Source organism: Coregonus clupeaformis, chromosome 30, assembly GCF_020615455.1.
Source record: "Coregonus clupeaformis isolate EN_2021a chromosome 30, ASM2061545v1, whole genome shotgun sequence".
NCBI lineage: Eukaryota > Metazoa > Chordata > Actinopteri > Salmoniformes > Salmonidae > Coregonus > Coregonus clupeaformis.
In genome coordinates this window covers 17,571,362-17,629,406 of record NC_059221.1, presented here as the reverse complement: position 1 = coordinate 17,629,406, position 58,045 = coordinate 17,571,362, and the positions used below count along the sequence as shown (strand labels likewise).

At 42.6% G+C, this 58,045-nt stretch overlaps 4 protein-coding genes and 1 pseudogene across 4 annotated transcripts; 2 read left to right on the top strand and 3 right to left on the bottom strand.

Moving 5' to 3' along the window:
* Positions 1–3,256: 3,256 nt before the first annotated feature.
* On the bottom strand, positions 3,257–8,045 carry LOC121546727 (caspase-9). The gene is made up of 11 exons (XM_041857964.2): positions 7,992–8,045; positions 6,350–6,515; positions 5,927–6,131; positions 5,682–5,822; positions 5,536–5,597; positions 5,090–5,266; positions 4,903–4,992; positions 4,653–4,800; positions 4,101–4,292; positions 3,848–3,957; positions 3,257–3,721 (listed from the first exon to the last, which is right to left on the bottom strand). The coding sequence occupies exons 2-11, from the start codon at positions 6,479–6,481 to the stop codon at positions 3,605–3,607; spliced, it is 1,374 nt and encodes a 457-aa protein (XP_041713898.2). The 5' UTR covers positions 6,482–6,515; positions 7,992–8,045; the 3' UTR covers positions 3,257–3,604.
* A 103-nt stretch (positions 8,046–8,148) lies between these two features.
* LOC121545750 (dnaJ homolog subfamily C member 16-like) lies at positions 8,149–16,186 on the top strand. Its single transcript, XM_041856547.2, has 15 exons — positions 8,149–8,307; positions 8,617–8,804; positions 8,935–9,001; positions 9,128–9,452; positions 9,674–9,858; positions 9,949–10,053; positions 10,208–10,366; positions 10,600–10,730; positions 10,855–11,044; positions 11,314–11,496; positions 11,719–11,795; positions 13,501–13,581; positions 13,678–13,767; positions 13,942–14,112; positions 14,319–16,186. The coding sequence occupies exons 2-15, from the start codon at positions 8,626–8,628 to the stop codon at positions 14,773–14,775; spliced, it is 2,400 nt and encodes a 799-aa protein (XP_041712481.2). The 5' UTR covers positions 8,149–8,307; positions 8,617–8,625; the 3' UTR covers positions 14,776–16,186.
* Positions 16,187–18,184: 1,998 nt separating this feature from the next.
* LOC121545752 lies at positions 18,185–25,560 on the bottom strand (annotated as a pseudogene).
* A 64-nt stretch (positions 25,561–25,624) lies between these two features.
* On the bottom strand, positions 25,625–34,256 carry LOC121545753 (cytidine deaminase). The gene is made up of 4 exons (XM_041856548.1): positions 33,892–34,256; positions 32,349–32,460; positions 31,991–32,048; positions 25,625–26,112 (listed from the first exon to the last, which is right to left on the bottom strand). Exons 1-4 carry the CDS (start codon positions 34,091–34,093, stop codon positions 25,972–25,974), a joined length of 513 nt encoding a protein of 170 aa, XP_041712482.1. The 5' UTR covers positions 34,094–34,256; the 3' UTR covers positions 25,625–25,971.
* A 12,324-nt stretch (positions 34,257–46,580) lies between these two features.
* On the top strand, positions 46,581–57,771 carry LOC121546487 (trypsin-like). Its single transcript, XM_041857753.1, has 5 exons — positions 46,581–46,782; positions 51,924–52,083; positions 56,205–56,346; positions 56,609–56,875; positions 57,138–57,771. The coding sequence occupies exons 1-5, from the start codon at positions 46,581–46,583 to the stop codon at positions 57,306–57,308; spliced, it is 942 nt and encodes a 313-aa protein (XP_041713687.1). The 3' UTR covers positions 57,309–57,771.
* Positions 57,772–58,045: the final 274 nt, after the last annotated feature.

The following is a 58,045-nucleotide window of genomic DNA, read 5'->3' as shown; positions in this document are numbered from 1 at the left end:
AAGGCGGCTGAAGAAATCTGGCATGCCACGCCAGGTCCTCTCCAAATACTGAACCATCAAGAGCGTCCTGACCGGTTGCATCACGGACTGGTATGGGAATTGCTCCGTCCACAACCACAAGGCTCTCCAGCGGGTGCTGAAGACGGCCCAGTACATCACTGTGACCGTGCTCCCACCCATCCAGGACATCTACTCGAAACATTGCCTGAGGAAGTCCTGCAGAGCATCATCAAGGACCCCACACACCCAAGCCCCGAGCTGTTCATTCCCTTACCGTCGGGCAGACGGTATCGGAGCATGAGGTCTGATACCAACAGACTCAGAGACAATTTCTATCTACTAGCCATCATACTTCTGAACACTTGAACTGGACTGACCACCTGCACTGACTCTCCGCACCTTAGCACACATGCACTCACTCACGCACACAAACATACACTCATACACACACACACACTTGCTGCTACCAGACTTGTATTTACTATTGCTAATACTGCACAATTTAAACACCCCAATCCCCCCTTCCCTAAAGCACATGTAAATATAAATTGTGCCTTCACGTATTATACTTATGCTAAAATGATTATTCTATTCTACTAAGCCATTTACTTTATGTTAGTGTTCTTATCTTTTATTTCTTATTGTTGTTGCATTGTCAAGAAGGAACCTGCAAGTATGCATTTAGTTGTGCAATGTATACCATGTGTATCCTGTACATACGACTAATACAACTTGAAGGGACTGTTCCCGGATACTACCAAGGTGTGGTGATCTTTTCTGGCGCTGTTACAGTCGCCGAAGCATCACCCAGGTGGGTGATACACTTTCGGGAGTTGACGATCCAGCCTACCTACAGAGATGAACTGAACATCGTAGATGTCAAAGTGCCTGATGAAGAGCTCCTGTGGTCTGACTGACATTTCTCCTGGCTGTAGGCCTACTATCTACAGTGCATTCGGAAAGTATTCAGACCCCTTGACTTTTTCCACATTTTGTTACTTTACAGCCTTATTCTAAAATGTATTAAATCGTTTTTTTCCCCTCATCAAACTACACACAATAACCCATAATGCCAAAGCAAAAACAGGTTTTTAGAAATGTTTGCAAATGTATAAAAAATTAAAAACGGAAATATCACATTTATATAAGTATTCAGACCCTTTACTCAGTACTTTGTTGAAGCACCTTTGGCACCGATTACGGCCTCGAGTCTTCTTGGGTATGACGCTACAAGCTTGGCACACCTGTATTTGGGGAGTTTCTCCCATTCTTCTCTGCAGATCCTCTCATGCTCTGTCAGGTTGGATGGGGAGCGTCGCTGCACAGCTATTTTCAGGTCTCTCCAGAGATGTTCAATCGGGTTCAAGTCCGGGCTCCGGCTGGGCCACTCAAGGACATTCAGAGACTTGTCCCAAAGCCACTCCTGCATTGTCTTGGCTGTGTGCTTAGGGTCATTGTCCTGTTGGAAGGTGAACCTTCGCCCCAGTCTGAGGTCCTGAGCACTCTGGAGCAGGTTTTCATCAAGGATCTCTCTGTACTTTGCTCCGTTCATCTTTCCCTCATCCTGATTAGTCTCCCAGTCCCTGCCGCTGAAAATCATCCCCACAGCATGATGCTGCCACCACCATGCTTCACCGTAGGGATGGTGCCAGGTTTCCTCCAGACGTGACACTTGACATTCAGGCCAAAGAGTTCAATCTTGGTTTCATCAGACCAGATAATCTTGTTTCTCATGGTCTGACAGTCCTTTAGGTGCCTTTTGGCAACCTCCAAGAGGGCTGTCATGTGCCTTTTGTGAGGAGTGGCTTCCGTCTGGCCGCTCTACCATAAAGGCCTGATTGGTGGTGTGCTGCAGAGATGGTTGTCCTTCAGGAAGGTTCTCCCATCTCCACAGAAGAACTCTGGAGCTCTGTCAGATTGACCATCGGGTTCTTGGTCACCTCCCTGACCAAGGCCCTTCTCCCCCGATTGCTCAGTTTGGCCGGGCGGTCAGCTCTTAGGAAGAGTCTTGGTGGTTCAAAACTTATTCTATTTAAGAATGATGGAGGCCACTGTGTTCTTAAAGACCTTCAATGCTGCAGACATTTTTTGGTACCTTTCCCCAGATCTGTGCCTCGACACAATCCTGTCTCGGAGCTCTACGGACAATTCCTTCAACCTCATGGCTTGGTTTTTGCTCTGACATGCACTGTCAACTGTGGGACCTTATATAGACAGGTGTGTGCCTTTCCAAATCATGTCCAATCAATTGAATTTACCACAGGTGGACTCCAATCAAGTTGTAGAAACATCTCAAGGATGATCAATGGAAACAGGATGCACCCGAGCTCATTTTCGAGTCTAATAGCAAAGGGTCTGAATACTTCTGAAAATAAGGTATTTCTGTTTGTTTTCTAAATACATTTATATGTATTGAAAAGCGCTATATAAAATAAATATATTATTATTATTCTCTTGGATTCAAGAAACACAAAGGATTATTTGTAAACACTGTTTGGCATCATAGATACTGTACACAGGCCAAATCCTCAATATTTGACTCACAGACTCCATCTATTGGACAATTACCATTATATTCTTCAACTTCTACTGTGTGAAGTATTCAAATGTAATAGACACATTAGCAGTACTATCTTTATTTCTAGATGCGAATTCTTCCCCAAGAAGCTCTCTCCACTAGTGCAGCCAAATATGCATGGCTTTCAGCCAAGATACTCCAATGATAGGTTCTAGCGTTTGCATCATTAGATTCGGGCAAAGGACAACTGAGGTAAAAATGGCAATTGACTATGGCTACAGATATTAGGGTACAGACATAGTGAGTCAGTCAACTCTACAGTATCTCATTCAATTGAGTGAATGCAACGGTAACCTTTAAATAAAAAAATTAAAACTGTGTAGAAATACGACCAGAACATAGCATTACACAATTACATTTGGACATCAGATCATTCATATACAGTACATTAATACCCATTCACCTAAAACTAATTCTCTCAAGATGAAAATAACATATTATAAACAATAGATTTTCTGGCTAAAAGTAAAGGTCGTCAAATCAGCAGAAAGTTCTTATACAGAAACCCAGCCTAAAACCCCAAACAGCAAGAAATGCAGATGTAGAAGCATGGTGGCTAGGAAAAACTACCTAGAAAGGCAGGAACCTAGGAAGAAACCTAGAGAGGAACCAGGCTCTGAGGTGTGGCCAGTCCTCTTCTGGCTGTGCCGGGTGGAGATTATAAGAGTACATGGCCATTAAGGCCAAATCGTTGTTCAAAGGTTCATAGATGACCAGCACAATCAAATAATAATCAGTGGTTATAGAGGGTGCAGTCCTGATTAATATTTTGCAGAGAGCTTCCTCAAGGCAAACCATTGGTTTTCACTGATTACAATGTTTTTGATTGTCACAAAGATTTTGCAATCTGGTAAGCGCAAACATTTTGAGTGTAAAAACAAGAAAAGAAAGAACATTTTAAAAGAACAAACAACATACAATTACAATCTTGGTCTTCCTGTTCGATATCCAAATAAACATTGATAGAGGAAAAAAATAAAATAAAAATGTATGGCACACGAAGAGACTGAGAGTGAAACTGTGCTGTCATGCCTGGATTGGTCTCTGGACTTGAAAGTAGAGAAGTTTGCGGAGAAAGTTAAAGGAACCAGGCATTTGTTTGTAGAGGCCTTTGGCTGAGTTCTGTGAAACGTCATGGTTTACCTGAACACACAAAAACACATTGATAGCTTCATAAGAGAAAATCCTTACTGCCGTTCAAAATAAATACATATATATTTTAAATATATTGTCAATTTTTTTACGATATTAAAACAACAACAAACTCACCATCATTAACATGGTGACCAGGTCATCAGTGGCAGCATTGTCTTCTAAGATGTTATCCAGTGTTTCTACATACCAGGAGCCAGCTTTTGTATCTCTCCAGGAGACGTAACCTGTCACACAGACAAACAGCTATCAGGGCGACAGACATGCTAATGACACTTTCTGGGATTGATCACCACAAAGAAGTATTGTATTTGAGAGCAACACACACACACACACGTGCACATACACACACTCCCTCCCCCACACACACCTGGGAAGGTGGAGTAGGACACCAGTATGTCGCTAGGTGTGGGCAGTGTGGCCCTAGCGTCTGGCTCATCAGACGGAGTGCTCAGAGAGTCACTGCTGGAGGATATGGGCATGGCATCCGTCTGGTCATCTGTTCCTCCAATACAAGGCCCATCCTCGTCAGGAGTCACCTCAAAGCCTGTGTCTCTCTCACCTGCCATACCACATCGCATAGAACATTATACAAGTTATATCAAATGTATTATATTTTTTGGAGATATAGATAATGAACATAATGGACATAGTTAATGGACATAGTAACATCCCATCTACATATTAGTATCCTAGCCTGGACTCCAGCCGTTCTAGGTTTCTCGAATGAGAATCCGGTGTGGTGACCGGCAGAGCGAGGAGCGAGACTGGTTTCCCCAAAATATTTCCTCCACTGTTGGCGATGTAACCCAGTGTACAGACTAGTATTACAACACATTCATAACCTTGTTGTTACAGTGCTGCATAAGCAGTACTAACTAATAACTAAGCATAAGCAACTCCTGCAGTTAAGTTGTCTTACCTCCACCACAGGCCTGGATGAAGAAGAGCTTGGGCTTGCCCTGTAGGGAAGGGCAGTTCTGACCATTGAGGTAGTTTGTGATGCGCTGAACTGGGACATTGGGCCCGTCCACTCCATGCACTGCACCAGGGAAGCGATTGTGACTTACCTGAAAATATGCAATGAAATGCAATAACATTATTCATCTCCTGAAAGACAAACCTTTCTACTCTTTCTATGCATTTGTAAAAGGATAGAAGGAGTCTCTTACCTCCGTCCCATGTGATAACATGATCACTACACAGCAGTCATATTGTGAATGATCCTTCTTGGACAAAGCTGATAGCTCCTGCCTTATTTGCTGAAATATAGTGATTAATGTAAGCATTAGATCATTTGGCCAGTATCTAAGTTAAACATGAATAGATATAAAAGAGAGTAGCTGAGGAAGTCCTCACCTTCTGTTTCAGGTTTGTCTTGACAAGGACAATAAAGTTGAGGGATTTAAATCTTCTCTCCAGTTTGTCGCAGTCTATGTTGGACCCTGTGCGGTTATTCAGCTCTGACTGAGGCTCAAAATCAACATTGTTTATGATCAGGCAGTGTCCACAGGGGCTGGCATCCATCTTATAACTCTGAGAGAGCATAAAAGCAAAGAATGCATTGATTCCACATTATATCCAAACTATAAAATTAGGGAACTGGTTAGACTCAAATCTGGACTTGTTGCAATCTTGACGAGGCAAGATACAGTATGTGGATTTATATAGCATAATTTGTGAAGTTAAATTCAACAGAACTGAGATACACCAACTCCTTTGGAGAGTACTGTCGATAACCACAATGGGGAACGGATGCTATATTTAGCCTATAGTATATAGAGCCAAAAGGCAAGATAACTTACCTGAATACTGTCACGTCTAACTCTTCCTGTTGCCCTGTGTTTTCCAAACTCCCTTTCAGGGGCTGTAATAAACATCACCACTTTTATACTTGAATATTCAGAGACATATGTCAAAGTACTTACAGAAAATTGTTGTATTCACTTACATGGACTGAGAGTGGTAGGCGTAGGCAAAGGTCTAACTGATTGACTTGGACAGACAGGGGTAATTGGCAAAACCCTAACTGATTGAGTTGGATAGACAGGGGTTACCACTTGTACAGGCTTGTCAGTGTCCATATGAGAGTCTGTCAAAATAGAGCAAAATCCAAAGCAAATATGAACATTTCAGTAGTATGGACCGACATTGCAATGAGTGATACATTATATTTAACCACATAGGCATACTTACAAACTGGCAAAGGCCTAACGACTGGCCGGACATGGACAGGCAGAGGTAGAGGCTGGCTCTGTGGTTCCCCCGCCAACAGGAGATCTGCCAAACTATGCAGCCCTTTCTCACGAAGGCACTCTATTAAAGCTGGGAACGCCTGACTCCCACGGGTCTCCAGGTCTCGAACCAACTGTCTGGCTTGGTCTCGTCTGGTTCCTGAGCTCTGAAATAGAGGAACAACGCATGGGCTTGTGAGAACTGAAAGTAGCATATGATGCATGCTTAGAATTCAGGTAGCCTGTTCATAGTCTCACACACCAGACTTTGCTGTGTGCAAAAGCATGGGAATGAGGATAGCCTAATCATGATGATGTCTATCATGAATCGGGATTCTTGCAAGACAGACAATAATAGTCAAAGCAGAATACCATCACACCCTACCTTTATCTCGTCGATCATGTCTTGAGTAAAGATTCCTTTTGACAGAAGTCCATCATACATTTCTGATGGGTCCAGGCCTCTCACGAGATTGACCCTATTGCGTTGGAGAATCCTTTTGTGTCTTTCCTCCATTCCGTAGGCTTATATGAAGCATGGAACACGAGCTCTGCAATGATTATGTGGCAGAGAAGAGAAATGACCAAATCAGTTCCACTTCCATAAGTGTTCCTAAAATGTATTTACATGGTTGTTACAAAGACAATCCCAGTACTACAAAATATCAACAAGCAATACAAACAGCAAACAGGCAGAGAAGACGAAAATCACTTTATTGTCCAATTGTACACAACGTTAAAAGGAAATTCGACTTCTGCGTTATCCCAACCCTTCCGAAAGACATACATACACAGGTTGGAGAGTTTAGAGCAGAGGGTAGCCACACTGTGGAGCCCATGGAGCAGTTGTGGGGGTTAGGTGCCTTGCTTAAGGGCACAACGGCAGGAGATGGGATCTAGGATTTCAATACGCGGGTGCAAACTCACTTCTCACCTATTTATTCTCCGGCAGACCCGGGATTCAAACTGGCTGGCACGCGAAAAACAGTGAAAATGTACCCGCCTAACACATTCATAGTCGCTAACTACCTTTAGCGCCTATTGACGATAGTATCTTCTAGCCGGGGTAGTTCTGTTAAGAGCCCCAACGCTCATTCTGAACGTTAAAACGCATCGCTTGCAGGATGGTTTTGGAAACATAAGGAATGCATCTTTCATATAAGCAAGAAATAATTTCCAAAAAATAAAAAGGTTAAATTACTACACACCTTTATAGGGTTAGTGTTCCCACATGGCCATATTTCCATGTTACAGCGCTTGTTTATGGAAAACAGACGGAAGACAGAGGCATACCTGTGCCAATAGCTATCTGAGTCTCCAAACACCTGTGTGTAAATGGAAGACAGACACCACTATGTTGTCACTGAAAAATACTGTCTGCTGCAGCTGTGTTAAAACCGGTTTAAACAGTGTGAGTGTACTAGTAAGTGTATATTTAGCATTTGTGAAATTATTTTGTATTGTGATGTGATATGAAAGTAGAGGGATTTATGTTTCTAGAACTGTAGCGCAATTGAGAATCGATTCAAGTTTAGATAGTAGTATCTGGCTGTTTTGGTTGTCAGAGCCAATTCGCCACTAAACTGAACAAGGTCCTTGGACTAGCGAATAACGTTAGGCTCCTTTAGTCCATTATTGGACTAGTACCTGCCTAGCCATAACCATCTAAATGTGGTATTATGGACATAGAAATACAATGAATTCTAATTATATGATTATGGACACATGAATGGGTCCAACACATACTTTGAGCAAATGTTTAGCAGTTATTTCTCAATGAAAAGTAAATTTAAACGTTCTGTACCATTTGCAAACAGGCTAGCTAGCTAACTACATCATGAAACGACATCGACCAGGGCTAAAGTAATGTTACACGGAAGTCCTGAGTTTCAAAATACAGCATATGTATACATATACTTATATTTATATATAATCTTAAACATTTAACTGTATACAGTTGTCGTAAGTGAGAATACAAATAATAGACAGAATATAATGACAAACAGTCGTGATAAATATATTTTTACCAGCTCCGTGTGATCTCCTCACAGACTTAATTCTCCCCTTCTATTTCACTGCCGACTTCCTTGTTTACATCACACATCTTCGTGATTGGTGAATTGTAATAAACTCCAACTCCCACAATGCTTTTCGGTGTATCAGGGTCCCTCCTTCACACTGGATGCAGTCCCAGCAGGTTCTCGTTTACGGAGGAGAGATAACGTTAGAGAGATGAAGCTTCAAATGACACCTTTACCATGCTTTTCTTTCGCCGATAAGCAGTGACAGAGACATTTTAGATAAATGTGACAGAAGAACAGTTGATCCAACCAGATTCTTGAGGTGCGTGCATGTTTTTCAACAAGCTAGCCTCTATTATAAATTGATTGCATAGCAAGGTGGTGAATTCAAGTTAATGGCAGTGTAAGGCATGTGTTCTGTTTTGCATCTTCACATGTGGCAATTATAATGCCATTGCCTGCTAAATGCTGTGTTTAGATGGTTAGTTGGGTCTGTGTATATTTCAAGGGTTGCCCTTTCTTTGGCATTCTAATCTTCCTTTTACCAATACAGATTCATTTACCTAACCTTTGCTACACATCCCATCAGGCATTTATGTTCACTCAGACTCTCTTTGTTGGTGCTTTCCAGACAGAAAACATGGCAAGAAGAACAAGGATGTTTATGACATTTCCTGGTATAGTGGTTGTCTGTCTGCTTCTTCTGGGTGGCTCAATGGAGACAGCCAATGAAGTAGACCCATACAAGATTCTTGGAGTGACCAAAAGTGCAAGTCAAGCTGAAATCAAGAAAGTGTACAAGCGCCTAGTTAGGGAATGGTAAGAACATCTTTAACTGACTCTTTCTCTTCTGGGTGTCAGGACTCAGTGGATATATTTAGCATTAAGACGATTGACTCTGTTTACAAAAATACATGGCCAGTGATGCATGGTCCTTTATTTCTGTAAGGCATCCTGATAAAAACAAAAATGAAGGCGCTGAAGATATGTTCATCAAGATTACAAAATCTTATGAGGTAAGAGAGTATCCAATATTTGCCAACATTAAAACCGCAGCAGTCTACTGTAATTGCATTATTCAGAAGGAAATGCTCCACCCTCTGGTAACCATATTCATCTGCTTTCTACCCAAACTCTTTAAGATATTATTCAACGAGGAGAAGAGAACCAACTATGACCGGTATGGCCAGACTGATGACACCCAGCCGTATGGTCATGGTCACTACGGTCACCGCCACGACCACTTCTACTTCGATGAGTCCTTCTTCCACTTCCCATTCAACAACAAGGGCAACCGGGAGTTTGCCGACAGCAAGTACGCTCTGCACTTCAACCAGTACGTGAATGACGTGGTGCCTGACAGCTATAAGAGACCGTACCTGATCAAGATCACTTCCGACTGGTGTTTCAGTTGTATCCACATTGAGCCGGTCTGGAAAGAGGTTGTGTTGGAGCTGGAAGCCTTGGGTAGGAAATTATGAAATGCATTACACAAATTAAAATGACTTAACGACTTCACCTTCCACATGACATGAAAGTGTATTACATTTACATTACATTCTAGTAATTTAGCAGACACTCTTATCCCGAGCGACATACAATCAGTGCATTCAACTAAAGTAGGTAAAATAACCATACTGAGTCTTGGTTTGGCTGATTATGTGTATAACTGGTGTGTTATGTCTTAGGTGTGGGGATTGGTGTGGTGGATGTTGGCTATGAGAGACGTCTGGCCAATCATCTCGGTGCTCACCGCACCCCGTCCATACTGGGGGTTATCAATGGGAAAGTGACCTTCTTCCACTACTCTGTGGTGAAGGAGCACCTGAGGCAGTTTGTGGAGGACCTGCTCCCTCAGAGACTGGTTGAGAAGGTAAAATAACATGTTTTGGCAGATTTGTTTTCTGACTCACCATTGTTGGCATCTCAGCAATTATGTTTACAAAAAAAAACGGTGTTTCAGGTTACAGACAGGAACGACCTTCAATTCCTGAACAGCTGGCATGAGCAGAACAAGCCGCACGTGCTTCTGTTTGACCAAGTGCCTGTAGTTCCACTCTTGTACAAGGTAAGCCATTGTCTAGATTAGTCAGTCTGGCGTCAGTTTTAACTACCACTGAAAGCGCTGGTCTTACTAACTATTATTTACTTCCTTCTGGAACATAGGCCATCGACAACAGTTTTCTAATACTTGGTTACTGTTTTTATAAAATCTTTCTTAGCTGACTGCTTTCGCCTATAAGGATTATGTTCAGTTTGGATATGTGGACCAGGGCCTGTCAGAGACTGCAAACCTACTGAAGCAGTTCAACATCAACACCTACGCCCCCACCATACTGGTCTTTAAGGAGAGTACAGACAAGCCTGCAGACATTATACAGGTAGGTACTAGACGGTTTACTAGACTTGACTACTGTGTATCCTCTTACATTTCCACCAGACAGTTTGATTGAATAATTAAATAGCATTTGAATACCTGAGTAGTATCTGAGGTATCTGAATTACTGACATATTATTGATTATATTTAGAGATGCTGTTTTTGTTGTTAATTAAGCTGATTAGATACATGGCATTTCATGTCATTGATACCTATGTGTCGTTGTTCTCCTCTAGGCTAAAGGGATGAAAAAACAAATAATTGATGAATTTATAACGAACAACAAGTTTCTCCTCGTCCCTCGACTGGTGAACCAGAAACTGTTTGATGAACTTTGTCCTGTGAAGCAGTTCCACCGACGCAGGAAGTAAGCTTATGCTTTTCATTTCCTTTTTGGCTCAAGTCTATGTCTATTTTTAAACATACCATTTATGAACAGCCAGTTTACGATTGCACTTTTGCATCATTGTTCCCAAACGTCTGTATTTTAGGTACTGTGTTCTATTGATCACTGGTGATGAGGAGTCCTATACCATAGGAAACCAGGCCTTTCTCTCATTTGCCTCCACCAACACTAAGGAGGTGGTGAGGTTTGCCTACGTCTACCAAAGACTGCAACAATCACTGTGTGATATTCTTCTGAAGACTAAGGACAGCACACCACCACCTCCACCACCACAGGTACATTTATGCTAATAGAGCTGTAGTGGAGACTGTAGAGTGCCATATTAAATATTAACTTTGTTAATGTGATCTCTTTGGATGCATCTTAAGAGCCATATGGACTGCAATTCAGTTTTAGAGTGCTTATGGTAGAAGTGTCTATATAATGAGCTACAGACACACATCCTCTCTCTCTATTATAATGTATCACAAGGTTAGAACACCTTTCCCCAACACTATAAGCTCATGTGAATGTGTGTGTCTGCATGCGTGTGCTTGCTCCGCAGGTGTTCATCTTGGAGCGTCGTAACGCAGCAGGGAAGGTCCTGTACATGGAGGTGGCGGGTGGTTGGAACGGTACTGATGAGGATAAACAACGTCTGTTGGATGAGCTGGAGAGGCTGCAGAAAGACCCATCCATCCTCAACTACGACGCCATGCTGCCGGAGCTCAACAACGAGTTTGCCTCTGTAAATTGAGTTCCACAGTATTATCCTCATTAGAAGGGCTGGCCTACTTAAGTCTCGGCAGAGCAAGGGTAATGATGTAGTAATTAGTACTGTGTCCAGAGATAAGGTATTTGTTCAAATGTTATTTTGTAGCATTCCAAATCTGCAAGGTTTTTCATTTCTATGGTGGATAATTCAGGATAATTATATGCAGTAAATGTATATATATTTTTTAAATTCCAGATGTTTCTTATTCGATGGATCTATACAGCTTATGATTACCTTTCTGAAATTCTTGATGATATTCTTCATAATAATTGGTAAGTTGTCTTTTATTCAAAATTGTAGGTACAGTGAGGGAAAAAAGTATTTGATCCCCTGCTGATTTTGTACGTTTGCCCACTGACAAAGAAACGATCAGTCTATAATTTTAATGGTAGGTTTATTTGAACAGTGAGAGACAGAATAACAACAAAAAAATCCAGAAAAACGCATGTCAAAAATGTAATAAATTGATTTGCATTTTAATGAGGGAAATAAGTATTTGACCCCCTCTCAATCAGAAAGATTTCTGGCTCCCAGGTGTCTTTTATGCAGGTAACGAGCTGAGATTAGGAGCACACTCTTAAAAGGAGTGCTCCTAATCTCAGTTTGTTACCTGTATAAAAGACACCTGTACACAGAAGCAATCAATCAATCAGATTCCAAACTCTCCACCATGGCCAAGACCAAAGAGCTCTCCAAGGATGTCAGGGACAAGATTGTAGACCTACACAGGGCTGGAATGAGCTACAAGACCATCGCCAAGCAGCTTGGTGAGAAGGTGACAACAGTTGGTGCGATTATTCGCAAATGGAAGAAACCCAAAATAACTATCAATCTCCCTCGGCCTGGGGCTCCATGCAAGATCTCACCTCATGGAGTTGCAATGATCATGAGAATGGTGAGGAATCAGCCCAGAACTACACGGGAGGATCTTGTCAATGATCTCAAGGCAGCTGGGACCATAGTCACCAAGAAAACAATTGGTAACACACTACGCCGTGAAGGACTGAAATCCTGCAGCGCCCGCAAGGTCCCCTTGCTCAAGAAAGCACATATACAGGCCCGTCTGAAGTTTGCCAATGAACATCTGAATGATTCAGAGGAGAACTGGGTGAAAGTGTTGTGGTCAGATGAGACCAAAATCGAGCTCTTTGGCATCAACTCAACTCGCCGTGTTTGGAGGAGGAGGAATGCTGCCTATGACCCCAAGAACACCATCCCCACCGTCAAACATGGAGGTGGAAACATTATGCTTTGGGGGTGTTTTTCTGCTAAGGGGACAGGACAACTTCAGCGCATCAAAGGGACGATGGACGGGGCCATGTACCGTCAAATCTTGGGTGAGAACCTCCTTCCCTTAGCCAGGGCATTGAAAATGGGTCGTGGATGGGTATTCCAGCATGACAATGATCCAAAACACACAGCCAAGGCAACAAAGGAGTGGCTCAAGAAGAAGCACATTAAGGTCCTGGAGTAGCCTAGCCAGTCTCCAGACCTTAATCCCATAGAAAATCTGTGGAGGGAGCTGAAGGTTCGAGTTGCCAAACGTCAGCCTCGAAACCTTAATGACTTGGAGAAGATCTGCAAAGAGGAGTGGGACAAAATCCCCCCTGAGATGTGTGCAAACCTGGTGGCCAACTACAAGTTTTGTCTGACCTCTGTGATTGCCAACAAGGGTTTTGCCACCAAGTACTAAGTCATGTTTTGCAGAGGGGTCAAATACTTATTTCCCTCATTAAAATGCAAATCAATTTATAACATTTTTGACATGCGTTTTTCTGGATATTTTTGTTGTTATTCTGTCTCTCACTGTTCAAATAAATCTACCATTAAAATTATAGACTGATCATGTCTTTGTCAGTGGGCAAACGTACAAAATCAGCAGGGGATCAAATACTTTTTTCCCTCACTGTATGTATTTGGGAGCGAACAACATAAGGAGAAAAGGACATAATCAATGTTTGAAATATGTTTCTGCAGGCGTGAGATGATGCCCCTTCTGTCGTTGATATTCTCTGCCTTATTCATCCTGTTTGGCACTGTGGTGGTTCAGGCCTTCAGGTAAGATGGAGGAACAGTGTGATTCTGCTACTCAAACACATTACCTTGAGGGAAACTGTTTGTTTAGGCTTACCGTTCTGCTTTGTGGGATTTCAGTGACTCTAGTGAAGATGGCAAATCCAAACCCAAGGCAAAAGAAGGAGCCAAGGCAGAAAATGGGTCACCGGGTAGCAGCAGCACCTCAAGGCAAGACAGCATTTTATATTTTAAGCTATATTGAAAATATTCAAGCTGTGACTAAAATGTTTTGTTTTAACTATCTGACATATTTTACAGATTACATTTTGCTTTTCAGTGATGTCAACGCAATAAATAAAAATGAGTGGTTCAGTGGTTCTACTTTTTATTTACATTTTATAGTCGCCCACCGAAGAAGAACTTTGTGGAGGTGACGGAGCTGACAGACATCACATACACCAGTAACCTGGTGAAGCTGAGGCCAGGCCATATGAACGTGGTACTGGTGCTCACTGACACCACCAAGAACGTCTTACTCAGCAAGTTCGCCAAAGAGGTCTACTCTTTCACCGGGTGAGGGCAGGATATGATCCCACATGGTCTGGTGCTTGAGGTGCAATACACATACATTAAATGATGTATGTTTTGTGCTTATAACATGAATATTTATATGTGGAATGGTGAACGCAACTGCCGTTTTATATTCACTTTCATTATAAATGCTTATACATGTTTAAAGTGTTACCAACATATCATGTCCTCTCCTCTTGTCACTACAGGAGCCTGGCTCTGCACTTTTCCTTCCTGAACGTGGACAAGCACAGTGCATGGATGGGAACACTGTTGGAGTTTGCCCAGGATGCCATACAGATAGACACCGAAGAGGATGACGGCGCCTGCCACAAAATAGACTACACAGGCTACGTGCTGGCACTCAATGGCCATAAGAAGTACCTCTGCCTCTTCAAGCCTGTCTACACCGGGGAGGAAGGCGGGTCCTCCGAGGAGGAAGGGCCTGGGGGCGCCACTGGGGGAGGGAAGAGGTCTAGGTCTAGGTCCAGGGATGACCACCCACCACGCAGGTCTACGCCCAGGTCCCGCTCCACCGCCACACTGCAGATCCACCACAAACTGGACCGCCTGGGGCTGTGGATGGAGAGGCTTATGGAGGGAACCCTGCCCCGGTACTACATCCCTGCCTGGCCTGGCCTGGACAAGATCACAGGCCCCAAATAGAAATCGTGTCAATTACCTATACTATACGTTGATGTGAAAAATATCAAAAAAAAGATATGCTTGGAAGTTTGAGAGGCATTGCATGCACACATCCCAAGTCAGGATACAGGCCTAAATGGACACGTACCAAAGACACGTACCAAAGCTATCTGTGTCTAAAAGCCAAGATGCCGAGGTATCCTTATGGCTGTGTTCAGGGGGAGGAGGCTACTGTATGTTTTGAGTGATTGCCCTGGGACATGGTTTAAAGAAATTACTTTCAATAGTGAGGTTGGCTTGGCTCATTGCGACAACTGGACTACATTTATCTGCCATCATGTTCTGCTGGAGTTAGAGCTGCCTTTTTTGCACTTGAAATATTTATTTGTTACGGAAGTACTTTAAAAGTAGGATCAGTAAAAGAGGGAGGGTAAAGACTATGGTGGATCTCAAAGCAACAACTGTTGAACAATTCCAAGATTGCTTTCCCTTTCGGATCCCTTCCTCTGCATGCTGTTATTAGTTAGCTACTTAGTTCTAATATCTGCTGCTGTTACAACGTCTAGATGAGCTAACTTTATCACTGTGGTCATAAGTAGAATCCTGCCTTTTTATAACCGTCATCCATCATTATTCAAATATCTAATCTATCAGATTGTGCTTTGATATTAGCTTCACTGTCCCAATGGTGATTGGTCAGTACTGTGAATAGAGATGCATGTCTCTACTAGATCTATTTTCTTCACCATTTTGACCTCACACAAAATAATATGTTTTATTCTTGTGCAATATATACTGTAACTACAATGCCTTCCATTTCTCCTTGGCTGCTAATATTTCATGTTCATTCTTATTCATGTAGAAATAGGCTATTTAATAACATCTATATAACGTTATACTTTAGCATTTTGTTACATGACCAAGCTTTTTGCATTAGTCTAGTTTACGTGAAAGAGAAACCCACACACTGCTCTTGCTAGTATCACTGTTCTTTATTAGGCTTTACGTATCATCCTCTTGGCCTTCCTCAGAGCTTTTTTTAGTTTTACAACAAAACTTGGCCAGTGGCTTCATTTAGCAATGATATAGTCTATGTTGGAGAATGGACAACATTTCATGCGACATTATCGGATTTATTTTGAAATAGATAAGGGCAGAGCGAATAGAAAGTAAAAAACTAAACTTAATTGTGCTTAACCCAAATTAATTTACAAACATTAAACTAATATTGTTGTCATGACAGTAATTTAGTTGGATTTGGAAATGCTGTACATTTTCTACCTTCTACCATGTCATCTGTACATATATTAACGTCATACTGTAATATATAAAATATTTGTTGTTTTTACATGGATTTATTATAATAATGTGGTCAAGTCATTCATCAATACTGTTTGTTCTGTTAGATTCTAAATAAACAGAGTAAAACTCATGGACGACTAGTAAAGCTCAAACCAAGTTGAAACACCCACTGGGTTACACAGCTGCATAAGACAAAGACATGTTTACAGAAGCACATACAGTGGGGAGAACAAGTATTTGATACACTGCCGATTTTGCAGGTTTTCCTACTTACAAAGCATGTAGAGGTCTGTAATTTTTATCATAGGTACACTTCAACTGTGAGAGACGGAATCTAAAACAAAAATCCAGAAAATCACATTGTTTGATTTTTAAGTAATTAATTTGCATTTTATTGCATGACATAAGTATTTGATACATCAGAAAAGCAGAACTTAATATTTGGTACAGAAACCTTTGTTTGCAATTACAGAGATCATACGTTTCCTGTAGGTCTTGACCAGGTTTGCACAAACTGCAGCAGGGATTTTGGCCCACTCCTCCATACAGACCTTCTCCAGATCCTTCAGGTTTCGGGGCTGTCGCTGGGCAATACAGACTTTCAGCTCCCTCCAAAGATTTTCTATTGGGTTCAGGTCTGGAGACTGGCTAGGCCACTCCAGGACCTTGAGATGCTTCTTACGGAGCCACTCCTTAGTTGCCCTGGCTGTGTGTTTTGGGTCGTTGTCATGCTGGAAGACCCAGCCACGACCCATCTTCAATGCTCTTACTGAGGGAAGGAGGTTGTTGGCCAAGATCTCGCGATACATGGCCCCATCCATCCCTCCCCTCAATACGGTGCAGTCGTCCTGTCCCCTTTGCAGAAAAGCATCCCCAAAGAATGATGTTTACACCTCCATGCTTCACGGTTGGGATGGTGTTCTTGGGGTTGTACTCATCCTTCTTCTTCCTCCAAACACGGCGAGTGGAGTTTAGACCAAAAAGCTCTATTTTTGTCTCATCAGACCACATGACCTTCTCCCATTCCTCCTCTGGATCATCCAGATGGTCATTGGCAAACTTCAGACGGGCCTGGACATGCGCTGGCTTGAGCAGGGGGACTTTGCATGCGCTGCAGGATTCTGGTTGGTAGGTGATCAAATACTTATGTCATGCAATAAAATGCAAATGAATTACTTAAAAATCATACAATGTGATTTTCTGGATTTAGATTTCATCTTTCACAGTTGAAGTATACCTATGATAAAAATTACAGACCTCTACATGCTTTGTAAGTAGGAAAACCTGCAAAATCGGCAGTGTATCAAATACTTGTTCTCCCCACTGTATGGTGTGATCACCACCTGTTTAAAAAGAAACAAAATTAAATGTAGCCTATATAGTTAAACATTACAACAAATGGATCTTGAGTGCTTCATGTCAAAACATTGTAACAGTAACCTTTGTCCTATAACTGTCAGGAAGGTTAATAAACATGACAAATATGAATCATTCGACATTAGCCTAAATGTGTGACAAAAAGAAGCAGCAGGTGTTGTTTTGAGGAACATCTGAAAGGTAAACTGAATACTGCTGAACTGCAGTTAGTAGGCCTTTGCTATAATGTACAAAATCACATCTCAGATCGCATAGCGCAGAAAGTGGTGCTCCTCTTCATCCATGTTAAGGTGGATAAAGCCCGTAACCAGGATTGTACGGTAGGCTTCCTGCTTTCGTCCTTTAGGTCATACACGTTGACATCCCCGATATCAGTCACCATCAGAGACTCATAGGGGACTGTCCGGGTGCAACTGTTGTAGGCCCTCAACACGGCAGACTCTGCTCTGATCTGACGACGGCCAAATCTGTAAAGGACCATGCATTGTCCTACTTTTATATAACATTGGTTGTAACAAGCACAATTTGTTTGACACGAGTGAGAAAGTTAGACACACAAATATCAACCCCCCCACCCAAAAAAAAATGCTAATCTCTCAACATTACAATAACAGGGGAGGTTAGCATTTTCTTTGGGGGGTGGTGGGATGATATTTGTGTCTAACTTTCTCACTCATCATTATTCACGATTCATTCAGATTTATCCGTAATCATGGTAGCATCCACATTATTGTAGAAGTGTTTAGAAACATTATATTCTTATTTACAATAAAAGTGACTCCAAAATGACACAATACATTATTTACCATTAATTTCTATTGGGGACAAAATAATCGGAAACAACCAACACAAACAGCAAATGCATCCAACACATTTTTAGAGTCACAAGCTTCATGTAGTTATTGCGTGCTATGAATATGGGACCAAATACTTAACTTTTTACTACTTGAATACACAAGTGAATTTGTTCACCCGATATGCATGAAAATACCCTCAAATTAAAGCTGACAGTCTTTAACCTTATAGTCATTGTATCATTTTAAATCCAAAGTGCTGGAGTACAGAGCCAAAACAACAACAAATGTGTCACCGTCCCAATACTTCTAGAGCGCACTGTATTTGTTTCCTGAAAGCTCTACACACATGGGTGGAGATGGAGAGAAACTATTTTGACATTTATTTAAATTTTTTAAGGAGAATTCAAGGATTTTATATTGGTGGGTTCCCACAACTTCACAGAGTGACCTTTCTCTTCCATTTCCACCCTTCGTACTACATTCACCAAGGTCAAACTTAACAGGCTCTGCCCTGTTCTCGTCCATACATGAGGAAGTGGATAGCCAATCGGAGGTCTTCCAGGTCCACGTTCGACAGGAAGCACCTCTGTAGCTCTGCCTCAACCGAGCTCCCACTGGGCACGCAGCCCCTCAGGAGCACCACGGCAGACTGGCACAGCAGCCAATCAGCTAACGTCTTCATACCAGTGCTGTCCTGATTGGCCAAGGCCCGCCTTCCCAAGATGCTGAGATGCATCATGTTGGCAGGCACTCTGGCACTGGGGTGCTGCAGAGAAACAACAATATGAGCATTCAGGGCATATCTCTGATACCTCTGATAATGTAATGGCTTTGCATACTAAGCAGCAAACCCTCATTTACTGAACGGAATACTGAAAACAAATGTATCTGGTTTATCTAACAAATACACTGAATGGCTGAGAAATCGTTATGAAGTCATCTTTAATACACCCTTCAATTAAGTAAAGGTTTGAAAATTCTAGTTAGACTCCTACCTTATTGGGGTTCCTACACAGGAGCAGCCTGACCACTAGCTGCATGTCAGCACACACACTGGCAGGCAGGGCAGGGAGCTGCTTCTCCTGGAAACTCCTGCTTTCCAGCCCCCCTGCTCCATAGAACAGGTTGGCCTGGCCAACTATCTCATAGGAAATGGCATCAACAGCCCTAGCATCTGCCTTGCTGTAATTGATTACCACTCCCACGCTTGGAACTGCAGTAGCCACCTTTGGAGAGAGCAAGGATGAAAAGATATTCAGCAACTCCTGGTAGGACAATCAAAGTTTGCTTAAAAAATTGAGAGATAGAAGGGATTTATAGAAGGTAGGGATGACACCATTTAGTCGACAGGCTGTTGGTCGACCACAATGTTTTTATTCGAGCAGTCGCAAACATATACACTACCGTTCAAAAGTTTGGGGTCGCTTAGAAATGTCCTTGTTTTCGAAAGAAAAGCATTTTTTTGGTCCATTAAAATAACATCAAATTGATCAGAAATACAGTGTAGACATTGTTAATGTTGTAAATGGCTATTGTAGCTGGAAATGGCTGATTTTTTATGGAATATCTACATAGGCGTACAGAGGCCCATTATCAGCAACCATCAGTCCTGTGTTCCATTGGCAGCTTCATTCAATAGTACCCACAAAACACCAGTCTCAATGTCAACAGTGAAGAGGCGACTCCGCGATGCTGACCTTCTAGGCAGAGTTGCAAAGAAAAAGCCATATCTCAAACTGGCCAATAAAAATAAAAGATTAAGATGGGCAGTCTGAGATATGGCTTTTTCTTTGCAACGCTGCCTAGAAGGTAAGCATCCTGGAGTCGCCTCGTCACTGTTGACATTGAGACTGGTGTTTTGAGGGTACTATTTAATGAAGCTGCCAGTTGAGGACCTTGAGGCGCCTGTTTCTCAAACTAGACACTAATGTATTTGTCCTCTTGCTCAGTTGTGCACCGGGGCCTCCCACTCCTCTTTCTATTCTGGTTAGAGCCAATTTGCGCTGTTCTGTGAAGGGAGTAGTACACAGCGTTGTACGAGATCTTCAGTTTCTTGGCAATTTCTCACATGGAATAGCCTTCATTTCTCAGAACAAGAATAGACTGACGAGTTTCAGAAGAAAGTTATTTGTTTCTGGCCATTTTGAGCCTGTAATCGAACCCACAATTGCTGATGTTCCAGATACTCAACCTTTCTCAAGAAGGCCAGTTTTATTGCTTCTTTAATCAGCACAACAGTTTTCAGCTGTGCTAACATAATTGCAAAAGGGTTTTCTAATGATCAATAAGCCTTTTAAAATGATAAACTTGGATTAGCAATCACAATGTGCCATTGGAACACACTAGAAGACCAGTTCTTAAAGCTATTAGCCGTATCCTTATTCTACTCCTCCTCTGTTCCTCTGGTGATGTAGAGGTTAACCCAGGCCCTGTAGCCCCCAGTATCACTCCTACTCCCCAGGCGTTATCATTTGTTGACTTCTGTAACCGTAAAAGCCTTGGTTTCTTGCACGTTAACATCCGAAGCCTCCTCCCTAAGTTTGAGTTATTCACTGCGTTAGCACACTCCGCCAACCCTGATGTTCTAGCAGTGTCTGAATCCTGGCTTAGGAAGGCCACCAAAAATTCTGAAACTTCCATCCCCAACTACAACATTTTCCATCTTGATAGAACTGCCAAAGGGGGTGGGGTTGCAATCTACTGTAGAGATAGCCTGCAGAGCTCTATCATACTATCCAGGTCTGTGCCCAAACAGTTTGAGCTTCTACTTCTAAAAATCCACCTTTCCAGAAATAAGTCTCTCACTGTTGACGCTTGCTACAGACCCCCCTCAGCCCCGAGTTGTGCCCTGGACACCATATGTGAACTGATAGCCCCCCATCTATCCTCAGAGTTCGTACTGCTTGGTGACCTAAACTGGGATATGCTTAACACCCCGGGCCAACCTACAATCTAAACTAGATGCCCTCAATCTCACACAAATTATCAACGAACCTACCAGGTACAACCCAAAATCTGTCAACATGGGCACCCTCATAGATATCATCCTGACAAATGTACCCTCTAAATACACCTCCGCTGTCTTCAACCAGGATCTCAGCGATCACTGCCTTATTGCCTGCATCCGTAATGGGTCCGCGGTCAAACGACCACCCCTCATCACTGTCAAACGCTCCCTAAAACACTTTAGCGAGCAGGCCTTTCTAATTGACCTGGCCCGGGTATCCTGGATGGATATTGACCTCATTCCGTCAGTAGAGGATGCCTGGTTGTTCTTTAAAAGTGCTTTCCTCTCAATCTTAAATAAGCAAGCCCCATTCAAAAAATTCAGAACTAAGAACAGATATAGCCCCTGGTTCTCCTCAGACTTGACTGCCCTTGACCAGCACAAAAACATCCTGTGGCGTACTGCATTAGCATCGAACAGCCCCCACGATATGCAACTTTTCAGAGAAGTCAGGAACCAATATACACAATCAGTTAGAAAAGCAAAGGCTAGCTTTTTCAAACAGAAATTTGCATCCTGTAGCACTAACTCCAAAACGTTTTGGGACACCGTAAAGTCCATGGAGAATAAGAGCACCTCCTCCCAACTGCCCACTGCACTGAGGCTAGGAAACACTGTCACCACCGATAAATCTACAATAATCAAGAATTTCAACAAGCATTTTGCCACGGCTGGCCATGCTTTGCACCTGGCTACCACTACCCCGGCCACCAGCTCTGCACCCTCCGCTGCAACTTGCCCATGCCCCCCGCTTCTCCTTCATACAAATTCAGACAGCTGATGTTCTGAAAGAGCTGAAAAATCTGGACCCCTAAAAATCAGCTGGGCTAGACAATCTGGACCCTTTCTAAAATTAGCCGCCGAAATTGTCGCAACCCCTATTACTAGCCTGTTCAAACTGTCTTTCGTAACGTCTGAGATCCCCAGAGATTGGAAAGCTGCCGCGGTCATCCCCCTCCTCAAAGGGGGTGACACTCTAGATCCAAACTGTTACAGACCTATATCCATCCTGCCCTGCCTTTCGAAAGTATTTGAAAGCCAAGTTAACAAACAGATCACTGACCATTTCGAATCCCACCGTACCTTCTCCGCTATGCAATCCGGTGTCCGAGCTGGTCATGGGTGCACCTCAGCCACGCACAAGGTCCTAAACGATATTATAACCGCGATCGATAAAAGACAGTACTGCGCAGCCGTCTTCATCGACCTGGCCAAGGCTTTCGACTCTGTCAACCACTGCATTCTTATTGGCAGACTAAATAGCCTTGGTTTCTCCAATGACTGCCTCGCCTGGTTCACCAACTACTTCTCAGATAGAGTTCAATGTGTCAAATCGGAGGGCCTGTTGTCTGGACCTCTGGCAGTCTCTATGGGGGTGCCACAGGGTTAAATTCTCGGGCCGACTCTATTCTCTGTGTATATCAATGATGTTGCTCTTGCTGCTGGTGACCCTCGGATCCACCTCTATGCGGACGACACCATTTTGTATACATCTGGCCCTTCATTGGACACGGTGTTAACAAACCTCCAAACGAGCTTCAACGCCATACAACACTCCTTCCGTAGCCTCCAACTGCTCTTAAACACTAGTAAAACTAAATGTATGCTCTTCAACCGACTAGAATCACTACTCTCGGCGGGTCTGACCTAGAGTATGTGGACAACTACAAATACCTAGGTGTCTGGTTAGACAATAAACTCTCCTTCCAGACTCACATTAAGCATCTCCAATCAAAAGTTACATCTAGAATCGGCTTCCTATTTCGCAACAAAGCCTCCTTCACTCATGCTGCCAAACATGCCCTCGTAAAACGGACTATCCTACCGATCATTTACAAAATAGCCTCCAACACTCTACTCAGCAAATTGGATGTAGTCTATCGCAGTACAATCCGTTTTGTCACCAAAGCCCCATATACTACCCACCATTGTGACCTGTACGCTCTTGTTAGCTGGCCCTCACTACATATTCGTTGCCAAACCCACTGGCTCCAGGTCATCTATAAATCACTGCTAGGCAAATCCCCGTCTTATCTTAGCTCACTGGTCACCATAGCAACACCCACCCGTAGTCTGCGCTCCAGCAGGTATATCTCACTGGTCATCCCCAAAGCCAACACCTCCTTTGGCTGCCATTCCTTCCAGTTCTCTGCTGCCAATGACTGGAACGAACTGCAAAAATCTCTGAAGCTGGAGACTCATATCTCCCTCATTAACTTTAGGCGTCAGTTGTCAGAGCAGCTTACCGATCACTGCACCTGTACACAGCCCATCTGCAATTAGCCCATCCAACTACCTCATCCCCATATTGTTATTATTTTGGTAATTTGCACCCCAGTATCTCTATTTGCACATCATCTTTTGCACATCTATCATTCCAGTGTTAATACGAAATTGTAACTATTTTGCACTATGGCCTATTTATTGCCTTACCTCCATAATTTAGTACATTCGCACACACTGTATATATATTTTCTGTTGTATTTTTGACTTTATGTTTTGTTTACCCGATATGTAACTCTGTGTTGTTGTTTTTAATCGCACTGCTTTGCTTTATCTTGGCCAGGTCGCAGTTGTAAATGAGAACTTGTTCTCAACTGGCTTACCTGGTTAAATAAAGGTGAACAAAAATATAAATAAAAAAATCCCTGAAAGAAAGTGAACAAGTGCACACTTCAGGGGAAAGAACAGAGGATTAAGTCTCGACAGACACCCACCCCAAAGTTCCACATCATCTTGACAGCTAGAGGGTAGATGCCCAGGGAGCATGAGGGGCTCCTCAGAGACCCAGTGGCCACCTCTCCTTCATCTCCACTGGGCTGGTCCTTCAGCTCCACCAGGGAACACTGGTCACTCTCCCTGTCCCTGGGCACAGCGAATGGATCTGCAGCCTCATACACTGCAGTGTTGGAGCCTTTTCCTATCTGCTTCCCAATAACGTAGTCCTCCAGCTTGTATCCTGAGGCAAAAGACTTGAGGAAACTGGGGAACTTCTTCTTGCTAAACACAGCCTTAAGAGAAGAGGTGACATTTATTAGACCTAGTTCATGACTGAATTTGGCTTTGCAATTACATTTAATTGTACTAAATGTCATACTTCCTTTTGATAGTTCACAAATTGTAGATAGAACTTCTACATCAACTTGTAACTATTAAAAATATTGCCTAGTCAGACCATTACTTTGTACCAGCTGTCTGATAGGCGTTATTAGATAGGCACTTTTTGGCGGCCAACCTTATTAACTTGTTGATACTTCCTCAATTCCAGACTTGGAAGACAACCAATGTCTTCTAAACGTCCATGTCTAGTTGCACAGGGTTTGTTTGAATTTAGAAAATGCTTCTTTATTAAATTAAATCAATGTTTTCCTCCATGAAGTAATCCAACAACGTGTACGCCACAATCTTGTCCATTTTAAATCTTCTCTCAATGACTGAGACTGGTGGGCATTTTCTAAATTTAAAGGAACCCCCTGCAACTAGACATTGGTTGTCTTCCAAGTCGGGAATAGAGGAAGTATGATCAAGTTAAGGTTGGTCGAAAATTCTCTGTGCTACGCCAAACAGTACCTAACCTGTACGGCTAATTGAGCATCACATTAGCCCTTTACAATCTGTTAGTTAATCAACTTCCTGCCTAGTTAAGACTTAACTCCAGTGTTCGATCCATTTCAGTGATCTTACCACTGAGCTAGGCTATAATAACTACAGCTATTTTATATATATATATATATATATATATATATATTGTTTACAGCTACTTGCTGCCTAAATCCATGTTGTTGTTTACCTGGATTTCCTGGCATGTCGCAGCACTACTTTTGTCATCCTCGAGCTGTGGTTCGATCAAACCCACCCCGAGACCAAAAGTATCACTTTGTTTCTTGGCGAGCCGCTGACCCCAAACCTCCTGAAACCACCAGACTGCTGCTACGCAGCAATACCCATCAACGACATGCGGAAATATCGGTACCGAACTGGCAGGAAAGTTGAGGCTGAACGGTGCAGGCCGTTTGGCTTACGAAGACGCTCACCTTGGAACTTTGCTGCAAGTCGGCCAGCATGTTTGAGGAGACCTAGCTGGAAAACCGACCGTCCTAACTCCACCCCACTGCTGATGGCATGTTTTACAGACATGCTTTACCAATAAATGGTACATTTCGCGATGTTTAGACTTTCTCCGTCAGTCCTCGTCGTTCATAAGATACACAAGGACAAATCGTTATGTAAACAAACTAGAACAGACAGAAGCGCCCTTGTTAGTGTCACGTGACGTTCTTTGTTACTGGAACCATTTTAGAATTAAAGAGACAGTGCGACAATTACAATTTTACCGGCGTCAGCAAATTATGCAAATAGGCCTAAAAACTATCAAAACTTTACACAATTGTCCTAAAGCACTTTAATATTCTTGAGTAATACATAAAGTATTTTTTAACATTGATACTTCAAACACTTCCAATCATACACATAATGTGAATGTGAGCTGTGTAGCAAAATAATATTTGATGTAATCTACTGTTCAAACACTTGTTAGAAAACACATTGAGACGTTTTACTAATTTCTGAGGCGCAAATCAATATCCACTGGCATTATTCAACTAATAAATTGTATAGTAGTCCTATTGGAAATCTAACATTCTTCATGTATGTGGTTAGGGGTTATTGACATTTCATGGACTTGTAATGCTGTTATGAATGATTCTTGTTTTTCCTCTTGTCTTGTGAATACTATTATGACCCATTCTGTGTGGTGAACATTCTCTTTTTCTTCAGGTCTTCAGGCCCAAATGACACAGGAAGCAGGTCTTCTACAGTCATTTCCACATAAGACCCATCAGGCTTGGATAGGTACACGGACCACTGATCACCAAACTACAAGGGAAAAGTTAGTTGGATTACTTGAGGTTGTTCCATTATAGTTGGATGGCTTTGTGATGTTCCATTAATTTTAAAACCACCGTAGATTTAGGTTTCCTGGATTAGACCTTGGTTCCATTATCAATGCAGAGTAAATCCATTTGAATTCAATCACTTTTTGACAGCACCCCTTTTGATTTAAACAAAACTTTCCATACATGTTTCCTCATGGAAGAAGTGGTCAGAAAGTGACTTTTTGGACCTGAGTGCCAAAACATTAGAGGTGCTCAAAGTTGACCCATTTTGCATACCCCACCATACCATGAGACAACCATGTCTTCATTACTGGAAAATATAAATGGTTGAGTTTGATATAATTTAAAAGCTTACAAATAGCGTTGTCAAACTATTTTCTAATTTCTTGAAAAAAATGTTTTAACAGAAAAAGTATGACATTTTTTAACCTTTAACGTCAATTATCTAAAAACGCGTAAGCTCATTTCAATCATAGCAATATCATTAATAGAATTGACCTATCCCTTCAGACCACTGCAATTTAGCTGGTACACCATTGACATTTATATTGAATAGACATTTTAACTTCTAATTACTACCACAAAGATGGCTGCCGGTCCACCCACCATCGAATGTCAACATAAAAATGGTCATGTCAATTCCATTATCTACAGTGGGGGAAAAAAGTATTTAGTCAGCCACCAATTGTGCAAGTTCTCTCACTTAAAAAGATGAGAGAGGCCTGTAATTTTCATCATAGGTACACGTCAACTATGACAGACAAAATGAGGAAAATAAATCCAGAAAATCACATTGTAGGATTTTTTATGAATTTATTTGCAATTTATGGTGGAAAATAAGTATTTGGTCAATAACAAAAGTTTCTCAATACTTTGTTATATACCCTTTGTTGGCAATGACACAGGTCAAACGTTTTCTGTAAGTCTTCATAATGTTTTCACACACTGTTGCTGGTATTTTGGCCCATTCCTCCATGCAGATCTCCTCTAGAGCAGTGATGTTTTGGGGCTGTCGCTGGGCAACACGGACTTTCAACTCCCTCCAAAGATTTTCTATGGGGTTGAGATCTGGAGACTGGCTAGGCCACTCCAGGACCTTGAAATGCTTCTTACGAAGCCACTCCTTCGTTGCCCGGGCGGTGTGTTTGGGATCATTGTCATGCTGAAAGACCCAGCCACGTTTCATCTTCAATGCCCTTGCTGATGGAAGGAGGTTTTCACTCAAAATCTCACGATACATGGCCCCATTCATTCTTTCCTTTACACGGATCAGTCGTCCTGGTCCCTTTGCATAAAAACAGCCCCAAAGCATGATGTTTCCACCCCCATGCTTCACAGTAGGTATGGTGTTCTTTGGATCCAACTCAGCATTCTTTGCCCTCCAAACACGACGAGTTGAGTTTTTACCAAAAAGTTATATTTTGGTTTCATCTGACCATATGACATTCTCCCAATCCTCTTCTGGATCATCCAAATGCACTCTAGCAAACTTCAGACGGGCCTGGACATGTACTGGCTTAAGCAGGGGGACACATCTGGCACTGCAGGATTTGAGTCCCTGGCGGCGTAGTGTGTTACTGATGGTAGGCTTTGTTACTTTGGTCCCAGCTCTCTGCAGGTCATTCACTAGGTCCCCCCGTGTGGTTCTGGGATTTTTGCTCACCGTTCTTGTGATCATTTTGACCCCACGGGGTGAGCTCTTGCGTGGAGCACCAGATCGAGGGAGATTATCAGTGGTCTTGTATGTCTTCCATTTCCTAATAATTGCTCCCACAGTTGATTTCTTCAAACCAAGCTGCTTACCTATTGCAGATTCAGTCTTCCCAGCCTGGTGCAGGTCTACAATTTTGTTTCTGGTGTCCTTTGACAGCTCTTTGGTCTTGGCCATAGTGAAGTTTGGAGTGTGACTGTTTGAGGTTGTGGACAGGTGTCTTTTATACTGATAACAAGTTCAAACAGGTGCCATTAATACAGGTAACGAGTGGAGGACAGAGGAGCCTCTTAAAGAAGTTGTTACAGGTCTGTGAGAGCCAGAAATCTTGCTTGTTTGTAGGTGACCAAATACTTATTTTCCACCATAATTTGCAAATAAATTCATAAAATATCCTACAATGTGATTTTCAGGATTTTTTTTCCTCAATTTGTCTGTCATAGTTGACGTGTACCTATGATGAAAATTACAGGCCTCTCTCATCTTTTTAAGTGGGAGAACTTGCACAATTGGTGGCTGACTAAATACTTTTTTCCCCCACTGTATATTTTTACATTTACATTTTTAGTCATTTAGCAGACGCTCTTATCCAGAGCGACTTACAGTTAGTGAATACATATTTTTTTATAATGCCCCCCTGTGGGAATCGAACCCACAACCCTGGCGTTGCAAACGCCATGCTCTATCAACTGAGCTACATCCCTGCCGGCCATTCCCTCCCCTACCCTGGACGAATTGTGCGCCGCCCATGAGTCTCCCGGTCACGGCCGGCTGCGACAGAGCCTGGATTCGAACCAGGATCTCTAGTGGCACAGTTAGCACTGCGATGCAGTGCCTTAGACCACTGCGCCACTCATGGTTTCCATAGGTTTCCTATGGAGGATTGACAGTATAATTTAAAGCAACAGATATTCCCATTCAGGTCAACATTCTCTGATGTGTGGACGTCCAACCATCTTTGTGTAAAAAACATGCGAATATGAAAAAAATTTGAGTTATCGCGTTTTTAGTTAATTTACGTTTAGTATCACAATATGAACTATTTTATAATTTAGTTTAAAAAACGTTTAATATACAGTACCAGTGAAAAATTTGGACACACCTACTCATTCAAGGGTTTTTCTTAATTTTTACTATTTTCTACATTGTTGAATAATAGTGAAGACATGAAATAACACATATTGAATCATGTAGTAACCAAAAAAGTGTTAAAGAAATCAAAATATATTTTGTATTTGAGATTCTTCAAATAGCCAACCTTTGCCTTGATGACAGCTTTGCACACTCTTGGCATTCTCTCAACTAGCTTCATGAGGTAGTCACCTGGAATGCATTTCAATTAACAGGTGTGCCTTCTTAAAAGTTAATTTGTGGAATTTCTTTCCTTCTTAATGCGTTTGAGCCAATCAGTTGTGTTGTGACAAGGTGGGGGTGTATACAGAAGATAGCCCTATTTGGTAAAAGACCAAGTCCATGTTATGACAAGAACAGCTCAAATAAGCAAAGAGAAACGACAGTCCATCATTACTTTAAGACATGAAGGTCAGTCAAAACGGAACATGTCAAGAACTTTAAAAGTTTCTTCAAGTGCAGTCGCAAAAACCATCAAGCGCTATGATGAAACTGGCTCTCATGAGGACCGCCACAGGAATGGAAGACCCAGAGTTACCTCTGCTGCAGAGGATAAGTTCATTAGAGTTACCAGCCTCAGAAATTGCAGCCCAAATAAATGCTTCACAGAGTTGAAGTAACAGACACATTTCAACATCAACTGGCCGTCATGGTCGAATTGCTGCAAAGAAACCACTACTAAAGGACACCAATAATAAGAAGAGACTTGCTTGGGCCAAGAAACACGAGCAATGGACATTAGACTATGGAAATGTGTCCTTTGGTCTGGAGTCCAAATTTTTGATTTTTGGTTCCAGCCACCGTGTCTTTGTGAGGCGTTGTGGGTGAATGAATGATCTCTGCATGTGTATTTCCCACCATAAAGCATGCAGGAGGAGGTGTTATGGTGTGGGGGTGCTTTGCTGGTGACACTGTCTGTGATTTATTTAGAATTCAAGGTACACTTAACCAGCATGGCTACCACAGCATTCTGCAGCGATACGCCATCCCATCTGGTTTGGGCTTAGTGGGACTATCATTTGTTTTTCAACAGGACAATGACCCAACATACCTCCAGGCTGTGTAAGGGCTATTTTACCAAAAAGGAGAGTGATGGAGTGCTGCATCAGATGACCTGGCCTCCACAATACCCCTACCTCAACCCAATTGAGATGGTTTGGGATGAGTCGGATCGCAGAGTGAAGGAAAAGCAGCCAACAATGCTCAGCATATGTGGGAACTCCTTCAAGACTGTTGGAAAAGCATTCTAGGTGAAGCTGGTTGAGAGAATGCCAAGAGTGTGCAAAGGTGTCATCAAGGCAAAGGGTGGCTATTTGAAGAATCTCAAATCTCAAATATATTTTGATGTGTTTAACACTTTTTTGCTTACTACATGATTCCATAGGTGTTATTTCATAGTTTTGATGTCTTCACTATTATTCTACAATGTAGAAAATAGTAAAAATAAAGAAAAACCCTTGAATGAGTAGGTGTGTCCAAACCTTTGACTGGTACTGTATATATACAGTGAGGGAAAAAAGTAGAAGGAGAAGGTGACAACAGTTGGTGCGATTATTCGCAAATGGAAGAAACACAAAATAACTGTCAATCTCCCTCGGCCTGGGGCTCCATGCAAGATCTCACCTCGTGGAGTTGCAATGATCATGAGAACGGTGAGGAATCAGCCCAGAACTACACGGGAGGATCTTGTCAATGATCTCAAAGCAGCTGGGACCATAGTCACCAAGAAAACTATTGGTAACACACTACGCCGTGAAGGACTGGAATCCTGCAGCGCCCGCAAGGTACCCCTGCTCAAGAAACCACATATACAGGGCCGTCTGAATTTTGCCAGTGAACATCTGAATGATTCAGAGGAGAACTGGGTGAAAGTGTTGTGGTCAGATGAGACCAAAATCTAGCTCTTTGGCATCAACTCAACTTGACGTGTTTGGAGGAGGAGGAATGCTGCCTATGACCCCAAGAACACCATCCCCACCGTCAAACATGGAGGTGGAAACATTATGCTTTGGGGGTGTTTTTCTGCTAAGGGGACAGGACAACTTCACCGCATCAAAGGGACGATGGACGGGTCCATGTACCGTCAAATCATGGGTGAGAACCTCCTTCCCTCAGCCAGGGCATTGAAAATGGATCGTGGATGGGTATTCCAGCATGACAATGACCCAAAACACACGGCCAAGGCAACAAAGGAGTGGCTCAAGAAGAAGCACATTAAGGTCCTGGAGTGGCCTAGCCAGTCTCCAGACCTTAATCCCATAGAAAATCTGTGGAGGGAGCTGAAGGTTCGAGTTGCCATATGTCAGCCTCGAAACCTTAATGACTTGGAGAAGATCTGCAAAGAGAAGTGGAAGAAAATCCCTCCTGAGATGTGTACAAACCTGGTGGCCAACTACAAGAAATGTCTGACTTCTGTGATTGCCAACAAGGGTTTTGCCAGCAAGTACTAAGTCATGTTTTGCAGAGGGGTCAAATACTTATTTCCCTCATTAAAATGCAAATCAATTTATAACATTTTTGACATGCGTTTTTCTGGATTTTTATGTTGTTATTCTGTCTCTCACTGTTCAAATAAACATACCATTAAAATGATAGACTGATCATGTCTTTGTCAGTGTTCAAACATACAACATCAGCAGGGGATCAAATACTTTTTTCCCTCACTGTATATATATAAAAGTGTTTAAAAAAACGAAATGATCAAATAGTTTTATAACTCTGTTTGTAAGCTTTTAAATGATATCAATCTCAACCGTTTATCTTTTCCAGTGATGATGAAGACATGGATGGCTCATGGTGGGGTATGCAAATTAGGTGAACTTTGAGCTACTTCATCTCTTCAATGTTTTGGCATTCAGGTCCAGAAAGTCACTTTCTGAGAACTTCTACAATTAGCAAATATCTATGGAATGTTTTGTTCAAATCAAAAGGGGGTGCTGTCAAAAAGTTATGGAATTCAAATGATTTTTACCATGCAATCATTCACAGATCTAAGTTGCATGAATAATTGACTTACCTCTCGCATGAACTGTCTGCAACCTCCACATGGTGAGATGAACTGGTCTTCCAGGTCACTACAAAATCAATCATATCATTAACAACATTACCCCCAATGGTGTTTTTCAGTACTGTGTGTTAACCAATATATTTATGTTGACAATAATTGTATACAGTGTAGTAGTATTTAAACCCTTCAGGAAGATAATTTGATAGGAGTAGAATGTTTTAACCATCTACACACTCTGAGGGGCAGCAAAACCCAGTGAACTCCAACAATTTCATATAAAAGTGTAATGTAGTCTGATGAACTCAACAGGACAAAATATAACTGAATCAATAACTCGGAAACAAGGCAAAGTTCAGGAATACTGCACCTGGCAATGGCAATAGCCTTAAAACTTCTGTATCCCTCGGAAACAGCTTTTGCAATAGCTGTTCTCTCTGCACAGAGACCAAGGTTGTAGCTTGCATTTTCTACATTGCATCCTGTTTAGAAAAAAAGGAGGATACTTTAGTTAATGTTTTCTGCATTCGTAAGTGCTCCTGGAATCTCTGGAATGGTATCAAATCAAATACAGAACACGTCTTCATCCTTAACGCTATAAAAGTATTTTAATGAATCTCAATGATCATTCTTGATTCAGATAACACTCAGAGGGTTCAATTTGATGCTGCTAAGGGCAGTCTGACTGTCATATATTGTTATTGACGTTCATACTGTATTACCTGCACTAAACAGGAATGTAGATACATCTATTTGTAAATCTCTGGACTGGCAGATTTTTTTTTTTTACATTAATATTTTAGTCATTTAGCAGACACTCTTATCCAGCAAATAGCGACTTATAGGAGCAGTTAGGGTTGAGTGCCTTGCTCAAGGGCACATCGACAGATTTTTCACCTTTCAACCTTTCGGTTACTGGCCCAACGCTGTTATCCGCTAGGCTACCTGCCTCACCTGCCCCACCCTCCAACCTCCAACCCTCTCTGGCAGGATTAACCATAAACAATCTAAATGCTAATGTGTCAAAAATATTTTACAAATGAAAAAGGAAAACTATAAAATATGTACGTCTTGACCAGACCAATGTTATATAATTCAAAGCAAAACAGGAGAAAAATTGTATTAAAACAAGTTTAAAAAGAAAGAAAAAGAAAAAGCAAGCCTCCAGTGCTTGGGGATTAGAATAGAATAGAAGAGTTAGTTCTGTAGAAAGCATTCAGTGCAAAATATACATGAGGTGGGATTCTTACTTTTAAATAAAGAAAATAAAGGCTGTGTCCACAGTGGACAAGAAGTTTGATTTACCATGCCTTTACTTTACTGGGGACTTGCAATGCAATCACTTCACATTGCAGTGCCAATGAATGCAACAAATGTAACATTGCCTTGGTCTTAATAACCAATGTCATAATATTGATACTAATAATTACTAAGTGCACAGTGAAATGAAAACATTGGCACCACTGACCGACCTGCACTGTAGTCAACGTTGTGAGAACTTAATCTAACACCTAATACTTTTTCTTGGAACATATTAAAAACATAAAAAAGTATTCTGTCTGTGCAGTAGTTCAGCAGGCACAGGTGTGTTTGACAGCAAGCATATTTTTACCAATATTCAATCAGGAAAATGCTGTTTGTATCCACTGATGGTGGCCAGACCAGCCACTCTGACAACAAAAAACATTATAACTTATTATTCTCCTTTTAGTAATTCCATTCCTAAACAGAATACACCTATTCTAATTAATTGTTCATAACAATGTTATGAGCAGTCATGACTGCGCTGTAGGGCTTTATTCAAGCAATCTGAAGAGTTAAAGCAATACGCAACATACCAAATAAATCAATGGAACCATTTTATCAGCCCCCAACCCATGTTTTTATTATTATATTATTTGTAAGCCCCTCACCTGTAAAAATGGTTCCATCATGTGCCAACAGGGCTGCCCCCACCCGGAACATGCTGTAGGGACAGTAGGCAAACTCTTTGGCCCCCTGGGACTGGTGGATAAGAAGTTTAATCCAATCCTCGTCCTCTTCTTCACTCAAGTGATTCCTGGCTTCTGTGTCTGCTCCGTCGACCCTGAGCTCACCGATCCTGAGGTCTGTCATAACAATACTTTCTTTGTCAGTGTCTGTGTCGTATCTGTGTCCGTGTGAGAGTGTGTGTTGAGAGAGATATAAGAGGTAGAAATAGAGAGTGGATGGATTGACAGCTGTAGATAGAAAGCAGGTTTTTAAGAGCCACAAGTGGTGCTGTGTGTTTGGTGACTGAACCCCCGCCCCCTCCCCCCCCTCCCCACACGTGGTCTTGGTGGGTGGGAGGGGCACTGGCCTGGCTCTTTAGGGGAAGCCTAGCGTGTGTAATGACTTTTAAAGAGATCATTACCTTATAGGGTATTCCAACTTCCTGAATTTACTGAATTCAAATGGAATTGACCCCAACCCTAAACATTTCCTTACTCTGGCAAATTACTTTCATCTTAAAGTCGCTTTGGATAAAAGTGTCTGCTAAATGGCATATATTATATTATTATTATTATTAAACAGGGGTTAATTACATGATATAAATGCTATTGATGAGTCTTACAGTGCATTATACTTGCAGACTTTTAAGTACCAAACCTTTATAACTAATACATTATAATTGATTGATAGATGTATGTGCAGTGAGGGTAACAAAAAATACACAGAAAGACCTAATACAAAATAAATCAGCTTTATTGTTATAGAGTGTTTGTCGGATGATTGTGATAAATAAATGAATGATAATAAAAAAATACATTAATAGATTGGATTTATACAGCATTTTTCTCTCTTCACAACACAATAACAAAGCAGAATTGTCAATCATGTACAGTATGTAGGTTTAATATCAGGTTAATGATCATACGATTCTTACAACAAAGGTCTCACATACTTCACAACAACTTCTGACTGAGCTTGTGACAATGTTTACAAGCGATATCTGTAAAGACCTCATTTATTCAGTGTCCAAAGCTGTTAATGAGATGTTAATGAGAAATTGAGGGAGTTGTGATTTGGCATGTGGCTGTTCCACACAGAATTACATGGCATCTTTGTGCTATCCCATACTATTGCTTCTGTGTTTGCCCTCCACTCAGAGCCAGAGCCATGTATTTAGAGAGTTGGACCAACTTTTAGACATTCATTTACACAGCAATATTTCAATATTCCCCATGTAATATTAATGGGGTGCTAACATGGCTGCCATAGAATGTTGTAGTGTCATGTAAATGCACATAATGCAGAAACCTCAATGGCCCAACTCTCTAAAGACATGACTTTGCTCAGAGCCACAGCCACTGCTCTTGTTCATATGGTTTCAAACTGTGATAAGCAGGGGTGCAATATAATTAATTTAGGAACCCTTCTCTCCCCTGTTTGAGCTACCTTTCTGGGACATTTGTCTTGATTCAGTTGGTGGGGTTGTCATTGTTGAGGATCCAGTCGATCCATCTGACATCGTTTCTCACTTTAGTGTAGACTTCTGGGAGTAAGGGTTGGCATGGCTGATTCCCTACGGCTGATTCCCTACGGCTGATTCCCTACGGCTGATTCTCTACGGCTGATTCCCTACGGCTGATTCCCTATGAGACGATGCCTTCCAAGTTTCCATTGCAGATAAGGGGTCCGCCCGAGTCGCCCTGTAGAACAATAACACAAAAGACACAATAATGAACAAAAGCTCTGGTCCTTTTGTTAGGGCTACAAAGTAACTCTTTGTAACTTCTGACCAGCTCCCTCCCCTCAAACTCGAGCCATGAACTGACTTGGCCTCTATTGGTTTGACATTTTAGTCATTTAGCAGACGCTCTTATCCAGAGCGACTTACAGTTAGTGAGTGCATACATTTTTCATACTGGCCCCCCGTGGGAATCGAACCCACAACCCTGGCGTTGCAAACGCCATGCTCTACCAACTGAGCTACACGGGGCCATGATACAGTATATTGCTTGTTTCTTTCTTTCTTTTTTGCTTATGAAGCGCTTTGAGATGTCTATTATGAATACATTTAATAAATTAAATTTAGTAAATTAATATTATTATTATTACAAAGTGTGAACACACCTCTCTTATCTGGCCAATTTGATGTTAAGTTACCACATGTCCTATGATCTGGGGACCAGTAGCTGATGTCCCCTATCTGAACACAAACATTTCCCTAATCCAAACTGTAAATATCCCCATTGGCTCTGGCCCAGTTTTTAAGGGCCACACCCTATTATTCACACCAGTCTATACCTAGGCTCTTGTGACAAATGTTAAAGATTTGGTTCTGGGTGCCGAGATTAGGCTTTACCTGACAGGAGGCTTTACCTGACATGTCACCAAAGCGAGTCCCAGCACACATCATGTTGTCTGTGATCCTCCAGTAGTAGTAGTAGTAGTAGTAGTAGTAGTAGTAGTGGTAGTGGTAGTGGTAGTGGTAGTGGTAGTAGTGGTAATAATAGTAGTAGCAGTGGCAGTAAGGTCTGCATATCTGCAGCACAGGGGACAGGTAGTAGCTGTAGAAACAGGTGATGCCCCAGCCGCTCACTGTACAGGTGGTGTACATTTACATTTACGTCATTTAGCAGACGCTCTTATCTAGAGCGACTTACAAATTGGTGCATTCACCTTATAGCCAGTGGGATAACCACTTTACAAAGTTTGTTTTTTTATTTTTATTTTTTTTTGGGGGGGGGGTAGAAGGATTACTTCATCCTATCCCAGGTATTCCTTAAAGAGGTGGGGTTTCAAATGTCTCCGGAAGGTGGTGAGTGACTCCGCTGTCCTGGCGTCGTGAGGGAGCTTGTTCCACCATTGGGGTGCCAGAGCAGCGAACAGTTTTGACTGGGCTGAGCGGGAACTATGCTTCCGCAGAGGAAGGGAGCCAGCAGGCCAGAGGTGGATGAACGCAATGCCCTCGTTTGGGTGTAGGGACTGATCAGAGCCTGAAGGTACGGAGGTGCCGTTCCCCTCACTGCTCCATAGGCAAGCACCATGGTCTTGTAACGGATGCGAGCTTCAACTGGAAGCCAGTGGAGTGTGCGGAGGAGGGGGGTGACGTGAGAGAACTTGGGAAGGTTGAACACCAGACGGGCTGCGGCATTCTGGATGAGTTGTAGGGGTTTAATGGCACAGGCAGGGAGCCCAGCCAACAGCGAGTTGCAGTAATCCAGACGGGAGATGACAAGTGCCTGGATTAGGACCTGTGCCGCTTCCTGTGTAAGGCAGGGTCGTACTCTCCGAATGTTGTAGAGCATGAACCTACAGGATCGGGTCACCGCCTTGATGTTAGCGGAGAACGACAGGGTGTTGTCCAGGGTCACGCCAAGGCTCTTCGCACTCTGGGAGGAGGACACAACGGAGTTGTCAACCATGATGGCGAGATCATGGAACGGGCAGTCCTTCCCCGGGAGGAAGAGCAGCTCCGTCTTGCCAGGGTTCAGCTTGAGGTGGTGATCCGTCATCCATACTGATATGTCGGCCAGACATGCAGAGATGCGATTCGCCACCTGGTTATCAGAAGGGGGAAAGGAGAAGATTAGTTGTGTATCGTCAGCGTAGCAATGATAGGAGAGGCCATGTGAGGATATGACAGAGCCAAGTGACTTGGTGTATAGGGAGAAAAGGAGAGGGCCTAGAACTGAGCCCTGGGGGACACCAGTGGTGAGAGCACGTGGTGCGGAGACAGCTTCTCGCCACGCCACTTGGTAGGAGCGACCGGTCAGGTAGGACGCAATCCAGGAGTGAGCCGCGCCGGAGATGCCCAGCTCGGAGAGGGTGGAGAGGAGGATCTGATGGTTCACAGTATCAAAGGCAGCAGACAGGTCTAGAAGGACAAGAGCAGAGGAGAGAGAGTTAGCTTTAGCAGTGCGGAGAGCCTCCGTGACACAGAGAAGAGCAGTCTCAGTTGAATGACCAGTCCTGAAACCTGACTGGTTTGGATCAAGAAGGTCATTCTGAGAGAGATAGCAAGAGAGTTGGCTAAAGACGGCACGCTCAATAGTTTTGGAAAGAAAAGAAAGAAGGGATACTGGTCTGTAGTTGTTGACATCAGTGGGATCGAGTGTTGGTTTTTTGAGAAGGGGTGCAACTCTCGCTCTCTTGAAGACGGAAGGGACATGGCCAGCAGTCAAGGATGAGTTGATCAGCGAGGTGAGGTAGGGGAGAAGGTCACCGGAGATGGTCTGGAGAAGAGAGGAGGGGATGGGGTCAAGCGGGCAGGTTGTTGGGCGGCCTGCAGTCACTAGTCGCAAGATTTTATCTGGAGAGAGAGGGGAGAAAGAAGTCAAAGCATAGGGTAGGGCAGTGTGAGCAGGACCAGCAGTGTCATTAGACTTAACAAACGAGGATCGGATGTCGTCAACCTTCTTTTCAAAGTGGTTGACGAAGTCATCCACAGAGAGGGAGGAGGGGGGATTCAGCAGTGAGGAGAATGTGGCAAAGAGCTTCCTAGGGTTAGAGGCAGATGCTTGGAATTTAGAGTGGTAGAAAGTGGCCTTAGCAGCAGAAACAGATGAAGAAAATGTAGAGAGGAGGGAGTGAAAAGATGCCAGGTCGGCAGGGAGTTTAGTTTTCTTCCATTTCCGCTCCGCTGCCCGGAGCTCTGTTCTGTGAGCTCGCAATGAGTCATCAAGCCACGGAGCTGGAGGGGGAGGACCGAGCCGGCCGGGAGGATAGGGGACACAGGGAGTCAAAGGATGCAGAAAGGGAGGAGAGGAGGGTTGAGGAGGCAGAGTCAGGAGATTGGAGGGAGAAGGATTGAGCAGAGGGAAGAGATGATAGGATGGAAGAGGAGAGAGTAGTGGGAGAGAGAGAGCGAAGGTTGCGGCGGCGCGTTACCATCTGTGTAGGGGCAGAGTGAGTAGTGTTGGAGGAGAGCGAGAGAGAAAAGGATACAAAGTAGTGGTCGGAGACATGGAGGGGAGTTGCAGTGAGATTAGTAGAAGAGCAACATCTAGTAAAGATGAAGTCAAGCGTATTGCCTGCCTTGTGAGTAGGGGGGGACGGTGAGAGGGTGAGGTCAAAAGAGGAGAGGAGTGGAAAGAAGGAGGCAGAGAGAAATGAGTCAAATGTAGACGTAGGGAGGTTGAAATCCCCCAAAACTGTGAAGGGTGAGCCATCCTCAGGAAAGGAACTTATCAAGGCGTCAAGCTCATTGATGAACTCTCCAAGGGAACCTGGAGGGCGATAGATGACAAGGATATTAAGCTTAAATTTATTTTATTTTTATTTTATTTCACCTTTATTTAACCAGGTAAGCCAGTTGAGAACAGGTTCTCATTTACAACTGCGACCTGGCCAAGATAAAGCAAAGTAGTGCAATAAAAACAACACAGAGTTACATATGGGGTAAAAAACATAAAGTCAGAAATACAACAGAAAATATATATACAGTGTGTGCAAATGTAGCAAGTTATGGAGGTAAGGCAATAAATAGGCTATAGTGCAGAATAATTACAATAGTATTAACACTGGAATGCTAGATGTGCAAGAGATTATGTGCAAATAGAGATACTGGGGTGCAAAAGAGCAAAATAAATAACAATATAGGGATGAGGTAGTTGGGTGGGCTAATTTCAGATGGGCTAGTGGCTGTGACAGCGTGGAATTTAAATGGGCTAGTGACTGTGACAGCGTGGAATTCAAATGAGGAGATAGACAGATGGGTTAGGGGAAAAATTGAGAATGACCACTTGGGAGAGATGAGGATTCCTGTGCCACCACCCCTCTGACCAGATGCTCTCGGGGTATGCGAGAACACATGGTCAGACGAGGAGAGAGCAGTAGGAGTAGCAGTGTTTTCAGTGGTAATCCATGTTTCCGTCAGCGCCAGGAAGTCGAGGGACTGGAGGGTAGCATAGGCTGGGATGAAGTCAGCCTTGTTGGCGGCAGAACGGCAGTTCCAGAGGCTGCCTGAGACCTGGAACTCCAGGTGTGTGGTGCGTGCAGGGACCACCAGGTTAGAGAGGCAGCAGCCACGCGGTGTGAGGCGTTTGTGTAGCCTGTGCGGAGAGGAGAGAACAGGGATAGGCAGAGGCATAGTTGACAGGCTGCAGCAGATGGCTACAATAATGCAGAGGAGATCGGAATGAAATGAACTAAACATCTGGGAAAGGAGAGAGCAGGCCTCCCTCACCAAAAAAATATAACTCTCCCAACTTCCACCTCAGAAACTATAATTGTTTCACTGAACCACCCGAATAAAACTCTCCCAACTTCCACTTTAGAAATTAGAATTGTTGTAAACTACAGCGGTTCAATGTTTCAATGAATAGACTCAACTTACTTTATTCAGCTAGCTAACTATGACGCCATAGCTAACTAGCATGCTAGCATCCAATAACACACAGTTTAGCACCAATACTTGGTTACAACAAACTACCAATAGTGTGTGAACACACTAAACAGATAATTCGTGTCCGTGTCTAGTTCTTTCATAACGCAGCAATGATTAAACGTTGGCTAGCTAGCACAAAGATATTGTATTTAGCTACTACAGTACAGCCAGCTGGTAGTGTTGGCTAGCTAGCAATGGCTGCTGTGTTGACTTTGTTTGAAAAAAATAATAGTAGTAGCAGTGGCAGTAAGGTCTGCATATCTGCAGCACAGGGGACAGGTAGTAGCTGTAGAAACAGGTGATACCTCCGTTTCAAAAAATAATAGTAGTAGCAGTGGCAGTAAGGTCTGCATATCTGCAGCACAGGGGACAGGTAGTAGCTGTAGAAACAGGTGATGCCCCAGCCGCTCACTGTACAGGTGGTGTACATTTACATTTACGTCATTTAGCAGACGCTCTTATCCAGAGCGACTTACAAATTGGTGCATTCACCTTATAGCCAGTGGGATAACCACTTTACAAAGTTTTTTTATTTTTATTTTTATTTTTGTTTGGGGGGTGGGGTGGGGTAAGGGGGGGGTAGAAGGATTACTTTATCCTATCCCAGGTATTCCTTAAAGAGGTGGGGTTTCAAGTGTCTCCGGAAGGTGGTGAGTGACTCCGCTGTCCTGGCGTCGTGAGGGAGCTTGTTCCATCATTGGGGTGCCAGAGCAGCGAACAGTTTGACTGGGCTGAGCGGGAACTGTGCTTCCGCAGAGGTAGGGGGGCCAGCAGGCCAGAGGTGGATGAACGCAATGCCCTCGTTTGGGTGTAGGGACTGATCAGAGCCTGAAGGTACGGAGGTGCCGTTCCCCTCACAGCTCCGTAGGCAAGCACCATGGTCTTGTAGCAGATGCGAGCTTCAACTGGAAGCCAGTGGAGTGTGCGGAGGAGCGGGGTGACGTGAGAGAACTTGGGAAGGTTGAACACCAGACGGGCTGCGGCATTCTGGATGAGTTGTAGGGGTTTAATGGCACAGGCAGGGAGCCCAGCCAACAGCGAGTTGCAGTAATCCAGACGGGGAGATGACAAGTGCCTGGATTAGGACCTGTGCCGCTTCCTGTGTAAGGCAGGGTCGTACTCTCCGAATGTTGTAGAGCATGAACCTACAGGATCGGGTCACCGCCTTGATGTTAGCGGAGAACGACAGGGTGTTGTCCAGGGTCACGCCAAGGCTCTTCGCACTCTGGGAGGAGGACACAACGGAGTTGTCAACCGTGATGGCGAGATCATGGAACGGGCAGTCCTTCCCCGGGAGGAAGAGCAGCTCCGTCTTGCCAAGGTTCAGCTTGAGGTGGTGATCCGTCATCCACACTGATATGTCTGCCAGACATGCAGAGATGCGATTCGCCACCTGGTTATCAGAAGGGGGAAAGGAGAAGATTAGTTGTGTGTCGTCTGCGTAGCAATGATAGGAGAGGCCATGCGAGGATATGACAGAGCCAAGTGACTTGGTGTATAGCAAGAATAGGAGAGGGCCTAGAACTGAGCCCTGGGGGACACCAGTGGTGAGAGCACATGGTGCGGAGACAGTATCTCGCCAAGCCACTTGGTAGGAGCGACCGGTCAGGTAGGACGCAATCCAAGAGTGAGCCGCGCCGGAGATGCCCAGCTCGGAGAGGGTGGAGAGGAGGATCTGATGGTTCACAGTATCAAAGGCAGCAGACAGGTCTAGAAGGACAAGAGCATAGGAGAGAGAGTTAGCTTTAGCAGTGCGGAGAGCCTCTGTGACACAGAGAAGAGCAGTCTCAGTTGAATGACCAGTCTTGAAACCTGACTGGTTTGGATCAAGAAGGTTATTCTGAGAGAGATAGCAAGAGAGTTGGCTAAAGACGGCACGCTCAAGACTTTTGGAGAGAAAAGAAAGAAGGGATACTGGTCTGTAGTTGTTGACATCAGAGGGATCGAGTGTTGGTTTTTTGAGAAGGGGTGCAACTCTCGCTCTCTTGAAGACGGAAGGGACATAGCCAGCGTTCAAGGATGAGTTGATGAGCGTACCCTTGGAGAGCAGGGGTGTTGTCCTCTGGCAGTACGGCAGGCTGAACGTAGGCATTGAGCTGGGCTCGCTCACTGAGCTAGGACACACACAACCACAGCAAAGGCACACAATCAGATGCTACTGACCAATCAGGAGGCCCACAATCAGATGCTGACCAATCAGAGAGCAGGGATCAACAGGGGCGGGGTGAAGTTATGGTTTAGTGTCTAGGCTGCAGCAGTATCTGAAGTTGTGCTGTGAGTAGACTAACTGAAATATAAGGTACAAACACAGTAACACCATCGATAGGTTTCGATATTTACACTAGCATACCACTTGCCCAAGCTTCATTGTAAGTGGTATGCCTGTGTGGGTATTGAAACACAGCACGTCTCTACCTCATGGTGGTGGAATGTTAAGAAAAGTATCTTCCCTTGATGAGCATGATGTCGTTGTTGAAAGTCCTGCAGCTGTAGTGATAGAAAAACAAAACACATTCATTTCACTTTAGGACCAATAGAATTGTCCAAAACCCGTTTGAGCTAAAATGAATCCACCCATATATTCTATTGTGTACTGTACACTGTTATCCATCACTCTCCCATTATTGTAGTCAGTACTCACGGTTTCCAGCAGTGGGCAGCCGACACCACCTACTTGGACCGGATGAGTGTGGCTCCACGGTAGTGGTCCCTGTTACGCCTGGTACTTGTGAGCGTATGGCTGGACCTTCTGGCCTCCGATGATTCTCTTTGAAAATGTCTCTGTGGATTAGAATGAGAGGACAGTTATTAATCTGAATTAGAAATCTGGTTTACACAGATTCCTATATGTGCATATATTAAAAACCGGTATGGATACACTAATTGAACAGATGGCTGAAAAATAAATACTTGAGGCCTGATTGATGATGCTGTTCAAGGCTCTGTGGCCCTCATTAGAAAAAACAATGTAAATTATGAAACCGGTGTAAACTGTATGTGTTAATTACACAAAATCACTAACCAGCTGGAGATTGGCAGCATACTGTACTTTAAATTGTCGTACTATTATAATGTACAAACATCATGTTTTTCACCTACGATGTACCTTATGCTGTGTATACAAAACTGAGTATACAAAACATTAGGAACACCTTTATTGAGTTGCACCCCCTTTTGCCCTCAGAACAGCCTCAATTCATCGGGGCATGGACTCTACAAGGTGTCAAAAGTGTTCAACAGAGATGCTGGCCCATGTTAACTCCAATGCTTCCCTCAGTTGTGTCAAATTGGCTGGATGTCCTTTGGGTGATGGTCCATTCTTGAAACACACAGGAAAATGTTGAGTATGAAACCCAGCAGCACTGCAGTTCTTGACACACTCAAAACGGTGCGCCTGGCACCTACTACCATACTCTGTTCAAAGCCACTTAAATATTTTGTCTTGCCCATTCACCCTCTGAATGGCACACATACACAATCCATGTCTCAATTGTCTCAAGGATTAAAGGGATACTTCGGGATTTTGACAATGAAGCCCTTTATCTATGTACTTCCCCAGAGTCAGATGAACTCGTGGATACCATTTTTATGTCTCTGCGTGCAGTTTGAAGGAAGTTGCTAACTAGCGCTAGCTAACTAGCGTTAGCGCAATGACTGGAGGTCTATGCGTATCTGCTTTGCGCTAATGCTAGTTAGCGTTGGTTTACAAAACTACCTCTAACTTCCTTCATACTGGACACAGAGACATAATAATGGTATCCAAGAGTTAATCTGACTCTGGTGAAGTATCCCTTTAAAAATCCTTCTTTAACCTGTCTCCTCCCCTTCATCTACACTGATTGAAGAGGATTTAACAAGTGACATCAATAAGGGATCATAGCTTTCACCTGGATTCACCTGGTCAGTCTATGTCATGTAAAGAGCGCTGTCATACACGTCGATCCAGAGCATCCCAAACATTCTCAATGGGTGACATGTCTGGTGAGTATGCAGGCCATGGAAGAACTGGGACATTTTCAGCTTCCAGGAGTTGTGTACAGATCCTTGCAACATGGGGTCATGCATTATCATGCTGAAACATGAGGTGATGGTGGCAGATGAATGGCACGACAATGGGCCTCAGGATCTCGTCACGGTATCTCTGTGCATTCAAATTGCCATAGATAAAATGCAATTGTGTTCATTGTGCGTAGCTTATGCCTGCCCATACTATAACCCCACCGCCACCATGGGGCACTCTTTTCACAACGTTGACATCAGCAAACTGCTCGCCCACACAACGGCATACATGTGGTCTGCGGTTGTGAGGCCGGTTGGACGTACTGCCAAATTCTCTAAAACAATGTTGGATGTGGCTTATGGTAGAGAAATTAACAGTAAATTATCTGGCAACAGCTCTGGTGGACATTCCTGCAGTCAGCATGCTAATTGCACTCTCCCTGAAAACTTGAGACATTTGTACATTTTAGAGTGGCCTTTTATTGTCCTCAGCACAAGGTGCACCTGTGTAATCATCATGCTGTTTAATCAGCTTCTTGACATGCCACACCTGTCAGGCGGATGGTTATCTTGGCAAAGGAAAAATTCTCACTCACAGGGTAGTAATTTAAATGTAGCCTTTTGTGCGTATGGAACATTTCTGGGATATTTTATTTCAGCTCATGAAACATGGGATTTTACATGTTGCGTTTATAATTGGCACCCTTGACAGCCGGAATAGCTCTGTAACAAGGTGAGTAGGACGGAGCCAGGTGCAGGAGGTGTGAATCAAAGTATAGGGTTTATTTGGCCAATACAGCAGTCAGCAGCAATGCTTAAACCAAATACAGTGCGACTTCAATGCGTACTGGGAAAACAAAACACACGGGTGAATATCCCGGCGATAAAAGTAACATAATGCTCAACACGAGCTAGCGACCCCTCCGCATGGAACAATAACACACAAAGACATGTGGGAGCAGAGGGAATAATTATACAGAGACTGATGAGGGGATATGTACCAGGTGTGTGTGAAAAACAAGACAAAACAAATGGAATGATGAAAAGAGGAGCGGCAGTGGCTAGAAGGCCGGTGACGACGAACGCCGAAGTCTGCCCGAACAAGGAGATGAGGCAGCTTCGGAGGGAGTCGTGACAGGCTCATGGGAGCAGGAGCCTACAGTAATTCCTGTAACGAGTACTTTTTGGTATCAGTAAAAAATACATTATTTTCTTTAGGAATGTAGTGGAGTAAAAGTAAAAGTTGTCAAACTATAAATAATAAAGTAAAGTACAGATACCCCAAAAACGACTTAGTACTTTAAAGTATTTTTACTTAAGTACTTTACACCACTACCAAGGACTGTGATTTACTAATGGCTGTTGAGGTGGTCCAAGGACAGACAGTGGCTCATGACTGCTTTATATATGGGCCTTTGTAGCACCCTGTTCCAATTATGCTCTTACGGTAAATTGGGTTTATTGAGGTCATGTTCATCTTTTCCTGAATGGAAAAGTAGAGCGTGTCACATTACTGTGTATATCACACTGTTTGCAATTCAACAGCATATGTTTACAATATTTACCACATATTCAGAAATGAAATAATAGACATTTTGAAGAAAGCTTTATGTAGTACATTATGCTCAAGGCTGTTCTTTCCTGGTTGCCATTATGTTAGTGATATCACGTTATTATATGGATACGTTGTGTGAAATGATATACAGTCATGATACTGTATATATAATGATTGTATTTTCCAGAAGGATATGTTACAGTATATAGGATATATAGGATACTGTATGCACATGTTAGGGTGTCATCAACTTTCTAAGATTTCATATAATTTGTCCCAATGTAGATCAAGATAAACACAAAACATTTCAGGATTACAGTATATGTAAGAAGGAATTTACAGAGTATTTATGTTTGACCTTTTTAGATTCCGGAACTGGAATTTAGTGAACGTATGGTCCACTGATTTCTATCTGGTACAGAAACTTAAATAACAGACATCTGTGCTGGATTGTAAGGTAAATTAATCTCTATATCAAATGTTGTTACAGGTCAGTGGTCAAAACAGTGAGGTCACCGTCATACAGACAAAGGCAGGAATAGGGTCAATTCCACTGAAATTCCAGTTATAATTCCAATTTTCTTCATAGTTTACAAAAAGGAAAATTGGAATTTCAGTTTTACTTCATGAATTGACTGAATTAAAATGGAATTGACCCCAGGGAGATGAAGATGGGGTAAAGGCCCTGTAACGTGATGACAGTATTGGAGCGGAGGAGCGCATCGTGGAAAAACAGCTTTGGTCAGCACCCAGAGGATGAGCAGCAGAGAGAGAGAGGGAGGGAGGGAGGAGGTTGCTTGCTGTGTCAGACAGTGTCAGACCCAGAGACAGTGTCAGACCCAGAGAGGGCCATTAGCTGGCTGAGGTCAGGAGGTCCACCAGGGGAAGGTGGCACTGGTGAGATAGAGAGACAGAGAGAGGGAAACAAAGCGAGAGAGAGAAATAGAGAGAGAGAGGGTGGTGTACGGTGGCACTGATGAGCCCTGTCAGAGCTCTGGTGCTCCATTTTTAATGATGCCCTAGCCAGACCTGTTGGGAAGATGTACTGGGCCAAGCCTGAGGGAGTACACTGCTGCTGCTCAGTCAAACGGCCGTCAATCACTCCAGACTGTAGAGATCAATAAGAAAAGACAGAGTAATGATGAAGAGCTGAGAAACCTCACTCTTCACTCTCTTTTTCATTAAGACATGAAGTCGATCCATTTCTCATACACATTGATGGTACAGCCCATTTCTCATACACATTGGTAGTGCTTTGGTCGTAAACTCTCACCAGTGGTGATCCTATGGTAAGACGGTGTATTGCATTTAGGCCCCAATTCAATCAGTTGCAGGTCAAGAAAAACGCATAGCGGTTTGCTGGGATCATTCAGAATGTTTACACCTACAGTGAGGGAAAAAAGTATTTGATCCCCTGCTGATTTTGTACGTTTGCCCACTAACAAAGACATGATCAGTCTATAATTTTAATGGTAGGTTTATTTGAACAGTGAGAGACAGAATAACAACAACAAAATACAGAAAAACACATGTCAAAAATGTTATAAATTGATTTGCATTTTAATGAGGGAAATAAGTATTTGACCCCTCTGCAAAACATGATTTAGTACTTGGTGGCAAAACCCTTGTTGGCAATCACAGAGGTCAGATGTTTCTTGTAGTTGGCCACGAGGTTCGCACACATCTCAGGAGGGATTTTGTTCCACTCCTCTTTGCAGATCTTCTCCAAGTCATTAAGGTTTCGAGGCTGACGTTTGGCAACTCAAACCTTCAGCTCCCTCCACAGATTTTCTATGGGATTAAGGTCTGGAGACTGGCTAGGCCACTCCAGGACCTTAATGTGCTTCTTCTTGAGCCACTCCTTTGTTGCCTTGGCTGTGTGTTTTGGGTCATTGTCATGCTGAAATACCCATCCACGACCCATTTTCAATGCCCTGGCTGAGGGAAGGAGGTTCTCACCCAAGATTTGACGGTACATGGCCCCGTCCATCGTCCCTTTGATGAGGTGAAGTTGTCCTGTCCCCTTAGCAGAAAAACACCTCCAAAGCATAATGTTTCCACCTCTATGTTTGACGGTGGGGATGGTGTTCTTGGGGTCATAGGCAGCATTCCTCCTCCTCCAAACACAGCGTGTTGAGTTGATGCCAAAGAGCTCGATTTTGGTCTCATCTGACCACAACACTTTCACCCAGTTCTCCTCTGAATCATTCAGATGTTCATTGGCAAACTTCAGACGGCCCTGTATATGTGCTTTCTTGAGCAGGGGGACCTTGCGGGCGCTGCAGGATTTCAGTCCTTCACGGCGTAGTGTGTTACCAATTGTTTTCTTGGTGACTATGGTCCCAGCTGCCTTGAGATCATTGACAAGATCCTCCCGTGTAGTTCTGGGCTGATTCCTCACCGTTCTCATGATCATTGCAACTCCACGAGGTGAGATCTTGCATGGAGCCCCAGGCCGAGGGAGATTGACAGTTATTTTGTGTTTCTTCCATTTGCGAATAATCGCACCAACTGTTGTCACCTTCTCACCAAGCTGCTTGGCGATGGTCTTGTAGCCCATTCCAGCCTTGTGTAGGGCTACAATCTTGACCCTGACATCCTTGGAGAGCTCTTTGGTCTTGGCCATGGTGGAGAGTTTGGAATCTGATTGATTGATTGCTTCTGTGGACAGGTGTCTTTTATACAGGTAACAAACGGAGATTAGGAGCACTCCCTTTAAGACTCCTAATCTCAGCTCGTTACCTGTATAAAAGATACCTGGGAGCCAGAAATCTTTCTGATTGAGAGGGGGTCAAATACTTATTTCCCTCATTTTCTGGATTTTGTTGTTGTTATTCTGTCTCTCACTGTTCAAATAAACCTACAAAAACACATTTACTTGAAGAGTTGTGCAGTTGCAAAGTTTGGTAACAGAATGACAGCACAGACAGCACAAACCATCATTCTGTTACCAAACTTTGCAACTGCACTGTTCTTCAAGTAAATGGGTTTTTGTAAAATGTTCAGTGGAAATTGTTAAAAGTAGTCTTTATGCATAGAATTGTATGGTTTGTTTAACTTTGCGATCATTGGTTTTATGTTTGGCATATATTTTAAAGTGAAAAATCTGAGTCTCAGCATCACTCTGTTTCAGTGGAATTGCCCTTTTGTCCCTGGGGAACTAGAGAAAAGCATCTCCCCAGCCCAGCAACAGTCAGCAGACTAACATTTCTTACTTTCTAATCATTAGAAAAGACTGAAAAGGTCACAGTACAGGTTATGCCAGGTGGTGTAGGCTTTATGCTGCTGCTGCTTCAGTTATATATTGTTCCAGGACGACAGGGTGGCCATGGAAACGGAAATCGGAACTAAGAAACCTGAGAATACTGATGAGATCCCAGAACCCTTCCCCTTAAGATTGTAGTAGTGTAGCACAGGTAAAGGTGAACGTCTCTGTCTGGTCTGGTCTCTCCTCTGGTCTCTCCTTTGTTTCAACATGAACCTGCCTTCGGTTTTACAATGTATACTTCTGGAACTCCTTGCTGTAAGCTGTAAGTAAATGTTTCATTTTCTGGTTAATTTACTGTTGTAGTAAGTGGCTGTGTGTGGATGAATAGTCCATTGAATGCTGATTTTATGGTTGAATGTGAAAAAACGAAAGTAAAATAAGTTGAAAGGGTTATAGTAGAATTTGCTCATTGTGGTTATAACGTCATAAGCTTTAACAGTTTTTCTATGTACTGTATATTTTTTAATGATATCATATACCCATTGGGACTATCTTTTTGTCAATCTTTTGTCACTGGCATTTTTTTCTAGAGATGATTATTGCTACAGTTGATTTGTTTGTAATTAGGAATCCTAATTTAGAAATGAAATCACTTTGACAGTTATGGCTGAGGTCCAAAGTGGGTAGAGTAACTCATCGAAAATGTCAGGCTCACTCTCATCTGAAAAGTCAAGTTATGATGTCTGACTTATTTGTCTGACCAAACAATTATTGACAAGCTAAGTTTTCACCTAAACACTCATGGAGTGATTTTCTTCTAGTACTATTATTTTTTAGCTTCTTTAACAGATACCAATAATGCATTTTTACTTTAGGCTACTTTTTTCACATATCAATTACAGGAAATTATGTATCCAAGTTCAAAAGTGCATTTCAGTTATACCTTTGGATTGAAAGAAGATGAAAGCAACGCATGTTTACTAAAGCCATGGAACTTAAAATCAAAGTAGTTTCAGGTAAGTGTCTTCAACCTGTGAGTCTGAACACAGGTTAAAAGACATGCTCTCTGTGACTTATAGTTATAATATAATATGCCATTTAGCAGACGCTTTTAACCAAAGCGACTTACAGTCATGTGTGCATACATTTTTACGTATGGGTGGTCCCGGGGATCGAACCCACTACCCTGGCGTTACAAGCGCCATGCTCTACCAATTGAGCTACAGAGGACCATTATGTGTTAGTTCCCTAGGTATTAGTTCCATAGACTTATATAGACTTATATCATTAACGTGTTAGTTCTCATACTATGTTCTCATACTGTGGTAGACAGGACATAGTCTTCATCTATTTCAGCCACATACTGTACCAGAATAAGGGTGCAGTCTATGCAGGTTGGCATTTATTGAGATGACTCCTGTACTGGAGGCAGCTCTGCAGAGAGGTGACTAGCTGGCAGAGCCACAAAGTCATGAAATCTGATTTTAAACCTAATCTTAACCCTAACCTTAACCACACTGCTAACCCTAATGCCTAATCCTAACCTTAAATGATGACCAAAAATCACTTTTCTTTCATGTTTTTTTCAATACATCCAATTATGACTTTGCAGCTGGCCCATTACATTTATATTTGCCATTTTAGTCATTTATCAGATGCTCTTCTCCAGAGCGACTTACCATTCATTCATCTTAAGATAGCTAGGTGGGACAACCACATACCATCTAGCGGAAACCGCTCAGTTCTGCCTCCAGGGCAATACTCATGACAATAAACGTCAACCTGCGCAGTCTATAGTGGGTCACATTGTATAGGGTTACCTTTCCTGCTGCTTCTCACATGGAACTGTCTAATTATAGCATGGGCCAGGATCAATATCCAGGAACGTAATGGAGCATTGGCTTTCATCCCATAGAGAGATCTCAGTTCCTGTCTAGTCTCTACCCACTGGGCACAGACGTCATTTCAACTTCTAGTTTTGATTTACATTTGAGTTGTCAACTAATGTGAATTCAACGTGAAATCAACAAAAGATGTCACCATGTCACTGGATTTAGGTTGAAAGTTGGGTGAAGAAAAGACTAAACTCCCTTACGTTGATGATTTTTGCAAAACCAATCAGTTTTCGACGTTGATTCAACGTCATCACATTGATATATTTCATTGAAATGACCTGAAAACAATGTTGTTTCAACCAGTTTTTGCCCAGTGGGTAGTGCTCAAACCTGGGTTTTCTGTGTGCTAACTTAATTAAATACATACTGTACCTAGACAGTGTGTCCTAGACAATATTCCCCTCTGGGACTATCCAAAAAGACAAAAAGGTGGCAAGTATGATGCAGATAAACTTTAGTGAATGTAGTATATAGACCTTAGTTCCCTCTGGAACAATACAGTTTATTGTATCCTATTCTATCTTATCCTATCCTATACATGATGAGTAAACAGACAGCAGTAAAATGAGGGATTTTACTCTGAAACAGTCTTCGCAAGATGCTTTATATGTATAGATATTCAAAGAAACAGCACAAGCGAAACAAACCATGTCATGGAAAATAAGATCCAATCCAGGTCAAATTCAATCTTGTCCCCCAAAACATGTTACCGACATGAGAGGCTACACTCTATGATGGCAACAGTGAAACGTGATTGATATTGACTGTGATTCCGTGCACTCCTGAGATTGGATTTTATTGATCTGTAAAGCATCTGTGCCATAAAACCCTATGATGTTGTCTTTATGAGGTGTGTGCTGCAGCAGTATCTGTTATTACCATATGTGATTGTGTTGTGTACTATATCCCTATGGTCTGTTTCTTTTTTATCACAGGCCAGGAGCTGATACAAGGGCGTATAGTGGGAGGATATGCCCCTGCACCCTATTCCATCAAATACATTGTATCAATACAGTCAACTAGAGGACAGCACTTCTGTGGAGGATCCTTGATAAATAAATACTGGGTGCTCACAGCAGCACATTGTACTATAGGGTAAGTTATTTTCATGACCTTGTTTTGTCATTATTGGACAAAGCGCAAACCTGATCTAACCGGACAAAAAAAACAATGAAAATATACGTACTTTCTTTTTGAAACACAATTTTCCACCACCATGCAAGAGTGGCTAATGCCTATGAATGCTAGTCCCGGATGTTGCGTATCACGTTCAGCCAATCATGTTGCAGCAGTCTGTTGTTGACCCCTGGATGAACGTGGTGTGCAACATCAGGAAGTAGCATTTGCTACTCTAGCATGGTGGTGGAAAATGGTGTTTCAAAAATAAAGTACGCATATCTTCACAGTTTTTTCCAGCCTTCTCACCATTAAATTGAGTTAAGGAGGAAATCGACGCCTTTGCAGCCTGAATGGACATGAACAGTCATTTTTAACACCCATTATAACCGGTTTTATAACATCTCATGCCGTGACTCATAACTATTTAAAACAATTTATGACAGCTTATGACAAATGTTATGCGTTATATAGCTGTTATAAAGGCTTTATGAATTATGCATAATGACATCTACAGTAAAGTACAGGGGAGAATGACAGTCCCCTCTCAGGATAAGAGCATCTGCTAACTGAAGCCACTGAAGTTCAAGGCCGACTGAGGTACTGCAGGCATTGTTAGCAGTGAATGGAAAAATGTCAATCTTCATGGACAATCTTTGTGTAAATATATATATTTTTTAAGACAATCATGGTACCAATAATTGCTTCTAATACACCAGATGTGTGTCCTTGAACCCATTATTTAAAAATTGCACCCAGAAGAAGTTATAAGGATAATTTTGTTGCTAATGGCAACCTGCAGTTCCCAGGTTGGCCTTAAACTAGAGTTACTCAATGAGAGGAGGCAGCACTGAGCAAGACTGCAACGTCACTTCCTGGAGTAGCTCAAACTGTTCATATTACGTTTCCATGAGTCTTCACATAGGAATAAATGGTGTCACGTGATTGATGGCTTTGTCCATTCATGTATACAGTCATTGGTAAAGTGTTACCCTAGTTTGTTTTTAACTATGTTGGTTGAGCTACAGTTATGCTCCGGTGATGACACTGAGGGGAACTAAAAAGAATTAGACTGCTGAACAGTAATTTCCTCCACTATCAGTTTGTCAACACATACGATAAGGCCTACTGTGTATATCCATGGTTGGCTCTGCATTCATCTGGTAGTAAGACAAATACAGTGCCTTGAAAAAGTATTCATCCCCCTTGGCATTTTTCCTATTTTGTTGCATTACAACCTGTAATTTAAATTGATTTTTATTTGGATTTCATGTAATGGACATACACAAAATAGTAAAAATTGGTTAGGTGAAATTAAAAAAATTACTTGTTTAAAAAAATTCTAAAAAATAAAAAACGGAAAAGTGGTGCGTGCATATGTATTCACCCCCTTTGCTATGAAGCCCCTAAATAAGATCTGGTGCAACCAATTACATTCAGAAGTCACATAATTAGTTAAATAAGGTCCATCTGTGTGCAATCTAAGTGTCACATGATCTGTCACATGATCTCAGTATATACAGTTAAAGTCGGAAGTTTACATACACTTAGGTTGGAATCATTAAAACTTGTTTTTCAACCAATCCACACATTTCTTGTTAACAAACTATAGTTTTGGCAAGTCGGTTAGGACATCTACTTTGTGCATGACACAAGTAATTTTTCCAACAATTGTTTACAGACAGATTATTTCACTTATAATTCACTGTATCACAATTCCAGTGGGTCAGAAGTTGACATACACTAAGTAGACTGTGCCTTTAAACAGCTTGGAAAATTCCAGAAAATGATGTCATGGCTTTAGAAGCTTCTGATAGGCTAATTGACATAATTTGAGTCAATTGGAAGTGTACCTGTGGATGTATTTCAAGGCCTACCTTCAAACTCAGTGCCTCTTCGCTTGACATCATGGTCAAATCAAAATAAATCAGCCCAGTCTGGTTCATCCTTGGGAGCAATTTCCAAACGCCTGAAGGTACCACGTTCATCTGTCAAACAATAGTACGCAACTATAAACACCATGGGACCACGCAGCCGTCATACCGCTCAGGAAGGAGATGCGTTCTGTCTCCTAGAGATTAACGTACTTTGGTGCGAAAAGGGGGGGGGGCAGCATCATGCTGTGGGGGTGCTTTGCTGCAGGAGGGACTGGTGCACTTCACAAAATAGATGGCATCATGAGGGAGGAAAATTATGTGGATATATTGAAGCAACATCTCAAGACATCAGTCAGGAAGTTAAAGCTTGGTTGCAAATGGGTCTTCCAAATGGACAATGATCCCAAGCATACTTCAAAAGTTGTGGCAAAATGGCTTAAGGACAACAAAGTCAAGGTATTGCAGTGGCCATCACAAAGCCCTGACCTCAATCCTATAGAAAATGTGTGGGCAGAACTGAAAAAGCGTGTGCGAGCAAGAAGACCTAAAAACCTGATTCAGTTACACCAGCTCTTTCAGGAGGAATGGGCCAAAATTCACCCAACTTATTGTGGGAAGCTTGTGGAAGGCTACCCGAATCGTTTGACCCAAGTTAAACAATTGAAAGGCAATGCTACCAAATACTAATTGAGTGCATGTAGACTTCTGACCCACTGAGAATGTGATGAAAGAGATAAAAGCTGAAATAAATCATTCTCTCTACTATTATTCTGACATTTCACATTCTTAAAATAAAGTGGTGATCCTAACTGACCTAAGACAGGGAATTTTTACTAGGATTAAATGTCAGGAATTGTGAAAAACTGAGTTTAAATGTATTTGGCTAAGGTGTATGTAAACTTCCGACTTCAACTGTATACACCTGTTCTGAAAGGCCCCAGAGTCTGCAACACCACTAAGCAAGGGGCACCACCAAGCAAGCGGCACCATGAAGACCAAGGAGCTCTCCAAACAGGTCAGGTACAAAGTTGTTGAGATGTACAGATCAGATTTGGGTTATAAAAAAAATATCCGAAACTTTGAACATCCCACGGAGCATCATTAAATCCATTATTAAAAAATGGAAAGAATATGGCACCACAACAAACCTACCAAGAGAGGGCCACCCACCAAAACTCACGGACCAGGCAAGGAGGGCATTAATCAGAGAGACAACAAAGAGACCAAAGATAACCCTGAAGGAGCTGCAAAGCTCCACAGCGGAGATTGGAGTATCTGTCCATAGGACCACTTTAAGCCGTACACTCCACAAAGCTGGGCTTTACGGAAGAGTGGCCAGAAAAAAGCCATTGCTTAAAGAAAAAAATAAGCAAACACGTTTGTTGTTCGCCAAAAGGAATGTGGGAGACTCCCCAAACATATGGAAGAAGGTACTCTGGTCAGATGAGACTAAAATTGATCAAGGTAAATGTCTGGGGAAAACCCAACACCTCTCATCACCCCGAGAACACCATCCCCACAGTGAAGCATGGTGGTGGCAGCATCATGCTGTGGGGATGTTTTTCATAGGCAGGGACTGGGAAACTGGTCAGAATTGAAGGAATGATGAATGGCGCTAAATACAGGGAAATTCTTGAGGGAAACCTGTTTCAGTCTTCCAGAGATTTGAGACTGGGACGGAGGTTCACCTTCCAGCAGGACAATGATCCTAAGCATACTGCTAAAGCAACACTCGAGTGGTTTAAGGGGAAACATTTAAATGTCTTGGAATGGCCTAGTCAAAGCCCAGACCTCAATCCGATTGAGCATCTGTGGTATGACTTAAAGATTGCTGTACACTAGCGTAACCCATCCAACTTGAAGGAGCTGGAGCAGTTTTGCCTTGAAGAATGGGCAAAAATCCCAGTGACTAGATGTGCCAAGCTTATATAGACATACCCCAAGAGACTTGCAGCTGTAATTGCTGCAAAAGGTGGCTCTACAAAGTATTGACTTTGGGGGGGGGGGGTGAAAAGTTATGCACGCTCATGTTGTCTGTTTTTTTGTTTGTTTCACAAGAAAAAAGATTTTGCATCTTCCAAGTGGTAGGCATGTTGTGTAAATCAAATGATACAAACCCCCCAAAAATCAATTTTAAATACAGGTTGTAAGGCAACAAAACAGGAAAAATGCCAAGGGGGGTGAATACTTTCGCAAGCCACTGTATGTCTCTTTCCTTTACAGGGTGGAACAAATGATGATAGTAGCTGGAGACTATTCCCTAAGCATGTATGAAGGGACAGAACAGTTCTTCATACCCCAGCTCTTAATACCCCACCCCCAGTACAACAAGATTACAAACAACGCAGACATTATGCTTATCAAGGTAAAAGAGAGGAAAAAATACTGGTAATATCTGTAGTATGTACTGTAGGTAGGCTATGTAGTATATTATACCAATTGTAAAAATATTCAATAACTTTTTTATTCAAATAGAAGTAGTAGACATACTTTTTTACTTTAGGCTTAGTTAAATGTAATCAAAAGGTGCTTTATTACTATTTGAAGGCCTTGGTAAAGGACTGCCAGTTTTTTCTTCAAACCAAACCTAACCCACATTTTCTGTGTCTGTCTCCATCTCTTTTCAGCTGAAAGCTCCAGTGTACCTGAATAGCTATGTGTCCATCGCTCCACTGCCCCGCCAGAGTGCCTCGGTGGCAGAGGGGCGGTTGTGCAGGGTGTCAGGCTGGGGGTTCACCAGCTCTAGTGGGGGACAGATACCCTCCTCCCTGCGCACAGTCAAACTTCCCATCGTCTCCACAGCCAAATGCAACAGCAGTGAGTCTTTCAATGGGAACATCACATCCAACATGATCTGTGCGGGCTACAGTGCTGGCGAAAAGGACGCGTGTAAGGTAAGACCCAGGCTATAGTCACTAGGATAGGGTTTTACGATTTCTAACTTCCAATTCTATGGGCCGGATTATATATATATTTTCCATTAAGCATGGCTGTTAGTCCAGGGAGTAGGTTTAAGCTTGGTCTGGGAAATATGCCTTGAATCTTTAGGATATCTAGAAAAATCTAATTTGGCATCCAAATATTGAATGCCATTGCACACGGTATAGAGGATTTTGTGTCTCTAAACTCCAGGCCTCTCTCTGTCTGTTGTTTCAGGGAGATTCTGGGGGCCCACTGGTGTGTGAAGGTCAGATCTATGGTGTGGTTTCCTGGGGGATGGGCTGTGCCGATGCGAAGTACCCAGGAGTCTACACTGCTGTTTCAAAGTACCGCAGGTGGATAGACCGGACCATATTCAGCTACTATAGCCACTGCATCAAGGATTAGAACCCAGTGTTTCTGTCTGAAACACTAGCTTAATCTTTAACTTGAAACATTTCAGAGAGCTTGATGTGAAACACGTTAAATTTGCGGATAAAGAGTCTCCCAGTTTCATTTAGCTTTTCTTTTCTTTTATTTGTGTATATTGATTAGATTTATAAAATAAATGTAAACAAATTATAATGGACCATTCCCAACACTTTCTTGCAGTACAGTATGTAAGTAGAGTATGTAATATCCATAAATAGAGCCATATTGCTACTTGTAGTCCCTTAACAATGCTATTCCACAAAGCAACATGGGGAACAATTGATAAAATGTCAATAATGTCAACAATAAAACATTTCTTTAACAAGAGATGTAATGCCAAGTAAACATGGTTTAGTTTATATGAAGACAGTGTTATCAACCAGGCACTAATGCATAAAGCAAAAACTTGAATTAAGCAACTTCAAGTCTGAGATGTGAGTGCATGTACAGTACCAGTCAAAAGTTTGGACACACCTACTTATTCCAGGGTTTTTCTTCATTTCTACTATTTTCTACATTGTAGAATAATAGTGAAGACATCAAAACTATGAAATAACACATATGGAATCATGTAGTAACCAAAAAAGTGTTAAACAAATCAAAATATATTTTATATTTGAGATTCTTCAAAGTAGCCACCCTTTGCCTTGATGACAGCTTTGCACACTCTTGGCTTTCTCTCAACCAGCTTCATGAGGTAGACACCTGGAATG

Coding starts and splice junctions, on each gene's coding strand:
- LOC121546727 (XM_041857964.2), bottom strand. CDS start 6,481: ATGGAGGAAAGACACAAAAGGATTCTCCAACGCAATAGGGTCAATCTC. Junction 5,598..5,681: donor GCCTACCACTCTCAGTCCAT/GTAAGTGAATAC, acceptor TGTTTATTACAG/CCCCTGAAAGGGAGTTTGGA. Junction 4,993..5,089: donor AGACAAACCTGAAACAGAAG/GTGAGGACTTCC, acceptor ACTATATTTCAG/CAAATAAGGCAGGAGCTATC.
- LOC121545750 (XM_041856547.2), top strand. CDS start 8,626: ATGGCAAGAAGAACAAGGATGTTTATGACATTTCCTGGTATAGTGGTT. Junction 8,805..8,934: donor AAGCGCCTAGTTAGGGAATG/GTAAGAACATCT, acceptor TATTTCTGTAAG/GCATCCTGATAAAAACAAAA. Junction 14,113..14,318: donor GAGGTCTACTCTTTCACCGG/GTGAGGGCAGGA, acceptor TTGTCACTACAG/GAGCCTGGCTCTGCACTTTT.
- LOC121545753 (XM_041856548.1), bottom strand. CDS start 34,093: ATGACAGACCTCAGGATCGGTGAGCTCAGGGTCGACGGAGCAGACACA. Junction 32,461..33,891: donor TGATGGAACCATTTTTACAG/GTGAGGGGCTTA, acceptor TTTTCTAAACAG/GATGCAATGTAGAAAATGCA. Junction 26,113..31,990: donor GCAGACAGTTCATGCGAGAG/GTAAGTCAATTA, acceptor TTTCCCTTGTAG/TTTGGTGATCAGTGGTCCGT.
- LOC121546487 (XM_041857753.1), top strand. CDS start 46,581: ATGACAGTATTGGAGCGGAGGAGCGCATCGTGGAAAAACAGCTTTGGT. Junction 46,783..51,923: donor ACCAGGGGAAGGTGGCACTG/GTGAGATAGAGA, acceptor TTTTTATCACAG/GCCAGGAGCTGATACAAGGG. Junction 56,876..57,137: donor GCGAAAAGGACGCGTGTAAG/GTAAGACCCAGG, acceptor CTGTTGTTTCAG/GGAGATTCTGGGGGCCCACT.